Source organism: Oryx dammah, unplaced genomic scaffold, assembly GCF_014754425.2.
Source record: "Oryx dammah isolate SB20612 unplaced genomic scaffold, SCBI_Odam_1.1 HiC_scaffold_22, whole genome shotgun sequence".
Classification (NCBI taxonomy): Eukaryota; Metazoa; Chordata; class Mammalia; order Artiodactyla; family Bovidae; genus Oryx; species Oryx dammah.
This window is the reverse complement of record NW_024070206.1, coordinates 21,534,849-21,595,796: the sequence shown is the minus strand read 5'-3', so window position 1 is coordinate 21,595,796 and position 60,948 is coordinate 21,534,849. Positions and strand designations below refer to the sequence as shown.

Genomic DNA, 60,948 nt, shown 5'->3' with positions numbered 1-60,948 from the left:
AGGACCCTGCCAGGATCCAGCATCTCAGAAGACACGGTTCATAGGGTGGAGACCAGACCCGAGCTGTTCTTTCAAAGCTCCTGCAAGGCCCCCTCTGTAAGCAGAGTATGTGGGGGCCTCCATGGGTTGAGAGCAGCCGATGGTGGTTACAGTCTTGGTCATTTCCATGCACAATGAGCACTGTCCCCTCAGGGAGGGGGGCTGGGATCAGCGGTCTGTAGCGGTCATGCGTGACCAGACCCCGGGAACACGAAGTGAAGATCTGAAACAAAAAGAAGCCAGGCTTCAGCCCTAAGAGCCGTGAAAAGAAAACACATGGATTTAGACTGTTTTCATTTTTCTCAAAAATAAAGTCACCACGTGTCTGAAGCAACCTACAAAGCGATTTCCCAATCAATTCTTCAGCACCTACAAAAATCCATGTTGATCCACTTCAGAAAATCTGAAGGAGAAGATCTCCGGAGAGAGGGGGGATGATCGGCTTGCTCTCTAAACAGACTGTCTGCCCTGTCAGTTAACACCCATCAATGTTTCCACAGCAGAATAACACTGAGGTCAAATTGGATAAAACATATTTAGATATAATTAGATTGCTCTGTATTCAAAAGGCCTTTCAGGAGGAAGGTGGCCCACAGGCCTGTGGTTGAAGCCTTCTAGGGAGATGGGACGGCAGATTTGCAGGCTGACTTGGCCTGCTTACCGAGCAGAGTGGGGCTTTGCTGTGTGTTTGTACATCCTGACTTCCTGGTCATATGCTGCGAATCCAGGAAAATCTGCACCAAGGCTGCTTAAGCAGACGGCAAGGTTGTACTTGGACACAAAGGAAACATTTATTTATTAAGAAATTTGGAATGTTTTCTGCTCAGAAATTTCTTTTTTATAATATTTATATTTTATTTGTTAATTCATTTAATTTTGATCGCACTGCACAGTATGTGGGATCTTAGTTTTCTGACCCCAGGAACAAACCTATCCACCTCCCCCACTCCTCTGGAAGCGAGGAGTCTCAACCACTGGGCCGCCAGGGAAGTCCTGGAAAAGGAGCTCATTTGTCTCTCCCATCGTGTTCATCACACCCTCCCAGGATTCTCTATTCCCAACCATCAACTCTTCATCTGGTTGCTTCTGTTTTCTCCAACCTGACTCCCTCCAACCCAGATAGGAGGTTGATGTGATGGGCGGATTCTGGGAGCCCAGTGCTCTGCCCGGTGTCAGTGACCCATGACTCTTCTACCGTGCCTCAGTTTCCTCGTCTATAAAGCAGTGAAGAGAAAGCACCCAGCCGGCAAGGCTGCAGCTCAGACCAGCTAAGGGATCAGATGGTCTGGGGTCTGGGAAACACCCCATAGAGGAAGGTGAGACATGGCCTTTCTTATCCTTCTCTAAAGAGATCTGCATGGTTTTCTACTTTTTTTTTTTTTTTTTTTTTTTTACTTTACAATACTGTATTGATTTTGCCATACATTGACATGAATCTGCCATGGGTATACATGAGTTCCCAATCTTGAACCCCCCTCCCACCTCTCTCCCCGAATCATCTCTCTGAGTCATCCCAGTGCACCAGCCCCAAGCATCCTGTATCTTGTATCGAACCTAGACTGGTGATTCATTTCTTACATGATAGTATACATGTTTCAATGCCATTCTCCCAAATCATCCCACCCTCTCCCTCTCCCACAGGGTTTAAAAGTCTGTTCTATACATCTGTGTCTCTTTTGCTGTCTCGCATACAGGGTTATCATTACCATCTTTCTAAATTCCATATATATGTGTTAGTATACTGTATTGGTGTTTTTCTTTCTGGCTTACTTCACTCTGTATAATTGGCTCCAGTTTCATCCACCTCATTAGAATTGATTCAAATGTATTCTTTTTAATGGCTCAGTAATACTCCATAGTGTGTATGTACCACAGCTTTCTTATCCATTCATCTGCTGATGGACATCTAGGTTGTTTCCATGTCCTGGCTATTATAAACACTGCGATGAACATTGGGGTACACGTGTCTCTTTCAGTTCTGGTTTCCTCAGTGTGTATGCCCAGCAGTGGGATTGCTGGGTCATAAGGCAGTTCAATTTCCAGTTTTTTAAGGAATCTCCACACTGTTTTCCATAGTGGCTGTACTAGTTTGCATTCCCACCAACAGTGTAAGAGGGTTCCCTTTTCTCCACACCCTCTCCAGCATTTATTGCTTGTAGACTTGGATAGCAGCCATTCTGACTAGCATGAAATGGTACCTCATTGTGGTTTTGATTTGCATTTCTCTGATAATGAGTGATGTTGAGCATCTTTTTATGTGTTTGTTAGCCATCTGTGTGTCTTCTTTGGAGAAATGTCTATTTAGTTCTTTGGCCATTTTTTGATTGGGTCGTTTATTTTTCTGGAAATGAGCTGCATAAGCTGCTTGTATATTTTTGAGATTAGTTGTTTGTCAGTTGCTTCATTTGCTATTATTTTCTCCCATTCAGAAGGCTGTCTTTTCACCTTGCTTATAGTTTCCTTTGTTGTGCAGAAGCTTTTTAATTTTAATTAGATCCCATTTGTTTATTTTTGCTTTTATTTCCAGTATTCTGGGAGGTGGATCATAGAGGATCCTGCTGTGATTTATGTTGGAGAGTGTTTTGCCTATGTTCTCCTCTAGGAGTTTTATAGTTTCTGGTCTTACATTTAGATCTTTAATCCATTTTGAGTTTATGGTTTTCTACTTTCATTTCAAAAACTTTCCATCATTTCAGGTGCTCACTGCCGAGTGTGGTCTTCACTCATCAGTACAGCATTCCCAGCTCTATCTTTGTCTCTCAACCTAGTCTTCCATTTCTATCCTAGAAGCCTATTTGTATCCCAAGGACTCTGCCTCCTTCCATGTTTGCAGAAATTCCATCATGTGCTGCACCATGCTGGGGTAGGGCAAATAAAATGAGGGACATCACCGTTGTCTGATGGGAGATAACAGGGCTCTCCCATCAGCTCTGTTATCACCCAGAGCTCATCGCGAGTTACCGGCCGTCTCTGTGTCTCTGTTTCTCATTTTGGGGGAATGGATGCATCAGTGTAGAGCTGCTGCCATCCACCAGGGGAAGAGCTGGACTGTTGATTGAAGCACTGATCATGGGGTCAAAGTGAGTGAGAGGATATCGGGTTGGTAACAAGGCAGCTGAGTGGCTATGCCCTTCAGTGTGTATGTTCTTTTCTCTCTCAAGGAGCCCTGGTGATGAAGCCTAATGTGTGATTTAACTGAGGCTTACAAAGAAGCAACAGCTCATGGGGACAACTTAACTGCACATCTAGATTTGACCTTGGATCTTACCAGTGATCTCAGGGAAGGACAGGAGTGATAGATCTGCAGCCCCTTCCTCTGCACTTGACATTTGACACTCAGCACACTGACCTCGTGACCCACTTGTATGACTGCTGCCCAATGAGCCTCAGAGTCCAGAGTGTAAGACAGTGCCCTGGGGATCAAGGAGCCTTGGGTACCTGTTCAACTAAGGAAGGCAAGAGTTGACCAGCCCTAACTTATTAAGAGAACACTGCTCATTTGAAAGGATGGGGGAGCACCCCTTCCCTGCAAAGTTTCCATGAGAAAACAGAGCTGCCACTATTTATTTCTGATATCTGTTCAAGTGATGGAATATGGGATTTGCCACTCATGGTAATAGGCAACATGTAAAATACCTTCTAACCCAGTGCCTTTAAAGAGGAACGTGTAAGACCAAGACACAGAATGCAATGACTGAGTAAGGGGAGAAAATATCAGAGAATCTTCACAGACAGAGGAGCCTGGCAGCTATAGTCCATGGGGTCACAAAGAGTCAGATACAACTGAGTGACTAAGCACACACACATATTTAACTTAAAGTGTGTTAGTTGTTCAGTCGTGCCCAACTCTGTGACTCCATAGACTGCGCCCCACCAGGCTCCTCTGTCCATGGGATTTTCCAGGCAAGGATACTGGAGCAGGTTGCCATTTCCTTCTCCAGGAGATCTTCCTCACCCAGGGATAGAACCCAGGTCTCCTTCACTGCAGGCAGATTCTTCACCAACTGAACTATGAGGGAAGCCTCATAGCTTAACTTAAAGTGAGTATTTACAAATGTGGGGCTTCCCAGCTGGCACTAGTGGTAAAGAACCTGCCTGCCAATGCAGGAGACATAAGAAACCTGGGTTCGATCCCTGGGTCAGGAAGATCCCCTGGAGAGGATGTGGCAACCCACTCCAGTATTCTTGCCTGAAGAGTCCCATGGACAGAGGAGCCTGGCAGGCTATGCTCCATAGCATTGCACAGAGTTGGGCATGTCTGAAGCAACTTAGCACACACACATGCATTTACTAGTGTATATTTTAGGTATATTTTATTATGTGCATAATATACAAGCACAGTGGCACACGTAACTATCTAGAACATAGGTGTATATATTGAGGATTTGTAAAGATTTATAAGGAGGGGTACATTATAAATATTTAAGAAATGTTGAATCTGGATAATCATATATAGCATCTGAGTTGTAACTTCGGAATGAATATTAACAAATATCTAAATGCCTAAGACAATGGCACCACACTCTAGTACTCTTGCCTGGAAAGTCCCATGGATGGAGGAACCTGGTGGGCTGCAGTCCGTGGAGTCGCTAAAAGTCGGACACGACTGAGTGACTTCACTTTCACTTTTCACTTTCATGCATTGGAGAAGGAAATGGCAACCCATTCCAGTGTTCTTGCCTGGAGAATCCCAGGGTAGGGGGAGCCTGGTGGGCTGCCGTCTCTGGGGTCGCACAGAGTCAGACACGACTGAAGCAACTTAGCAGCAGCAGCAGCAAATGCCTGGATGAGAAGTTGGGATTAGCAGATGCAAACTATTCATACAGGATGGATAAACAAGGTCCTACTGTACAGCATAAGGAACTATATTCAATATCCTTTGATAAACCATAATGGGAAAGAATATAAAAATGAAAGGAATGTATATAGGTATAACCAAATCACTTTGCCATACAAGAGGAATTTACACAACACTGTAAATCAACTATCCGCCCATAAAACTTTTAAAAAATAAATGCCTGGATGATTCCAGTTGTGATTTGCCAACAGTTCTTCCCAGTCCCAGGTCAGTTTCTTCTTCCTAAGATGGGTTAAAGTGGATTTCATAGGTGAATAGGTGGGTGGGTAGAGGGAGGGATGGAAGGGCTATGCTTACTTATACTTTAGCTGGAGGCCCTTTCTCTGGCATCCAGGGTTCTGAGAAGAATCAGAAATTACAGTCAATATACTACTAACAGGTCTTCCCAGGTGGTGCTAGTGGTAAAGAACCCGCCTGCCAAACAGGAGACCATAAGAGAAGAGGGGTCGATCCCTGGATTGAGAAGATGCCCTGGAGGAGAGCATGTATGTATTGGAGAATACTGGAGAGCACTCCAGTATTCTTGCCTGGAAAATCTCATGGACAGAGGAGTCTAGCAGGCTACAGTCCATAGGGTTGCAAAGAGTTGGACTAAAGCAATGTAGCACGCCCGCATACTACTAACACATTAACCCTTATTTAAATAAATATTGGGGGAATCTTCTAGAGAAGTTTTTGTGATCTAACGTAATTCAAGGTGCTTGAAGCATTTTATGCTTCAGATCATGTTTATGGATTATGTTGCTCCCTGTGGCGAGATTATGCACTACACGGCGATTAGAACACAGAACGTCCCCTTCACTCCTGTCACCTTCAACTGCAGATTTTTAGGTAGGGGAGAAGGAAGAAGGTAAAAAATTGTGACAGAAGGAACAAGGTGAAAATCTTTATATAATTGTTTTTTTTTTTTTCTCTTTGCCTTGGAGGCAGTTTAATTCTAAGCCAGTGATTGCAATGTTTGGTCCAATCAGTGTTTCTTTACCATTTAGACATTTACTGATGTTATTTAACTTTGGAAACCTTGTTGGAAGGTGATGGGCTTTCATCTATTTATTTTCATTAAGTGTCACAAAGTCCCCAGCCTCACAGTTTCTCACTCAAAATAGGCTGCTATATCATATGATATTCTTATATGTGGAATCTAAAAAGAAATGCTACAAATAAACTTACTTACAAAATAGAGACTCACAGACTTAGAGAATGAACGTACGGGTGCCAGGGGAAAGGGATAGTTAGGGAATTTGAGATCCATGTACACACTGCTATATTTTAAATGGATCACCCACAGGGACCTACTGTATAGCACCTGGAACTCTGATCAATGTTACGTGGCAGTCTGGATGGGAGCGGGGTTTGGGGGAGAATGGATGCATGTATATGTATGACTGAATCCCCTTGCTGTTCACCTGAAACTCACAACATTGTTGGTTAACCAGCTATACTGCAGTGTAAGATAAAAAGTTAAAAAAAAAAAAGTCTGCTGAGAGAGATTTGTCCCATGGACTGCCTCCCATCCCCCGAGCTCAAGGAACACGTGGATATGGAGCATCTTTAGGGCAGGTGTGACCTTTATTTCCAGGCACCTGTGTGGGTCAAGGAGCCAGGACATCTCCTACCTCAGTTCTGAATGTCTGGTCTTCCTATCTGATAAAATTTGAGCAGCTTAAAACCCCACATACCAGGATACAGCCATCATGATGACGAACAGTGGCCTTAATTGGGTATTAAAGGATCTTTATGTTGGGATGACTACGTTAAAACCCCTAATTGATTGGAGGCACTTGAGTAATGGAATCCACGGAGCCCCATTTGTAGCGCATTGACGTGTTCGCTCATCTTGGTAGCTGATGGCTAAAGGATACAGATGAGAACCTTGTCCCGCGGCACATCCAGGGTAAGATTTCTGACCTTAGATTTATGTTCACTAAGGCAGCAAACCCAGCTGCTGACTTCATGGTCTGAATTACAGATTTCCATTTAGGGGACGGCCCGAATCTGTGGCTCCCATTATGTCTGCACTTACAGCCCCTTTGAGTGCCCACTGCATTCTAATGCACTTGTTTTCCTCATCCTCTGGCCCTCCTTGGAGTAAAAGTGCATGGGCAGTGTCTGGCCCCTCGCCCCTGATCCCTCCACAGAGCTGTCACTAGACAGATGCCTGGACCGCTCCCAGCAGCACCGACCCCTGCTGCTCTGCTCATCGCTGCCTTTCTCCGTTCAGAGGCGACTTCCTTTCATCAGAACTTTCCAATCTAAGAAATAATGAGCACGATTCTCCCTCTCTGTTCAGGGAATGCACAGAGCAGAGAGGAGAGGAGCTTTTTAAATTTAACAAGATTTTGCTGAGCTCTGCCTTCCACTGGACACCAGAGCCCCTTCCCAGTGTTGGGTTGGTGGGATGCTGGTGTTCTGTGAGACCAACAATGTACCTGGTCCCAGGTTTTTCACCCAAACTTTCCCTCCAGCTAATTGGCTTTGGTCCTGGAAGTTTGAGAGCTAGTCTGCATCCTATCCAGGCTCGGATCCTTCCTTTTTCCTTCCTTCTTTTTTCTTAACTGAAAACATGATCATCTTCCACTGTGTGCTAAGTCGCTTTAGTCGTGTCCATCTCTATGCAATCCTATGGACTGTAACCCGCCAGGCTCCTCTGCCCATGGGATTCCCCAGGCAAGGATACTGAAGTGGGTTGCCAGTTCCTCCTCCAGGGAATTTTCCTGACCCAGGGGTCCAATCAGAATCTCATGTCTCCTGCATTGGCTGCCGGGTTCTTTACCATTAGTACCAACTACATGTTGTTTTATGATCTGCTTTAATTTTTTTTTAAATTAATTGTAATGGTGATACAAACTTTTTTTCAAAGTTCATTTATGGCCTAAAAGGCATACAGTTAATTCTTCAAAGATATTTCTTTTATCAATGCAGATAGAAACACACACATTAAAATGTAAGTGTACACAAATTTAAAACTAAATTTTAATATACATCCTATCTTGAAAATTAATTTTTATTTTTCCTTAGCACATGGTAAATATTTTCCATATCAACTAATTGCATCAGAATCATTCTAGGTGCACAGATAAAATGTAACATGATTTATCTCAGGTACCCATTGGAAATGGCAACCCACTCCAGTATTCTTGCTTGGGAAATACCATGGACAGAGGAGCCTGGTGTACTGCAGAGTATAGGGCTGAAAAAAGTGTTGGACATGACTTAGCGACTAAACAACAACAATATTATTATTAGATATTTAGAATATTTCCTGTATTTTCCAATCTTGAGTAATTATATGACAAGCATTCTTTTAGCTGAAACTCCTCCCTCCTTTTTCTTTTTAACATGGAAAATTTCAACTGTACACAAAATTAAGTGAGTAATGTAATGAACCCCAAACCAGTACCTTGGCTCAAAAGTATTAACATTTTGTCCAACATGTTTTCATCTGTCTTCCCTCTCCCCCGCCCCCCACACACTTTTTGTTTCCCTAGAGCACTTTTTAAAAAGTATGACTCTTTCTAAATTCTTTTTAAGAGGTAGGAAGATAAGCAAGTATAAGAAAGGATTACAGATAAGATCTACTTCCTTCTGCTTCTGTCTCACTCCTGCCACTCCAAGCGGCGCTAGTTTCTGGGAGGTTAAGCCCTGTCTCCTACAAGCTTAGAATGGCAGGTGTTGCACACCTACTTTTTATAAAGTACGTCATTTCTCACTCATTGACTTTCTGAATTTAATCAAGTTACATAGCCTTTCTGAGCTTGAGGGCTGAAATAATGAGTAATAGCCAGATTGCAGATTTGTCCTGCTGGGGGCAGGTTTGGGGTGGGTGAGGTGAGCGATGGGCAGTCAGCAGCTCAGTCGTGGACGTGACAAGTTTTAGATATTGTAGGCATCCAGGCAGAGGTTTCAAGCAGGTAGAGGTACATATGAGTCTGAAGTCCAAGAGAGGCATTGAAGATGGAGGTGTAAGTTGCAGGGTCATCAGTATATAAATGAACTTCAAGTCATGCCCTGGCTGAGCACTCCCAGGGAGTGAGTGCAGGTAGAAAAAAAGAACACATCGAAGATGCTGTAATAACCAGGGAGGAAAACAGAGGAAGCAGCAAAGGAGACTGAGTGGGAGTGAGAGAACCAGAGAAGATGTGGGCTTCTGGGTCTCAAGTGAAGAAAGTGTGAAGAGCAGTGAGAGGTACTGACCACTGAGCTCACACCTGGAGGTCCATGATCCCTTGAATCCAGGCAGTTTCTGTGACCGGGTGGACGAATGTGGACTGGAGTGAGTGGGTGAAAGGTGAGGACAGACGGTTCTCCTGGGAGTTTGCTGTCATGCGATGGAGAAGATCAGGTGGTCTTGGAGGGAAGCAGGGTCCAGAGAGAGATTTTATTTCTTTTCCTTTGATATTGAAGTGGAAAGAGTATATTCACTCTTCCGATGAGGATAAAAGAGAAGAAAAGCAGGCTTTGACAGGAGAGGAGAGTTGGGAGGATGAAGGAACGAAGGAATTCTAGGAAGGAGAGGGCATGGGTTCCAGTGAGAAAGCGGAGCTGGTCCCAACCGCAGTGACGGGGAGGAGGGAACAAGGGCACAGGTGCAAAGGGTGGGGTGTGTGCCCACTCTCTCTGCTTCCCCTTTCTCAGCGAGATCAGAAGCAAGTGCATCACAGGGTAGGGACAGGATAGAGGCTTAAAGAGAGCATGTGAGAGAGTTATCTTTGTGATTTTAAGACCGCATGAGCTGTTCTTCATTGCAGGATAAACGCTTGATGCTGGGTGTTGTTAACTATAGATGTGGAAAGGCGCAGCTATTTCTCACCGTGTCTTGTGTGTCCCCAGTACGGACGGGATTATTACTCTCTGCAGGTGGGATGCACACATTTAGTAATATTTGTGTTCATGTTGTCACCCTCCCAGATGTCCCATGAGAACCCTCAGGTCTGCAGGACGGCTTTAAGTAGACACTTGAATGTAGCCTTGATGCCTAATGATGAGAAATGGATTCTCTAAGGTCCTACACTCACCCATCAAAGAGCCTGATGGAATTAGGTAAAGTAAGTCATCCAGTGCAAAGTCACTCGGTTTGTGGAGGCTGCCTTCGGATATCTCTTGTCTGTATATCCAGAGCCGCGGTACCTGCAGACAGGAGTGGAGGGGTGCCAAGTGAGATGGGGGGAGGAGATTAAGCCATGTGTTCTCTTTCCAGTCAATTTCTCCACTAGACCCTGGGGGCCTTCCTCCAGCCCAGGCAGCAAGGAGCGATTCATCACTGTCGAAGAGGGAAGTTGCCTTTGCAGAACCGAACAAAGGCATTAAATTCTTGACTTTTAAGTTGAAGAGCATTCTCTTTTGCTCTCCCTCCTCTAAGATAGGAGAGAAGAAAAGCATGAGGGGTGGACACTGGCTGCCCCCCTCACCTGTGCTGTGGGTGCTGGAAAGGAGCAGAGCCCATATGGGTGCAAGGACCCATTGACGGGGGGACATCACACCAGCATGCATCAGCCGCCGGGGACAGGAGCAGAGGAAGGTGCATCCAGGCCGGGAGGGTCTGTCTCCATCTCCAAGAAGACGGGGAGCAAGTTTTCCTGTTTCCTATGTCCCAAAGGAGCCTGTGGTAAGAGACAAGGAGGATGCAAAGTGGGGACAGCCTGTGTGAAGGGATGTAGAACCCTTTGGGAGTGGCAGGGATGAATCCACAGTTGAACCAGAGAGGATGGGCCCATGACACCATGGGTACCCGCCCAAGGAGGACCAAGTCCCAGTGACTGCTGCTGCTTGCTCCTGACAGGCATCACAGCACTGTGCAAACAAACGTCCCAGGACTGAGTGAGGAGCCCTGAACTGAACTGGGTGCCTCCATCCAAACCCGAAGACGGCCAAGTCTATCCATCACATGGATTGTGTTTCTTCTATCAGAATGCTTGGATGAGAGATTAATTGAGTCACAGAAAAAAAAAGAGAAACTGACATTGCTACCCAACTGTACCACTTTTTGATTCCGCTTACAACATGAAAATATTCATCCAAGAAATAAGGTATTTAAAATCATTAACATCTTAGTCTGGGTGAGCTTATCACTGTGGTTCTCAAACATGGGAATTTGTGCTCCCAGGAGATTTTGGCAACGTCTGGAGGCATTTTTGATGTCCCATCTTGGGGGAGAGGGGTGATGAGGCCAGAGAGAAGGCTGGACATCCTATAACGCATGGATCAGACTCCACAGCAAAGACGGATCCGACCCCAAATGTCAATAGCACTGAGGCTGAGAAACTCTCTATTTCTCTCCTGCATCAAAAAATAGTTTCATCATGAACAGACTGAATTCCTCAAGGAGGATGGTGGTGCAGATGGGAAGAATAGAAATCAAAACTGAGAGAGAAAATAATTCCTAGCGTACTCCAGATTTGGAAGGGCCCATGGTTTCAGCATAGTTGCTGATTGTATCTAACATCAAGAGAAGTAGGAGTATCAAGGTTAATTGCATCCTACTTCCAAAAGTATACAAGACAAAGATTCCAAATACTAATAGGCTGGGGGCGGGATATATTAGGAATTTGGGGTTATTAGATACACACTATTATGTATAAAATGAACAACAAGGACCCACAGTATAGCATAGGGAACTATATTCAATATCTCATAATAACCTATAATTGAAAAGAATCTGGAAAGGGATATATATATATATGTATATATATATACATATACACAGAAACATATATGCATAACTGAATCACTTTGCTTTATGCTTTTTATAACATTGTAAATCAACTGTACTTCAATGAAAATAAATTAAAACATAGTAATAGGTGCACTGGAATTTCATTTCCTTCTTACCTGGCACACACAGTCTACATTAATTTGGGTGAGATTCAGGCCAAATTAGGTTTACAGATGAGCAAAATTTTACCCTTGGAGGTTAGCAAGTTGCCTTCAATAGTCCAAGTCAAGATAAGCCTTCTATTAATGGTTCTTTCTCATCCACTGCCATTCTGAGGGAGGTGTCTGATCTCTTTTCTTTTAAAATACCTAGTTCAATGGAAGCTCCAGGCAGAAGGGACCCCTGGCACACACAGAGCCTTTCTCACTGCTGTGTCGGCTGGCACACCTCCCAGAGCCAGCAGCGGCCTCTGGGCTGGGCTTCCACCCCTACGGCAGGAGGCTGGAGCACAGCCGGCAGGCCATGCAGAACAGCGGCAGGAACTCGACACCTGCCCTCAAGTGGTTGGGGGGCGACAACGATTTCCTTGGTACGGGGAACCCTTTTTGATGATGGGGAAATCCACAAGCTTGGTGTTGGGTCAGAAGTCATCGACCCATCAGTCCTTTCTGCCATGCCTTGCTTCATCCCTCCAGAGTATCCTGCACTCAGGAGCCCTCATCCCCCTTTCTCTTGCATGGTTTTCACGATGCTGTCATTTGTTTCCCCACTTCCCTAACCCAGTGCTCCCTCTGGGGCTTCCTGACATCCCCTTCCTCCTGCTAGGTCCTTATTTGTTCTCGCCTCTCTACCTCTGCTTCATTCTCTATTTGGCAATCCACCTGGACCTCTCCACTGCTGCCATCTCTTCTTGGTGGATAATTTCTGGATGACTGTCTCTGTTCTGAATTCTCCCCTGAATTTTCAACTATTTACTGCTCATGGGACTTTCTGCCCAGTTTCACCCTCCATAAAATGAGGATAATAACATACCCACCTCATGGGATCACTGTGAAGAATAAACGCGTGTCAGGAGAAGCACTCAGGGAATGCTGGCTATTATTATTCTTATCTGTTTCCACTTAGAAGCCTGAACACTGCCTCAAATTTAGTTTGTCCACAACCAGACTCATTTTCCCCCGAAACCTGATTCTTTTTCTCTGTCTTACCTTTCTAGTTACTCAGCTTTAACTAAGGTGAGCCTATCATTTATTGCCCAAACTGGTACACTTATAAAGAGAGAGGAATTAATAATTACTCAGGCTCGGGGCACAAGTCCCTGGCAGCCTAGAGGCTGTGTGGTCCTTCTGTCTTAAAATCGCTTCTCCAGACCATCATCCCCTCTAAGCTTCATTAGTAATGGACTCTCTCCCCACAGAGGCACCCTCCCCTCCAGCTCTCTGCCTTTTTTTCCTGCATATCTTTCCCTGCTGCAAAACTTGCAACATTTTCTGATAATTTAAGGAATAGGGCAGAAATTACGCAGCCCACAGTTCAAGGCTTTCTGGGATCTCAGCCAACTTTTACAACCTCATGACTCAGAATCAAGCCAATCAAATAAGCCACCCACTGCCAAGGCACCTACCCCAGACCTGCCCCTTCCCCTTCCCTGCCTTTGCTCTGTGATGTTCCTCCAGACCCCCACCCACATCCCATCACCACAGACCCATGTCCTACTTACGCTCTGAGGTCATCATTCTCCACAACAATAAGCACTGAGCGTGTAAGGGGGCCTGATTTCCTAGTTACAAGTAACTTCTCCAATGAACTCATATGATACTTAAATTTGTATCTCTTTTGTGGCATTTATCCCCTCTGACCTTGCTGAAGTTAATGGATTCATGCATTTATCTCCCCGGAATATGCTGCAAATTCCTGCAGAACAAGGACATGAATTCAATTTGTCCAAGAATTTAGCACTTGGTAGGTACTCAGCGGTATCTGCGTTCCTTGCACAGGCTCTTGCTGTTTATTGACTGCGTGTAAAAGTCCATGGACTGAATTTCCTTCCTGGTTTTGTATAGTTTCAGTGTATGTACAGTCCCCAGAAGCTGGTTAACGCTCTCGTTTCCCCTTTTCCTTTGGGGGAAGGGCAGCAAGGCCTGAGGTATACTTGTGATGGCTGGAAGGAGAACGTGAAGGTCATTAATGTTCATACGAAGTCAATGGCCATCAGGCAGTGTGACAGGGGGGTTTGCAGACGTGTAAACTGAGAGATGCTGCTGAAGGGGCTCCGAAGGGCTATCTCAAGTGCCCCCTCCCAGAAGAGATGGTAACAAGGAGAGGTGAGTGAGGTGGCTTCGAGGTTACAAAGTACATGTGACATTTAGAACCCCATCTCCTAAAGACCCACATTCATGTAAAAAGGATGAGTCCCTGGGTTCTGCCCTAAGAAGCAGAAAGGAAACGTGTGAACCTGGCCACTCCTCACTGACAGGCAGGGTTGGTCTGAGGAGACAAATGGCCCAGCACATGCCAGGCTGGCTGCTCACTGCCTGCGTGTCCCACGTGGGCACCAAGCAGAGTTCAGCGTCTGTCCATCCTCACTCACTTCCGGGAGCTCCCTGTTCCTGGGGATTCAGCGCCCAACAGAAGTCAGGCGCCTGCTCAGTGAGGAGGTGGGATTTGAAGATTGGCAGCCTGTTTTAGGAACCAGCATGCCACGTGCAGGAGGAAGCAAGGGAGAGGGGCAGGAGGGGGCCACGCACCTCCACACCCCCAGCCCCCGGCCTGAGGGGAGATGTCCTGGGCCACGCGGCCGTACCCCCTCGCTGAGGGGGTGCTGAGCTGTGCTAAGGGCCCGGCAGCCTCCTCCCAGAGACTTCTTTTCTGTCTTCACAACGTGTAACTTATCTGCACTTGGATGAAGATAAGCGGGGTCAGTTGGGTACCAACGGGCACATTCTCCAAGTTGTTCCAGCCTGCTTTTCTCTCAAATGAATCTTCTAACCCTTTGCGGCGACCAGTGCTCTTCTACGTGTCAGATTCACCGTGGCTCAGCTAGTAAGACCTGATATCATCCTATGAGTGAGTGAGTGAGTGAAAGTCGCTCAGTCGTATGCGACTCTTTGCTACCCCATGGACTATACAGTCCATGGAATTCTCCAGGCAGAATACTGGAGTCGGTAGCCTTTCCCTTCTCCAGGGGATCTTCCCAACCCAGGGACTGAACCCAGGTCTCCCGCATTGCAGGTGGTTTCTTTACCAGCTGAGCCACCAGGGAAGCCCAAGAATACTGGAGTGGGTAGTCTATCCCTTCTCCAGCAGATCTTTGAAACCCAGGAAGCGAACTGAGGTCTCCTGCACTGCCAGCGGATTCTTTACCAGCTGAGCTATCAGGGAAGCCCCAGGTATCATCCTATACTGTTGGCCTGAAAAGCCTCCATACTTCTGTGTAATATCTCCTGGCACCAGGAGGGAGGCCCTTTCCAGAGATCCTGCAGAATGAATGGCTGGCTGAACCCCCCTGATATGCATTTCAGGTGACATCTGGGCTTTACAGGAGTGGCTTGGGAAGTCATGGGAGTCTTCCCACGTGGCACAGTAGTAAAGAAACTGCCTGCAGTGCAGGAGACCCAGATTCGATCCCTGGGTCCAGAAGATCCCCTGGAGAAGGACACAGCAACCCACTCCAGTATTCTTGCCTGGAAAATCTTATGGACCGATTGATGGGCTGCAGTCCATGGGGTCACAGAGAGTCGGACATGACTGAGCAACTAAGGAACGTGGGAGGTCACAGAGCCTTCTAGTTGGCCTTTAAATCATTCTCTGCCTAAACTTTCCCTGCACCTAATCTGCTCTTCTTACCCCTGCTCCTGGGGTTGCATCCGAGCCCTGAGAAATCTGGAGCCAGGCCACCACCCAGCACCTCAAGCAGGGAAGCCCAGGGTTCCTCCAGCAGAGGAGAGAATTCTGAGCAAAAGCCAAGTGTGAGTTTTCACTTCCTGTGTTGCCTTTGACCTCCTAAGCAGTCGTAGCTATAACAATAATAAGAGATGAGTAATTTGACTTACTGCTATGCGCCAAGCTCTGTCCTCAGTCCTGTATATATTTTCTCTCTAAAGCTGCTAATGGTTAAGTGTTTGGACTTGGGTATCAGGTTATCATAGTATGTAACTTGGAAGATTTACTCTGAGAATAAGTGAAAAAAACTATAAGTATTTAGTACAGGTACTGGTTCTACGGCACAAGAGGGTTCTATCAGTGCTAGACTTTCAAGATCCATGTTACCAAATCCATTTTATGGAGCTGGAGACTGACAACACAGAGGTCAAGTAAAGTGTCGATGATTATGTAGCTAGGAAACAGAGAAGTTAGTATTTGAACATGGCTCTGATTTTCTCCTCTGCTGTTTAGGTGATGCCAACAATATCAGGCATGTTACATGACCAGCTGGACTGACCCATCCGGTCCTGGAAGTCTAATTTGCCTGATTCAGGGCAGTAGACTTGTCCCATTCATTTGACTAAATGGAGCCCGTGTACATCTCCGTGTGTCAAACAGAAGGTGAGGGGTTTTCTCTTCTACTGTTGTCTAGTCATTCAGTCCCGTCCAACTCTTTGTGACCCCATGGACTGTAGCCTGCCAGGTTCCTCTGTACATGGGATTTCCCAGGCAAGAATACTGGAGTGGATTGTCATTTCCTTCTCCAGGGGATCTTCCTGACCCAGGAATCAAACCTGGGTCTCCTGCATTGAAGGCAGATTCTTTTCTGTCTGAGCCACCAGGGAATCTATTGCATACTGATACATACTTAAAATACAATGAAAAGAACTGCTAGAAAAATTAAATGAAAATGGACATAAAAATATATATCCTAAGTTTAAAATATTAGATTCAAAAAACATAAAATGACTCTGTCAAATTCCTGTAAAAGTTTCTAAATGCTTATTCTCAATGTCTGGACTCATCTCTGCAGGCACCTGAAACAAACAGCTGATGGGCACCTTTCTGAGATGCTGATTTGATTGTAATGGTTTGTGTATCTGTGAACCAGGACGCTCTCAGGAACCCACCCTCCCCACTCTGAGAGCCAGAGTTCTGGGTCTATCTTAAGACCCAGCCTGAGCCTGGAGAATCACCTTCGGCTCTTAAATTATGGCCCTGATTGCATCAGTGTCTGGTTCAAGAGCATAGCTGACTGTTATCTGCTCTGTTCATGAACACACAAATCACAGCTTTTCTCTCTGGCCCCTTAAGAGGGGATGCCTTGCTGCTCTGATTAATTATGCATCAGTTAATTAATTTGTTGGCTTTAGTGAATTGAATCAATTATTTTAAATGACTTTTAATTGTTCATATACGCATTATATCAAAAGACAAAAGCAGTTCTTGGAATTCGACATGAAAACCTCCCAGGACAGGGGCTGGTCTTGTAAAATAAATTACTTAAAGTTTCCCAAAGCATCTTCATGACTTCCAAAATACCAGTGGTATCTGAAGAAAGACAGGATTCTGTTTAATCTTCCTTTTATAAGTAATCCTAAACTAATACAGATGAATAAGGTTGGAGAATGTATTAAAAAAATCACTGTGACTCATACAGCTGCCTCTAAGCTCCTCTAAACATGCAGGTGTTTCAGGGAAACCCGATAGCTCCCTGGAGACAGGATCACCTCTGTTCATCAGTGAGACTCTCATGTGAAACTCAGTGATATGTCAGGCCAGTGGGCACTGAACGTCTGTTAACAAGGATACATAGTTAGAAGTGTTCTAGATTCTTTCTTGTTTCAGGGAACAGGACAGCAAGAGGGTGGATTATGGACAGCACTGGCTGTTCAAGAAAAAATATTTGCAAAGTATGTGTCTGATGAAGGACTTGAATCCAGAAAACACAGGAAACCCTCCAAACAATAATAAGGAAACCATGTGCGCGCTCAGTTGCTAAGTCGTGTCTGATTCTTTGAGATATGGACTGTAGCCTACCAGGCTCTTGAGTCCATGGGATTTCCCAGGCAAAAATAGTGGAGTGGTTTGCCAATTCCTTCTCTAGGGGATCTTCCCAACCCCAGGATCAAACCTATGTCTCCTGCACTGGTGGGTGGCTTCTTTACCACTGAGCCACCAGAAAAAGCAAAAGCAACCCATAAAAGAAACAGCCAAAGCTCTGAAGAAACATTTCATCACTAATCATTAGAGAAGGGGAGATTAAAGCTACTGTGAAACACCACTTTGCAACTACAATCCAAAAGACTGCGTGCTGGAGGCCTTTGGCATAGAGAGGAGAAACTGAGATTGGAAATTAGTACTGGGGCCTCCACAAGCAACAGCTCTGGGATGTTGGGAGGGTGAGTGACAGCCGGAACCTTGGTGGCTGCAGCTCTTGTAACATTGAAGGGGTCAGAGGACCAGTGGCTGTTTCTATGCAAGAGCCTCTTACTAGTCAAGTGGTTGCTTTCGGAAGCTGCCTATATTTACAAAAGAGACAGAAAGAAGAGAGCAGGAGGCATCATTCATATGCCACTGGGATCTTGAAATAATATGTGGATTGTCTGAGGGCTTTTAATTTACTTTAACTTTCTTAATGTGCTGTAATATACTATATAGATATATGCAGTATAATTTTAAATCACTGGAGGCTTCCTTTTCTGATAGTAATTAATTTCACAGCGCAGCAGTATTTCTTGGACTAAATCTCTCAGGCAGCAGACGGCATGGGTTCCTTTTTGCCTCCACTTAAAATGCTCTCAGGAACCTGTCTGCTTCTCTAAACCACTTCCCCTGCTGGCCTGTTTGCATCCCGTGCAATGCTTACGTGTGTCAGTCTCAGCTTTTGTTAAGCCTTTATTACCAAGTGACACCTGTTCTGAAAGGTATTTATGAAAGAAATGTGAAACCTAGGGCATCAAGGAAGTGCCCCCATCCACGTGGTTTCATTCAACAAATATTTAGGCAGGGTTCTCGGCACTGGAAACGCAGCTGTGAAAAAGCCCATTTTCTTGAGGTCCAGGGATGTGACAGGTGAGAACAGCCTCTGACCTGACCATGACTGCTCTCTTGGTCCCTGGGAAAGATGATCCCCTCGGAGCAAACGCCCGGGTGCAGGAAAGCTGAGCTAGGTCTGCTGAGGAGAAAGGCCGAGACAGGAGAAGTTGGGGCGCCTTGACCCAGCACCTGGCTCTCCAAGCCCAGTGGTCCCTGCACAGTGGCTTTCAGACTAGGTGTGCCAACCGGGAACCTACCTGGCTTATTTCTCCCTGACCAGAGGCATGGGAGTTACATCTTGTGTGTGTCACCCAAATAAAGCTGAACCTTCAAGTTCTCAGGATGGCATCACATGCCGAAGAAGCAGCAGTCAGATATCAAGAGAAGCATGCATGTGTGCGTCCTCAGCTGTGTCTGACTCTTAGTGGCCCCTTGGACTGCATCCCACCAGACTCCACCCATGGGATTTCCCAGGCAAGACCCACTGGAGTGGGTCACCATTTCTTTCTCCAGGGGATCTTCCTGACCCAGGATTGAACCCACGTCTCCTGTGTCTCCAGAATTGCAAGCAGATTCTTTACCAGCTTGGGTTATCAGGGAAACCCTCAAGAGAAGCAACTCAAAGCAATTTAAAAAAAATCTAAATACATTTTCAAGAAGGGATTTTGTTTATAAATTTGAGCAAAGTTGTTAAAGATCCTTTTCACCATCTATCTCCCCAAAGCCCCACTCATAGCGCAACAGCTGCCTCAGTTGGCTTCTCAAGTTCCTAAAGAAGTGGGCGCAGGCCGAGGACTGCATTTAAACTTCTCAGCAAGCCTGAGGGATGTCCAGGAATGCAGGCTGGTTCAGAACAGAACAAGGAGGAGCTCTTGGCTTCTGTGCTGTCCACCTGCTCTGAAGGGGTGGCTGCCTGACCCACAACTGAACCCCATGGAGGATGGTCCTGGCCATCCTCACAAGAATGACTGATACTGTGCATGAGAAGTTTAAATAGTTTGTACAAAATTGCATAAAAAATGTTGTTAATAATGATATTGATTACAGATTTTTACATTTTTATTTTTAATTAAAATACAGTTGACTTAGAATGTTGTGTTAGATTCAGGTGTAAAAAAATATTTCAAGCATACATATACTTTTGAATATAAAAATATTTTTTAGATTCTTTCGTCTTATAGGTTATCACAAATATTGAATATAGTTCCATTTTCTGCACAGCAGGTCCTTGTTGTTCATCTACTTTGTGTATAATAGTGTGTATCTCAAACTCTTAATTTATCCCTCCCCTCTTTCCCCTTTAGTAACCGTAAGTTTGTTCTCTATGTATTTAGTTCTGTTTTGTAAATAAATTCATTTGTATCAGTTTTTTAGATTCCACATATAAGAGATATCATGTGATATTTGTCTTTCTCTGCCCGACTTGCTTCACTTAATATGATAATCTCTAGATCCGTCCAGGTTGCTGCTGCAAATAGCATCATTATATTCTTTTTCTATGGCTTAATAATATTCCATTGAAATATAGAAATCACATCTTCTTTATCCATTCATCTGTTGATCAACATCTAGTTTGCTTCCATGTCCTAGCTATTGTAACTAGTGCTTCAGTGAAAACTGGGGTTCATGTATCACTGTTGGTGGGAATGTAAATTGGGATAACCACTATGGAGAATTTTATGGAGGTTCCTGATCATAGATCTTTTGGTACTGATTATAGATTTATTTTTTGAAACTAACAAAGCAAAAATATGTTCAAAATTGTATGGGTTTCCAAGCCCTTTTGCATAGTACAAAAATAACCATGTATCTCACTGAGTATGCCAAATTAATTTTAAGTTTCATTTCATTACAAAAGAAAATAAAGGAGTATTCATTATGGAGAGAGACCTATAATTGATACATTTCTACAATGTTGCATTATACATGTATGATATAAATACATATGTATATATTTGTACATAGGTAAATACATATACATAGATTGTTTTATATATATGTCATGATTTCCACTTTTGCAGTTGTATTTTCTGGTCAAAATTATAATAAAACGTTAGAGGAAAAGAGTTTGTTAGTGATTGCTGCTGCTGCTGCTAAGTCGCTTCAGTCATGTCCGACTCTGTGTGACCCCAGAGATGGCAGCCCATCAGGCTCCCCCGTCCCTGGGATTCTCCAGGCAAGAACACTGGAGTGGGTTGCCATTTCCTTCTCCAATGCATAAAAGTGAAAAGTGAAAGTGAAGTCGCTCAGTCGAGTCTGACTCTTTGAGACCCCATGGACTGCAGCCTACCAGGCTCCTCTGTCCATGGGATTTTCCAGGCAAGAGTACTGGAGTGGGGTGCCGTTGCCTTCTTTAGCAGCTAATCAGTTAAACTAATTTTAGCAATGGATTTAATACCTGAAGGCTAAGGGTTTGCCCTTAAAAAAAAAAAAAAAAAAGATGTCCTTTTCATTATAGGGGACTGGAATGCAAAAGTAGGAAGTCAAGAAACACCTGGGGTAACAGGCAAATTTGGCCTTGGATTACAGAATGAAGCAGGGCAAAGGCTAATAGAGTTCTGCCAAGAGAACACACTGGTCATAGCAAACACCCTCTTCCAACAACACAAGAGAAGATTCTACACATGGACATCATCAGATGGTCGACACCAAAAGCAGATTGATTACATTCTTTGCAGCCAAAGATCAGAAGCTCTATACAGTCTGCAAAAACAAGACCGGGAGCTGACTATAGCTCAGATCATGAACTCCTTATTGCCAAATTCAGACTGATACTGAAGAAGTGGAGAAAACCACTATACTATTCAGGTATGACCTAAATTAAATCCCTTATGACTATACAGTGGAAGTGAGAAATAGATTTAAGGGACTAGATCTGATAGACAGAGTGCCTGATGAACTATAGATGGAAGTTCATGACATTGTACAGGAGACAGGAATCATGACCATCCCCAAGAAAAAGAAATGCAAAAAACCCGAAATGGCTGTCCGAGGAGGCCTTACAAATAGCTGTGAAAAGAAGGGAAGTGAAAAGCAAAGGAGAAAAGGAAAGATATACCCATTTGAACGCAGAGTTCCAAAGAGTAGCAAGGAGAAACAAGAAAGCCTTCCTCAGAGATCAATGCAAAGAAATAGAGGAAAACAATAGAATGGGAAAGACTAGAGATCTCTTCAATAAAATTAGAGATACCAAGGGAACATTTCATGCAAAGATGGGCACAATAAAGGACAGAAGTGGTAGGGACCTAACAGAAGCAGAAGATATTAAGAAGAGGTGGCAAGAATACATAGAAGAACTGTACAAAAAAGATCTTCATGACCCAGATAATCATGATGGTGTGATCATTCACCTAAGAGCCAGACATCCTGGAATGTGAAGTCAACTGGGCCTTAGAAAGTATCATTATGAACAAAGCTAGTGCAGGTGATGGAATTCCAGTTGAGCTCTTTCAAATCCTGAAAGATGATGCTGTGAAAGTGCTGCACTCAACATGCCAGCAAATTTGGAAAACTCAGCAGTGGCCACAAGACTGGAAAAGGTCAGTTCATTCCAATTCCAAAGAAAGGCAATGCCAAAGAATGCTCAAACTACCACACAATTGCACTCATCTCACACGCTAGTAAAGTAATGCTCAAAATTCTCCAAGCCAGGCTTCAGCAATACGTGAACTGTGAACTTCCAGATGTTCAAGCTGGTTTTCGAAAAGGCAGAGGAACTAGAGATCAAATTGCCAACATCTGCTGGATCATGGAAAAAGCAAGAGAGTTCCAGAAAAACATCTATTTCTGCTTTATTGACTATGCCAAAGCCTTTGACTGTGTGGATCACAAGAAACTGTGGAAAATTCTGAAAGAGATGGGAATACCAGACCACCTGACCTGCCTCTTGAGAAACCTGTATGCAGGTCAAGAAGCAACAGTTCGAACTGGACATGGAACAACAGACTGGTTCCAAATAGGAAAAGGAGTACTTCAAGGCTGTATATTGTAACCCTGCTTATTTCACTTATATGCAGAGTACATCATGAGAAACACTGGGCTGGAAGAAGCACAAGCTGGAAACAAAATTGCCGGGAGAAATATCAATCACCTCAGATATGCAGATGACACCACCCTTATGGCAGAAAGTGAAGAAGAACTAAAGAGCCTCTTGATGAAAGTGAAAGAGGAGAGTGAAAAAGTTGGCTTAAAGCTCAATATTCAGAAAACTAAGATCATGGCATCTGGTCCCATCACTTCATGGCAAATAGATGGGGAAACAGTGGCTAATTTTATTTTTCTGGGCTCCAAAATCACTGCAGATGGTGACTGTAGCCATGAAATAAAATGATGCTTACTCTTTGGAAGGAAAGTTATGACCAACTTAGACAGCATATTAAAAAGCAGAGACATTACTTTGCCAACAAAGGTCCATCTAGTCAAGGCTATGGTTTTTCCAGTGGTCACGTATGTATGTGAGAGTTGGACTGTGAAGAAGGCTGAGCGCCGAAGAATTGATGCTTTTGAACTGTGGTGTTGGAAAAGACACTTGAGAGTCCCTTGGACTGCAAGGAGATCCAACCAGTCCATCCTAAAGGAGATCAGTCCTGGTTGTTGGAAGGACTGATGTTGAAGCTGAAACTCCAATACTTTGGCCACCTGATGGGAAGAGCTGACTCATTTGAAAAGATGCTGGGAAAGATTGAGAGCAGGAGGATAATGGGACGACAGAGGATGAGATGGTTGGATGGCATCACTGACTTGATGGACATGGGTTTGGGTGAATTCTGGGTGTTGGTGATGGACAGGGAGGCCTGGCGTGCGGCAGTTCATGGTGTCACAAAGAGTCGGACATGACTGAGCAACTGAATTGAACTGAACTGAAGGGTTTACCACACCCAGATAATGTGCTGCATTTTGAGAAACACTTGAACATCTTATCTAATGATTGAGCAGGAGAATAAAATTAATTTTCTACATTAGGTTAATTTTGAGGTATTTTGTAGGATTTTCCAGTACACTGCAAGTCCTGCTGCAAGGACAACTCAGAAATCGTATTTCAGAAGACTTATTTTCCTATCCATATGGAACTGGTCTTGTCCTAAGAAAAACAATGTATCATAGCACACCAGGAAACTCATGATAAGAAGATGATCTTTTTAATTTTTCTAATCTCTTGCAATTTGACAAGTGAAAAATTGAAATGAGACCTCAGTATTTGACCTTGCATCTCTTTGACCATTAATGGAATTCAGCATTTTAATATGTCTTGGGCATCTATGTTTCTTTTTTTCCCCATAAGCAGGAACTTTATTAAACTATACATTTCATAAAACATATAAATGTATCTTTAAGTATATTCAGCTCATCTTAAATTTATATAGACACTTATTTACATTTCTGCATTATATACTTATATTATTTTTCCAAGCTTACCACCAATAAAAGGTAATGGAATGATCATCCACTCACACAGATGAAACTAGTTGTCCACAGGGCTAAGTAAAACACCATTTCTCAGGAAACTCAGCTTATTAGATTTCAAAACAACAACTCCCTTGAAAGAAGCTTTTTTCTGAGACAGCCTTTATATGAGACATCTATGTTTCTTTTTGGAAGCTGTCTTTTCATATTCCTTGTCCACTTTTTAAAAAAGTATTTGTTTTCATTTGGATTTGTTGTTGTTTAGATGCTAGGTCATGTCCTACTCTTTGAGACCCCATGAACTGTAGCCCACCAGGCTCCTCTGTCTATGGGATTCTCCAAGCAAGAATACTGGAGTGGGTTGCCATTCCCTTTTCCAGGGAATCTTCCTGACCCAAGATTGAACCAGCATCTCTTGTATTGGCAGGTGTATTCATTAATATTAGATTTATACAAATTCTGTGTATGGTAAAGTTTATTATGATATTTTAACCAATATAAAACCCCCAAGACCCTGATGTTGGGAAAGATTGAAGGCGGGAGGAAGAGGGGACAACAGAGGATGAGATGGTTGTATGGTATCACTGACTCATTGGACGTGAGTTTGGACAAGCTCCAGGAGATGGTGAAGGACAAGGAAGCCTGGTGTGCTGCAGTCCTTGGGGTCTCAAGGAGTCAGACATGACTGAGAGACTGAACAACAAATAATAATACAAGTTTCTGCTTTTGGAAATTTGCACATCTGGAAGTTGGCCACCATTGAAGGCAACACCTTTGTTCATCCTGAATTCTGCCTTCCATTGTTGGATTACCTGTCTCCCCAAAGGACTGTACATGGCATTGTTCTTCCTCGTCTTTGACATTTAAAACATTCATAATTTGACCGAGATAAAAAGACTAGAAAAGAAAACATATCAGTCTCCCATAATGAATCACCCACAAGAGATTTTCCCACTGTGTGACTGGCATTGTATTTGCATAAAGTGAGAGGTAAGACGTATGAAGTGTTTGATTCATCAGTGAAAACAATTCTCAAATGCCACGCTTAAGCTGTCTTTTACTGTCAGCCAACCATGCGATACAGCAGGATATCATCCTTTGGACAAAATGTTCTCAGAGATCTCAGGCTACTTCCCCAGCCCTGTGGCTGCCCTGCCCTGTTCTGTCCTGTGCTAAATTCCTCTTTGTCACCTACCTCTCTCTTGTTAGGACATATTTCAGACAGCAAACTTTCAGAGACTAGGTTAGCAAACATCAGTGTGTCTCTACTCAGCTTAATCAAGGACTTATCACAGAAGAGTAGGAATCCCATATGTTGTTCTCCATCCACAATAATCCTGTTTCCTCTGCACTGAGAAGTATCTGCAGTTGTGGGTGGGGTATTATCTTTTGTTGGTACATTGAGATTTTATTTTTTAGTTAAATTTTTATTTTATACTGGAGTATAGCAGATGAACAACGTTGCGATAGTTTCAGGTAAACTGCAAAGGGACTCAGCCATACATATACATGTACCCATTCCCTCCAAACTCCCCTCCCATGCAGGCTGCCACATAATACTGAGCAGAGTTCTCTATCCTGGATAGGGTATTATTGATCCTATTCATGACTATACTTATGCTCCATGGGCACGAACATTTAGACAATATATAGAACTAACTGGTTTGCTTATGTTAAAGTTTATGTAAACAATATAATACAACAGGTAGCTTTTACTCAACATTGTTTCTGAGATTTATCCATGTGGTTACTCGTAGCTCTAGTTATTACTGCTGAGCATGGTGTTCTGTTGTAAGACTTCCCTTAGACTTTTTCTCCTTGAAATTCATCCCCACCTACATTTTCCTTTAAAGAGCCAGGAAATGTTCTGTGTCCCCTGCATTCATTTCTACCCCCATAATTCCAGAGCTTTCAAAAGAGGAAATTCTTTCTCTACTTTTCAAAAAACTGTTCAGAGCCTGCTGCCTTTGTCGCTCCTATATTACCCTTTTATTTTATCTGTTATTACATCCACTTCATTCTCTGTGGCTTTATATGTCGTGGGAGAAATGAAATGGAAGCTTTTCTTTTTTTTTTTTCTGGAAGTCCTGACTCTTATCACTGTTCCCACATTTGTGTACAGTTCAGTATTTACCGACTGGCAGGGCCTTGAATTTCCCAGACTGGTTCATGCCTCACTCCTACACCAGCCACACTGATACCCCGCCCTTGACCTGTGACTCACTGCCACCAACCACAAGTTATGAAGTGGATGCAATTTCTCTCCAGGAATGTAAGCCTTCCCAACATAGATGCTCTTTCTCACATTCAAAATCTAAAGAAGTTTTGCTTTTGATCACAAATGAAATCCTGTAGTGTTTTCTGTCCTATTAGAACTTCCAGCATCTGCAAACAGGAGTGGGGGTGACCAGGGGAGTGTCTTTAGCCTGGTATCATTGCTCCCTGAATAGTGAGGACAGGTGTTGGGATCAGAAAGCCAGCTCCCATCCCAGCCTTGCTATATGACAGCTCTAAGGCAGTGGCAGGCCACTTACCCTCTCTTGTCATTAAAGAAAAAAAAAAAAAACCCTCCTCTCAGGATTGAAAAGGATTATCTGTATACTGCTTACCAGACCAGTATGGTTGAGCAAATCACTCTGAGACGAAGCATCTCTACCAATTCCTCCCACAGTTGGACTTTGCTGGTCAGTTTTCCTTCACATGTGAGGAGCGTCTCTGTTCTCTGATCTGTGCTCACCAGAGTGTCCAGCGTCCTGTCCCCTGGGGGCGGGTCCTTCTGCGATCTACACAGAGCCAGGGCAGGGAGATGCTGAGGGCTCTCCCTGCCTCCCTCCCTGCCTCCCTACCCCCCACCCAATATACACGCCTCTCTTTTTTCTCTCCATTGTTGTTCCAGAGCACATGTACGAACCATTATAATAATAAATATTAAACAATATTTTTAAAGGCCTTTGATCATGTTCTGGATTTACCCTTAAATACCCTTGGGGAGACAATACCAGTTCTGAAGGAAAGTTAAAAGCTTGAACTAGTGTTTTGAAATTCAGACCTAAGGTGTGTTGGATGTGGTCCGTCCGGGATTTCAACCACGTGTATCCAAGTTCAAAACATTTGCTGGCTTTATTATATCCTGCTTTGGCTAAAATACAGCTTATCTTAACTTCGTATGTGTCAGGCATGGTGCTCAGGGCTTTATCCAGTGGGGTGGGTGTTACTGTGTACGTGTGTGCGTGTTCAGTTGCTTCAGTTGTGTCCAACTCTTTGCAACCCTTGGACTGTAGCCTGCCGGGCTCCTCAGTCCATGGGATTCTCCAGGCAATAATACTGGAGTGGGTTGCCATGCCCTCCTCCAGGGGATCTTGCCAACCCAGGAACTGAACCCATGTCTCCTGTCTCCTGCATTTCGGGCAGGTTCTCTGCTCCCTGAGCCTACCAATGAAATGCCTTCCCAAGCTGCAAGGTCAGTCCTTGAACCTCAGCCTGAGTTCAGAGTCCTCGGTTGTAGCTGTCTGTGCCGCCCTTTGCGTCTCTGCTGTCCTGACTTTCAGAGGATTGGTGAACGCCACCCACCCCAGGAAGTGCTCCCTCCTTCTACAGACTGACCCCGGTCACAGCACGAGGGGTGGGCAGGCGTCCAGGGTAGCACAGATGCTGAGATGGAGGAGAGAAGGAAGGAAAAGACTGAATGAAACATATGTGCAACCCAGAAGTGCTGGAAGCAACGGTTATTATATTTCTGCTAGGGTAGAGCTCAAGAATAATGAAGCATGCCCCTCGTGAGGTTTATTGTAGAATAAGTCATTTAGTAAATACCAGACAAAGCTGCTGAAAGTAAAATAGTTTGTTTCATGGAGCACAAAGGGTGATTTGAGTGCAAGCATTAAAACAGTTATCCTGGGGCAATTATGGATGTAAGTCACCTCAAAGAGGTTCTGAATTAACCAGGGAGTTCCCCAAGAAGCCTGAGGTTGGACAGGGTGCTGTGTATTCTTCATGCTGCCGACAACACCTCCTTTGCCCTTTAATGCAGGAACAGAGAAGGGAATACTTCTAGGGCCTCTTCTCACAACTGTGGGGAAGTGTCTGCATTCCTTCGCTGGCCATTGTGGCCGTTAGGATAATGGACAATAGACGATGCCCTGCAGCTGGAGCGTGGGCTGTGGAAATGGTGTTCAGACTCCCATGGCGAGAAAGACACTCTGGGAAAGAGCTAATATCATTGACCACTGGCGAGTCCTGACCTCAGCATCTGAGCCGGGCCCTGTGCAAAGTGCCCTCTGGTGTGATTTCACGGGAGCCTCACAACCTCCAGGGCGAATGCGTGGATTGTCTGCATCGTTACTGATGAGGAAACGGGCATAGCTGATGCAAACTCTCTCAGCAGCAAAGTGGCAAAGCCAGGCTTTGAACCTGCATGCTGCTGGGGACCTGGGGCTGCACCCAGGGGTCTCAGGACAGACCAAGGCCTGCCGCCCCTCCTCTGCCATCCAAGCAGCCAGTCCACACTCGGCTTGGCCTTGGTCTTTCATTTCTGGAGCAATTTGGGTGGCCTCGCTAGGGAGTGACAGCAGCCCAGTTTAGGGGCAGGAGTTAATGGGCTGCAGTGACCACGGGGCCCCGTGTGGCCCCCCCACCCTGCCACCTCTCGATTCAGCTGCTACTGTGGCAGATGGTCTGTGTGAGGCTGCCGGGGGTGGGGCCACTCCAGGTACCCGAGCATCCCCACCTTTTCCAGCTCTCAGTCTTTCTCCAAGGCTCCCAAAGCTGCTGGGTTCAATAGCCAGCATGTCACTTGGCACAAGTGGGTGACCCATAGCTGTTAAATGATTAACTATCTAAGAGTGGTGACTGGAAAAGTTTCTGGTATGTCTTTCATTTTACAGGAAGGAAGAGCTGGAGGCCAGAGCGATTTAATGACCTGCCCAAGGTCATAGACAGGTAAGGGGGAAGGGCAGAGCGGCTTTAAATGCAGGCTTTTGACTCTGAATCTTTTGGTCCTCCTGTCTGCTCTCAGAAACCTGGACCAGTAGTCTGACATGTTTTCTCATTTTGATTCTCTGCAGGTTACATACAGCTGGGCAGGTGTCCAACCATACTAAAAATAAAATGAAGAAAGAAATCCAGAAACAATAACCACCTAGGAGCCTCAGAACTAAAGGACTCAGTGACAGGGCTCTGTCCCCAGTGAAGAGGGAGAAACTGAGACGTTACCGCATGCCCGGGCTGGACCCAACCGCCATGTTTCTGGAAAGGTGATCCCAGGATCACTTTTAGAAAAGACTGTTCTAGATCAGGTACCTGCTTACATCTAATCTTGCCTCCAGGCTGATGAGATGATCTATGATCCACTTTCTACACCACCCTCCAACTCTGGGAAGTCACTCTTACAAGAGGATAGATCCTTTGGGACAGAACTATAGCTGAGTTAGGGATGCCCAAGGATTAGGAATGGTGGCATTTTATCCACGTGGAACATGCCAAGGAACGAGATGTGCTCTCACATCCTCTAGGGCACCTAGACAGAACCCCCACCTGATGGAGAGGTTGTTTCTCACAGCCCAGACCCCCTGGTTGAGTTCCTGCCTTATCAAGCCACCAGCTGCTGTTCCAGAGGAATCTGGTGATTAGTCCCCAGGCTTGCCCAGCTGCAGGATGTAAGAAGAATAGAAGGAAGCTGGGGTCTTGGCGGCACGTTTATAATTAGCAACACACTGGTTTTCAGGGTGCTCTCGGGAGGGAACTTGATTCCTCTTGTGGCACTATTACGTTGTGATCCAGCCCTTGGCGTAGAGCCGGGCACCTATTCCTATAGGACAGCAACGCAGGGGCCCCACGTGGCTTCCTTGTCCTGGTTAGTGGATCTACCGGGACAGGCAGGCGGCGGGGGGTGGGGTGGGGTGCGGCCCGTAGTCAGGGCCTGAACGGGCATGTGGCTTCTTTATCACACCCATATTATTCCCTGGTGATGTTTGCACTTGCTGCTCTGTGCTGCCCGTCAGCTTCACCTCCCCGACACATTTCTGAAACTGGGCAAAACTAGTAGCTATAGCACATCTGGATTCTTGTCCGTCTCTGGATAGAAACCCCTAGAAAGTGTGCCAACCTTTCACCCCCCAGTGTCAGCCAGTGGACATCTGTGTCAGGACTCCTCATGCACTCAAGAAGACAGTATTTGCAGACAAGATCACCAGAGTCAGCAAGAAAAGATGCCCACGGGGCTGTCCCTCCTCTGCCAGCGGCATCCCTGGCTCGGCTGGCTCACCTGCTCTGTGTCTCCTGCGGTCCCTGTGATGGAGTTTTCACAGGCGTGGGTTCCAGTAGGGCAGGGAGGTGGCTGTGAGAACTCCTTTCTAGTGGCACATGGACCTGGCATCTAAAGGGAGGATGTGAGGAACACATACTAACGAGGACACGCCTTCTCCCTTTCCTGGAGACTCAAGGAGAAAGCTGGGACTGAGAGCTCTGAGAATCTGAATCCCGAGGGCAGGAAACAGAAAGGGGCGGGGTCAGCAGGAACGCAACCATCCAAGAACCATCCTCCTCTGCAAGGGGCCCAGCTCACTCCAGACAGAAGGCCTGCAGTCAGGGTCACTCCTGCCCTGACCTGCTCTCAGCCCGCCTCTCCTTCTAGAGCTGTCCCCTTGGATCCCTCCCTGACCTCATTTGTGCCGTGGAAATATCACTGATGACTTTCTCCTTGTAATTTGTTCCCCCGCATCTTCTCCAAGGGCTCCCAGGGTGCGCTAATGGTAAAGAACCAGCTGGCAATGCAATAAATAAAAGAAAAGTGGGTTTGATCCCTGGGTTGGGAAGATCCCCTGAGGAGGGCATCACAACCCACTCCAGTATTCTTGCTTGGAGAATCCCCAGGGAGAGAGGAGTCTGGCAGGCTACAGTCCATGGGCTCACAAAGAGTCGGACACTTAGCAGGCACGAATGTCTTCTGCAAAGTATTCAATTAAAACCGAATTGGAGATCAGGAAGGCCAGAGCAGACAGGCAGCTACATGCCAGATGCTCCTGCACCTCCAACCCCTGCCACCCCAGAAACGCCAGCTATGGACACCAGCCCCACCGGGAACAGAGGCCAGGGCAACCTTGAGGCACTGCCCTCAGAAAACCGAGCTGGCGCTGAATCTGGTGGGAGTACAAGCCTAGAGGAGGGAAACTGTAATCTCCTTTCAGGAAAAGACGTCATTTTCTCCTGCAGCTGACGGGGGGCGGGGGGGAGGGGGGTGGGGGGGGGGGGGTGGTAGGCAGGGCGGCGTGGAATTCATCAACGCAGCATGGCCAGATCTGAGCGGGGTTTTGAACAAACATCTTAGGGGTTGTTTAAATTGGAGACAGTCACTGATAAAGGCGTATTTGGTCCAGCTGTTTGCGCAGGACTCAGCCCTAATTCTAGCTCAAACGCTGCTCATTGTTTAAAGGCTTTATATTCTGAAGTTGTTCCCAGGCGTATCTGCAGGGGAAGAAGCAGAGAGCTGATAGCATGGGTGAGCTGTGACCGCCTGGCTGGACTCAGGAAAGAGCAGGAGATAAACACAGCAGTTGGTGGGGCCGGGACGCTTTCAGGGACAGAGTCTATGTAGAGATGAGACCTCGGGGGACATGGCTGCTCCGGGGTGCCCCAAGGTCCCGCTGAGTGGAGGGGCTGGGGCAGCTGGGACCACTGAGGCCTTTTCCGGAGCTGGGCCCTGGCAACGAAGCCAGATGGAGGAAGAGGAAGAGGAGTGGCTTCCTGTCTGCTTGTGACTCTCCCAGAGCTGGGCCCGCTGGCCCCGGGCAGGAAAAAGATGGCCTTCTCTGATAGGAAGTCTGTTGAATTGTTCGGAACAATAGATTAAGGTCTCGGTAGACACATTATTTGAACTCCACTGTTTGGTCAGCGTTCTGAAAAAGGTTATGATGTGATCTCCATCTGATTAGCGTGGAAGGGAACTAGGCGATGGATGAAGCAATTACTTCTGTGAGATACAACACCAAAATCACGACAGACTTGGCTGTAGTCTTGGCAGCTGTTCCCTGGGATTTCTGAAGCTGCCGAGGGCAAAGGGCAAAATAATATATATTCAGAAGAGAAGGTATTTTGTGGTCAGACGCCATCCGTGCAGATCCTTGTAAAGGCTCCAATGCTCGAAAAGCCCGAGGGGTATGAGAGAGAGCTACATCACTTGCCGAGTTACTCGCTAGTCACCTGCCAGATTCTCCTGCCTGCTGGAGAGTGAAAGCGGGCTTGAGAGCGTGGAGCCGGAAGGAGCCCAGGATGCAGCCCCCCCGCTTCCTTTTCCTCATGGGGAGAGACAGAGGTGTGGGGTCCTTCTGGGGAGCCACTCGCCTTCTCTGGGCCCCACCATGCCCCAGACCCAGTGCTTCTGACCCCATGATGGTGCTCCTGGCAAAGCAGGCCAGGCAACAGGGGCTCCTGTAAGCCAGCTGGTCCCCGGGCTAGAGCCTGGTGGACGAGGATGAGCTTGTGGAGAGGGAGACAAACTGGGTTGGGATGCAGGTGCAAAGTGCACGTGGGAGATGGCACCCAGAGCATTCGTAGAGAGGGAGGAAGCAAGCCTGGAGGGATGAGCAGGGCAGGGCTGGAGGACTGGCAGCACCATGGCTATTTTACGCTTTTACTGTATTGAATCATAGTTGATTTGCAACACTGAGCTGATTTCTGCTGTACAGCAAAGTCATTCAGATGTACATGTCTCTTCTTTTTCATGTTCTTTTCCATTACGGTTGATCACAGGATATTGCATGTAGTTCCCTGTGCTACACAGTAGGACCTTGTTGTGTATCCATCCTATATATACTAGTTTGCATCTGCTAATCCCAGACTCCCAGTCCTGCCCTCCCCAACTTCCCCTCCGCCTTGGCCACCACCAGTCTGCTCTCTGTGTCTGTGAGTCTGTTTCTCTTCATACATCAGTTTATTTGTGTCATATTTGAGATTCCACATATGAGTGATATCATACGGTATTGGTCTCTCTCTTTCTGACTCAGTTTGCTTAGTATGATCGTCTCCAGGTCCATGTCCATGTTGCTGTAAATGGCGAGAGGGATGCTTCCTAGTGGGTCACCGGACAAGTGGGTCACAGTGACAAAGCTTAGGTTCTACCCCACTTCAGTAGAGCCACAGAGGGACCACTCTGCCCTATAGGGAAACAGCTTCATTTAACCTCTTTTGAGAAGTCTTTTGAAGATGTGTGAAGCAAACCTAGTTGCTAAAATGCACAACAAATTAACTATTATTCCTAAATGTAAAATGCCTCTCTGTTGAAAGAGGCATCTGGGGGACCCAGGAGCTGGTCTCTGAGGTGGAGGGTGAAGAGGGGAGGGCTGGAGATTTTTGTTCTTTCCCTCGGAATAAAACATTTGTTCCCTAGCAGCCAACTATATATGTGTGTGTGCACCATGAATATCCATGATGGTTAAAGGTTGGTCAAGGCAGATGCTTAATAGCAAGTCTCCAAGGAGGACAAAACTCCAAAATGGGAGGTCCCCAACTCACGTGGGCACCTATAGTAATTAGAAAAGAGGACTATATTCCTTGTAAGGACTTGATTTTGTCTCCAACTGCTGTGCAACAAGCCACGCCCAGGCTTAAAGACTTCAAACAAAAGCTGATCATTTTCTCTCGTGTTTCTATGGGTTTACTTGAATCAAAAGTGACCGTGCCCCAGAAGTTCCAGAATGTTCTTTCTACATTTTAGAAAGAAGTCCCTAAGATCAGCCTAAGATCAGCCCAGATTTTAGTATCTTTGTTTGATACTTTCTACATTCTTCTCTTTTGGCCTCTCTTCTCGACATGTGGGATCTTAGTTTCCCAACCAGGAATCAAACCTGTGGCCCTTGCATTGGAAGCGTGGAGTCTTAACCACAGAGAACCACCAGGGAAGTCCCACCTTCTACATTCTTGCCTCTGAATGGCTTGCCTTTATCTGACCACTGATTTGGTTTCTTAGTATTTTCCTCTCTCCCTCTCACCTTCTACCTCCCTCTCCTCCTCTCTCTCAAGCTTGCACCTCACCCCCCAGCCCCATGGTGCTTCCTAGTACTTACCTCCTGTTTACTTTGCCATGAGCACTGTGCTGGGGTCAGAGGACCCAGTGGCACTGCAGGTCATGTGGGTGGCTCCATAGCAAGACCTGTCACGACTGTCTCCTCATCTGTAAGCCCCACCTGTCACTGAAGGGTGACCAGTCACATCACTGAGAGGTCTATGGGGAAGAGAAAAGCCGCAGCCATCTTTGGAAAAACCATCCCCCTTCGTGTCTTAAATTGTCCCTTTTCTAAGTGGATTTGCTTTGCTTTGCACATTGATTGCACAGACATCTTACTCTCTACTAGTTCTATAGTGAGAAATATACAATCCTCCCAGGTCTGATGTTCATTTTCCTTCACTGGACAGAGAGTTAGTAAATCAAGACTCCACTTTCCTTTGAACACAACTGCGAAAGAAACGACAGTGCAAACATGATGGCGAACAGCGGTTGACACTCCTGCAGGGAGATTTTAGGGAGTGGTGGGAACTGGGGTGAGATGGGGCTTGTGGGCAGGTCTCAGAACTGCTGGCACTTAGCGGGGGCTGAGCATCATCACGTGAGAAAGACTGTTGATTTTATAGCTTCTAATTTACTTTGAAATATTTCAGCACATTCAGTAGGATACCTATGTGTGTACAATTTAATTTTAATCAACACCCTAGGTGCAGTTAACTTTAAAAGACCCTTCAAATTAGGAATTCGTGCTCTAGGGGTGCTTAGTTACCATCTGAAAGACCCCAATCAAAGCTCTGCTTTCCAGACACAAGCACTCCAGACGCTGCAACTGCATTTGGAGGGAAAAAAATAAACTGTGACTCTGCCTCCTGGGATCCTGAGTTTACACCTGCTGCTTGGGCATCACCGTGCATGTGTGTGTGTGTCCACCAAGCCGTGAAGACCCAGGAACCCCTCAGTTCACTTCAGTTCAGTCTCTCAGTCGTGTCCGACTCTTTGTGACCCCATAGACTGCAGCACGCCAGGCCTCCCTGTCCATCACCAACTCCCAGAGTCCACCCAAACTCATGTCCATTGAGTCAGTGATGCCATCCAACCATCTCATCCTCTGTCGCCCCCTTCTCCGCCTGCCCTAAATCTTTCCCAGCATCAGGGTCTTTCCAAATGAGTCAGCTCTTCGCATCAGGTGGCCAAAATATTGGAGTTTCAGCTTCAACATCAGCCCTTCCAATGAACACCCAGGACTGATCTCCTTTAGGATGGACTGGTTGGATCTCCTTGCAGTCCAAGGGACTCTCAAGAGTCTTCTCCAACACCACAGTTCAAAAGCATCAATTCTTCTGCGCTCAGCTTTCTTTATAGTCCAACTCTCACATCCATACATGACCACTGGAAAAACCACAGCCTTGACTAGACGGACCTACCCCTCAGCTTCACTGAAATCCAGGAGCCTGCTTGAAAGACCAGATCCCTTGCATTCACACCCTACAACGCAATGGGGAATCGTAGATCTTTTCATGGCCACAGGCATTCCCATCGTAAATACAGACCTCTATCCCTTCATGAAGAATGTCTTCTAGACCTTCCTGAGGTAGCTGAGGGGAGGGGTGGATGTGCAGGTCACACAAGGTAGATCCAGGTCCAAGTTCCTACCTTACTAGTCCTCGGATTCATGCCTCTGCCTTAGTGCAAAAGGCTCCCAATTTGTAAGTGCTGGCAAGTGAATTTGGCCCTTGTTGTTGGAAGAGTAAATACACATCCATGTGCCAGTTCCTTAACCTCTCTCTGCTTCTGTTTCCTTATCCATCAAATGGGAATAATATTAATAATAATAATTCTCACAAGGTTGTCGTGGACTAAAGTGAATCTGTATGTAACATTTCACAGGGACTAGCCACGTTGTAAGCTCTAGGTGTGTTGCCAATTTAAAAATAAATATGCCAATTTCCACCAGTCAAGTGTCCAGACACCGCCTACTCTTGACCTGTCTTCAGCTTTCCTGTTGCCGATTTGTGCTGTCTCTTAGCCTCCACAGAGAGGGCAGAAGTCAGATTTGTAATAAAAATGCACTAAAGAGAGAGCTTTACCAATGAGCTGAACAAACACATGCCATGGAGGAGCTCTTCAGATCTCGCCATGTGACTGCCTTCTCCTCTCTCCTGCTCCTCCGCCCTCACCAGGCTGAAGGCAAATATGTGTACTGTTGCTGCCAGACACTCGAGTTGATTCCGTCCAGACTCAGGCACCAAGTGGGTGGGTGCTTGATGCAAAGTGTTGACTTATCTGGGCACAGCAAATGCCAGATGCCTCAACTGGAAGCCATCTTTTCCTGGCAAAAATGTTGGTGCAACACTCTGGCATTAAAGCACCAAAAATCAGCCGGGTAAGTTCCATTTGAGCCTGGCCCACTAGTTAAAATCTGGAAACTCAAATCGAAGCTTTTAATCTTTCCCCCATCACAGCTGGACTTAAAACCTTAGGAGCATATGGGTCTGAACTTAAGCACAGGTCGAGGATTGTGGCTTCTTTAGGAAGCCTTATTGCTTCTCCATTTCCCCAAGCCTTCTGTCTCTGAGAACTGAAGGAAGGTCACAGGCAAGAGGAAGAGAGAAAAGGAGCTTGTTGCCTGCTAGGCGGCTTGGTTTCAGTGACAGAGGGGATCTTTAGAGGAGGCAGGACACCTCTGAGTGAGTCTGCAGCTCGTGTGGAGACGGAATGCAGGAGGACCTCTGCGGCCCCCAGGAGGAAGTCATCCATGGGGTATCTCCATCCTGAAGTGGCCATCCCAAAGCCTCATACCCTCCACTGGGTGCAGTGGTGATGTGGCAGTGATACCCAGAAGGCTGGACCAAACTGCTCTGCCTTCTCCATCTTCCCCTGGGGTCACTCGGACCATCCTCTCTGTAACCCTGAGTCTCCGCCTGTTTCAGATGCTTTTCCTCTGGGCACTGTCTCAGTCCCTGACTTAGGCTTAACATCTTGAGTTAATGCTTTTCTCTGCCAACGTGTTTGGGAGTAAACAGGAATGACATTCTCATTTCCAAAGCTCACACTCTTTATTCTACAAGTAATGCTTATACAGCATTCCTGAACCAGACACAGAGTCCATCAGAATGGTTATGGCTGCAAAAAGAGAGGGACATCCTACAAGGGAGGGCTTTTCCTTGAACCCTTCCCCCCACGGCTGACTCCCATCTTGAAAGGACCCTAGATGTCTTTGTTTACAAGATGCAATTGACTGTCTGGGTCCAGATCCTCAGAGAAAAGTGAAAATTTCCCTGAATGGAAAAGTCCCTGAAATTCATTCACACCTATGCATTTTTTTAACTTTTTATTTTGTGTTGGGGTATAGCCAATTAACATATGCATTGTTAATAACACAAGTCCAGCAGGACTCTGTGATTCCCACTGGAGAAAATTCCAGGAGAAAACATTCACAATACCATGTTTTAGCTCACTTTTGGCCCTACAAAACCTAGTATTGATTCAAAGGCTGGATTTGAAAGTCAGTCTGACTTAGTTGATTCTGTATCACAGATGTCGGTCCATCCACATCTCTGCAAAAGACCAATTTCGTTCTTTTTTATGCTGAGTAATATTCATTGTACGGCAGAAATTAAGACAACGTTGTAAAGCAATCATATTCCAATAAAATTAATTAATTATTTAAAGAAGTCGGTCTGTTCAGGTTTGCACCAATTCCTAATTATGGAGAAGACTTTGCTTCTCTATACCTTGGATATCTTATCTTTGGAATGAGCACATTAAGTGTTCCTCTTCCATAGGGTTCTGGTGCCAATTAAGTGAATAACAAATGTAAGCCTAGGACAGTGCCTGGCAAACAGCAAGTGCTTAATAAGTGTTGTCCACCACTGTTGTGGCTGATACAGCTCCAGCTGCATTGGCAACCTTTGTTTAAGTTTCCACTTTTTCTTTACTGAATCAAAATATTAAGAAACAACAAAATTCCTTCCAGGTGTTTTTAAAATTTTTATTGGAGTATAGTTGGTTTATAGTGTTTTGTAGATTTCAAGTGTACAGTAAAGTGAGTCTAGTTGGGTGATATGAACCACAGCTTTGCATGGGGTATAAAACTGTTGGTTCAGTCAGATGTGGTTTCCCAGGTGGCACTAATGGTAAAGAATCCGCCTGCCAATGCACGAAGTGCAGGAGAAACAGGTTTGATCCCTGGCTTGGAAAGATTCCCCTGGAGGAGGGCATGGCAACCGACTCCAGTATTCTTTGCTGGAGAATCCTATGGACAGAGGAGCCCAGTAGGCTGCAGTCCATGGGGTCACGAGCAGTCGGACACAACTGAGCGTGCACACACACACACACACACACACATCACATGCAGATGTACTGAGTTCAACATCATAACACAAGAGTTTAAAATAAACTAAGAAACATAGAGGAAAGGAAACCATTAAGAGTTAAAAACCATTGAACTGGGTATAAAAAGACTCATGGATGGTTTTAAAAGAACAAATATCAATATGTGTGTGCTGACTAGATGCTTGAAATGCACTCTACGCTGGGAATTACAAAAATGTACAAAATACAGAGTTACTTTCCCTCAGTGAGCTCACTGCTTTGCATGGAGGACTCAGGGGTAAACAGGCCGTTACAGGAGAGCACAGTGTGTGGAGGAAAATCTGAGGCGCTGGCTTGTAAGCCAAGATGTCTGAGGTCCTTTCAGGATGGGAGGCAGGCATAGTGGGTCGGGGGAGGGTTTAGAAAAAGTTCTCACTTGTAGGAGGTCCTTCTTTCCACCATACCCCTTCCTATTGATCTCTGTCTGGGTCGGGAGTGCTTAGGGAGCCTTGTCAGGGGTCTATCAGACGGGTATTGTGCCCAATTGAGGGCATTTGAGCAGAGAGAGCTTCTTTTTTAAAAGATTTTTTTAATGTGTACCATTTTTAAAGTCTTTATTGAACTTGCTGCAAGTTTGCTTCTATTTTATGTTTTGCTGTTTTGTATTTTGGTGTTTAGCTCCCTGGCCAGTGATCGAACCCACAGCCTGCATCGGAAGGGAAGTCTTAACCACTGGACCGCCAGGGAATTCCTAGAAAGAGTTTCTGGAAAGGAGTAGTATCTAAGCCAAGAACTGCAGGCTGAGTTAGAATTAGGTGTAGAGAGAAGATTGATCCCAATAGGGAGAGAAACAAGGGGTTTTCCAGGTGGTATTAGTGGTAAAGAACCCGCTTGCCAATGCAGAAGATGTAAGAGATGCAGGTTCGATTCCTGGGTCAGGAAGATCCCCTGGAGGAGGACATGGCAACCCACTCCAGTATTCTTGCCTAGAGAATCCCATGGACAGAGGAGCCTGATGGGTTACAGTCCATGGGTCTCAAAGAGTTGAACACGACTGAAGCAACTTAGCACACATGCACAGAAAAGAAACAGGCAGAGTCCACTTAACAGACAGGTGGTTTGAGGAGGTGCAGGTAATTCACTGTGGCCAGGACCTTGGAGCTGCCAGGGACAGCGAGAGCAATTGGACCACAAAACTGTCAGTCACGTGACAGACCTGCCCCTTATCTGAAGGCGATATGACTTTCAATGTCACTCTTCGCTGCACAGGGAAATTGGGTCAGAGGGCCAGAGAGGGGGCTGCCTGCAGGAATGCAAGTTAAAAGGGCAGCCAGAGATGAGCTGACAGCAATTGGAATAGAGACTAGCTGAAGGACTGAGAGGGTATTGATAAATCAGAATCCAAGTGACCGGTGACTTCAGTGGATGTGGACTGGGGGCCAAGGAAGCAAGGCAGCAAGACGAGCTTCACTGCTTCAGGTTTGGGTCACTGAGCAGAAGAGCACGTGATTTAATTTTTAAAAATTTTATTGGAGCATAATTGATCTACAATGTTGTGTTAATTTCAGGCGTACAGCAAAGTGATTCATTACATGTATGCATGTATTTTTTCCATATTCTTTTCCATTATGATTTAATCACAGGATGTTGAACATAGTTCCCAGTGTTATACGGTAGGATCTTGCTTTTTGTGTGCTTGTGTGCTCAGTGGCTCAGTCGCGTCTGACTCTTTGAAACCCTGTGGACTATAGCCCACCATGCTCCTCTGTCCCTAGGATTCTCTGGGCAAGAATACTGGAGGGGGTTGCCATGCCCTCTTCCAGAGGATCTTTGCAACCCAGGGACTGAACCCGTGTCTCCTGCATTGAAGGCGGATTCTTTACCACTGAGCCACTGGGGAAGTCTTATTTATTATAAGCTAGTTTGTATCTGCTAAGCCCAAACAGCACGTGATTTTCTCAAATAAGGAGAAAGAGAAGGGATTCGGTGGGAAACAATATGGGGTGAGTTTTGAGGATGCTGTGTTACAGGTGCTTATGGGCATCAGGAGAGGTGAGATGCAGACCATCAGACACATGGCTCTGAAGGGCAGGCTGAAGTCCTGGCGGAGAAACCACACACACACACACACACACACACACATTGCTGTCATCAAGGGTGTTGGGATTTTGATCGCTGAATGAGCACCTCTTCCTCTCAAAACCACCTCTTCCAAGCAAATGACAGAGCCCAAAGGATTGGACCAACCTCTCCTCAATCCGGTTTCTGATCCCTACATCTTCCCCCACACACCAAGAGCCCCACTGTGAGTAAGCCTCATACCTCACAACTAGTCACCCTTCTAAGCAGGGACCACGTCTGGGTGAGGACGGGAACACAGCTGGAGCCCAGCGGCCCACACACCCTGATGACGGGTCCACCTCATGTGGGATGGGCCCCCATGGGTTTCGGCTGTGGGGTGCCTGCCTTGTTCGTAGGGGATGAAGGTGCAGCCTCAGCCCGGCTGCTCCAGCGTGGGAGCTCCCGGCACTTCCCTCTGTAAATGCAGACAGGAGTAAGAACCTTCCTCCTCCAGCCTGAAGGCATGTTCAGTGTGGGAGGGGATGCTTGCTTTGCTGCTTACGACTCACTCCCTCCAAAATTCACTAGGGCATCCAAGGGAAAAATAAGCCCCTTGCCATTCCCCCGAAGTGTGTTTATTGCAGGGAAAAGAAAAAGCCTAAGCAAATCTCCCCAGGTGGTCAGAATCTCAACAAGGCCTACAGTTCCCTTTACATTCAAATGCAGCATTAACGTCATCCATAAACCGAGGCAAGATACAGCAGAAATCATAATAAAAAGGAGCTCTTAATATTTGTGAAAGTGTTACTTGCTCAGTTGTGTCTGACTCTTTGAGACCCCACGGACTGTAGCCTGGCAGTCTCCTCTGTCCGTGGGGTTCTCCAGGCAAGAATAGTGGAGTGGATATCCCCTTCCTTCTCCAGGGGATCTGCCTGACCCGGAGATCGAACCCAGGTCTTCTGCATTGCAGGTGGATTCTTTACCAGCTGAGTCACCAGGGAAGCTCCCTGCATCTCTGACTAAATGAACATGAGCTTGAGCAAACTGCCGGAGTAGTGAAAGACAGGCAAGCCTGGGATGCCACAGCCCATGGGGTCACAAAGGGTCAGACACGACTGAGCGACTGAACAACAACAAATGAATATATACGGCTGCAGTGCAGGAGAGAGCAGAGGAAAGAGACTCCTCAACCCCATCCTCAGCCCCTAAGTTCCGTGGTCCAGAAGGCCCAAACTTTCCCCTTCCCAGCCCGCAGCCTTGGAGTCCTCAGGGAGAGAGACCACGACCAGCCTGAGTGTGTGGCATCGGGACAGAAGATGAAAGTCGCCTTTGGCTTTTCCTCTGCAGCAGATGTGCCAGTGTTTATGGAAAGCCATCATCTCTGTGTGTGCACTGAAGTTTTCATTTAATGAATGAACAGAAATATCAGAGCCGCTCACAGGGCAGCCCCTGTGCTGTCAGGGCAACCAGCCACCCTCTGAAGGACACGGAAAACCAGAGGCTGGGTGGTATGAGTGTTGCTAGCCGAGCAGCAGCAACTTCTGAACAAAAACCTGGAGAAGAGTGTACAGGGAGGAGCAGCAGAACTCGGGCAGAAGAGCAGAGAGATAGCAACAGTGCTTTCTGTGCCCATCACACCTTTTGTGCTCAGTTTCCAAGCCCTGCACGCATACACTGCATCTCTGGACTTCCTCCCAGGTAAACATCATCACCCCATTTCAGATGGGAAACAGGTCCAGCGAGGGGCGAGAGTAGCCATGCCCGCAGGAGAGCAATAGAGACAGCCTCCCCCCCCCCACCCCCCGCCAGACTGTGTCCCTCCTTCTGCTACAGAGTCACAGCCAAAAGCTGACTGCAATGGAAGCCAAATCAGCTCAGCCTGTCCTCCTCCAAAGGGAATTGGGCTGGTTCCCTGCCACTGCTTGTGGAAGGGTCTCTGGAAGAAGACCTCGCAGAAGCAGGGCTCCCATCTGCTCTTTGTGGACATTTAATATTTGAGGGAGATTACTGCAAAGTTTATCGCAGGCCCTGAGCTGGCAGTTCCTTTCTAGGCGTGCAGGGACTGTGCACTGCTTGTGTCCCCAACTGTGGCTCCCCCTGCCCTGGCGACCCGGGATAAGAAGCCTGTCAAGTGGTTTCTGTGTGCTGGGTGGCTTAGAAATGTGAAAGGGTGGCAGACACAGAGATGGAACCCCCATTTTTAATCCTTGACTAGCGCCGGTGCAGTTGGTAACCCGGTTCTCTGGAACTTTGTTTTCGGAAGGGACGATTCCATTTAAAAAGGATGCGATGCTTTCCCATCAAGCTGATGAAATTGACTTCCCTGGATGGCAGGATGCCCCACAAATCTGAAAACAGAAAAGCGTTTTGCTTTGCTGCAATTCACTTTACGGTTAAAGAGTATTCAAAAAGAGAGAGGGAGATAAAACTCATTTTGTCATTTTCCAGCCTTGAGAGAAAGCAAGGAGGGGGTGAAAGGAAATGAAATCGCTCGGTCGGTCCGGAGGAGGGGGTGGGTGGGGGCAGAACATGGAAAACACCGATCGTGAGACGGCGCCCACACGCTGCGGGGGCCGCCTCTCGTCTCCCGAGCAGCCACTAAGCTCCCGTAGTAAACCAGAGTCGGCAACAGACTCTGATTCCGACACTGTCAGTTTGCGTGGCGTGTGATGAGACAGGAAAATCACCGCGGAGCCCTCAGACAGCAATCACGAGACCACCTGAAGTGTGGCCGGATGATCTGGGCAGTCCTGTGCGGAGTCTTGGACGGCGTTCCATCAGGATGTCGGAGGCTGTTTGATTGTCTGTGTTTCTTTTCCTGTTTCCTGTTTGTTTTCCAAGCAGAGGGGTCAACTGCAGAGCAGCAGAGCAGACAGAAAACTCGTTTGGCTTCTTTTTTTGGTCCCACTTGCTGCCTGTCTCTCTTCTTCTCCCTCTTGTCAATATCCCTCTTATACTCTGTAAACTTTGCCTCCCTCTCTACCTTTTCCATCATTTCTCTCTTCAAATGCTGCCTTCCTCCCTGATGGACTAGTGCATCTCACTCTTCTCTAGATGGACACATTTCTGGCTAAAAAAAATACATCCACATGTGCGGGCCATCAGGACGGTGCTCCCCACACTCGGCTGAATTTTCCCCCATCACAGAAGACATAGGGGCAACTGGGGAGAAATGTTATCTCCAGACTGCTGGCACTTCCAGCAAAGTAGCTTCAAAGCACAGATTTCGCCTGTGATAAAATTGCAAAACAGTGATACGGTGAATGGCTTTGCTTCCTGAGCTGTTATAACCTGCAGACCAGAGGCACTGAGGCAAGACTGCTGAGCCCTGCTTGAACGTACAGACTGAACTCTCTAAACAATGAATCTGGATACAATGAGTAAATGGACTTATGAAGCCAAGTAGCAGCAGGGGTCAGGAAAGTTTCTAAAAGGCAGATCTGCACCTGCTAAGATTCTTGGTTTCTGCTTGAAGGAAGTTATGAAGGTTTTTTGTTTTGCTTTGCATGAAGATCTCTCTTGGAACAGCTGTGCCTGGGACGCAAGTGTGGATGAGGAGGGCCTGATTGGAAGCAGCCCCAGGACTCTCTTGAGCCTGTCGTTCAGTCTTTAAGTCCTGTCCAACTGCCTGTAGCACACAAGGCTTCCCTGTCCTTCATTGTCTTCTGGAGTTTGCTCAGACTTAAGTCCATTGAGTCAGTGATGCCATCCAGCCATCTCATCCTCTGTCACCTGTAGGGGGAGAGTTCTCAGACATGTTCTGTCTTAGGTTGGGCATCCCAGATAAATCCCCCAAACAAAAAGTCAAGTGCAATTCACTTACTTGAGATGGCATTCAGGACGCAGCTTTAGCACAGTGAGTAAACAGAGAGGAAAAGGTATCTAAGAAAGAGTGGAGGAGTTCCCAGGGCAGGTGCCTGGAGCCCCATCCTGCCGTAGAAACTGGGAGCCAGGGTAGAAGTCACGTATCCAGATGTCCACCAGCTGTTATTGTCTGAGGGCCGCTCCCAGGACTCATGGGCCCCATGCACTTGGCTTTTATCACGGTGAATGGATTTCACTCTGGACTCCAGTGAATGCCTTCAGGAAAGGAAATTTGGGTGCTGAGGGCTATAACCTCAGTGTACCAAAGTGGAGAGGGCAATGGATGTAGGTGGGGTGCTCATGGCTTCTCATTTATATATCACAATAACATATCAAGTGGAACTTAGAGCTATTCAGCTCATTGGCTGGTGATGTTTGTAAATGGTGACCCTGAGTTGTCAAGTTAAAAACTTGTGTCAAAAGAAGCAACAGAGTAAAAATGTGACTCATGGTATTGGTGGAAACTGCAGTTAATATCTGATAAGGGACTAAAGTCTAGCATATGTATAGAACTCCTACACCCCAAAATAATAACAAAACCCGATCAAGAAATGAGCAAAGAACTTGACATTTCTACAAAAAAACATATCATTGTAGTTGTTTAGTTGCTAAGTCATGTCCAACTCTTTTGCAACCCCATGGAGTGAAGCCCACCAGGCTCTAAAATCCATGAGATATTTCAGGCAAGAATACTGAAGTGGGTTGTCATGCCCTCCTGCAGGGGCTCTTCCTGACCCAGGGATTGAACCCGTGTCTCCTAAGTCCCAAAGAACAGATACATATAGTGCATAAACATATGAAAATATACTCAACATCTTGAATTATTAGAGAAATGCATATCAAAACCACTGTGAGATGGCATCTCATACCAATTAGAATGGCTGACATCAAAATGCAGAAAAAATAACAAGTGTTTAAGAGGATGTGTACACAGTCCTTTGTGTACTATGAGTGAGAATGAAAAATGGTGCAGCCGCTATGGAAAGCAGTATGGAAATTCCTAAAAAATGTAAACAGTTATCATATGATCCAGCGATTCCAGTTCTGAAGATCTACCCTCAGAGAGTTGAAAATAGACTGTTGAAGAGGTATTTGTTCACCTACGTTCACAGCATTATTCACAATACTGGAAAGGTGGAAGCAACTCAAGTGCCCGGTGACTAGTGAATGGATAAGCAAAACTTGTCTGTCCATACATTGCAATATGATTCAGTCTCAAAAAGGAAGGAGGTTCTAATACATGCTACCACATGAATGAATTTGAAGACCCTTATGCTAAGTTAAAGACACCAGTCTCAAAAAGATGAATACTGGATGGTTCCACTTATGGGAGGTGCCTAGAGTAGTCAGATTCATAGAGACAGAGAGCACAGTGGTGGTAGCCAGGGGTTGAGGTTGGGGGGAAGAATGGGGAGCTGTCATTTAATGAGTCGAGATTTCAGTTTAGGAAGATGAAAAAGTTCTACAGATTAGTTGTACAACAATGTGAATGTAGGTAACGCTACTGAGCTGTAAGCTTAAAAATAGCTAAAGGGACTTCCCTGGTGGTCCAGCGGTTCAGAAACTCCATGCTCCCAATGCAGAAGGCATGGGTTCAGTCCCTGGCTGGGGAACTAAGATCCCACATGCTACACAAAAAAACCCAAAAAACTAAAATAAAGATTAAAAAAGTAGCTAAAGATATTATTGTAAATGTTATGTTATTTACCACAATTAAAAAACTGAAAACCACACACAGAGTTGAAAAAACACAGTTGAATCAATGGAAAGCTAGACCAGAAATCAGGAGGTTTAGATTCCTGCCCTGACTTTGGTTCTTCATATCTTAGCTCGACTTAGCTAAAATATACATGAGAACCAGTGCTAGAAAAGTACTTTCAGCGTTTTTAAAAAGGATGGTATTGTTATTAAGGACCATTGGCATAATCACACTGTTAAAACAGTGCACTAGCAAAACAACCTTTTTGCCCTAACAGATTATAGGCAGAATCAGATGAATGAGAAGCTATCCTGCCAGCTCAAATTAACACCCTAATAGAAGAAAGAGGGCAAACCTGAAAAAAATGCAGCCATTTACTTAAAAGCAATTTTAAAAGGGAAAAAATAATAACAGTAAATCTGCGACCCAGAGTTCATTTGCTGTGAGGAATGAATTTGGATGGGTCTTGAAGCCTTATATCATGAATCAAAACTAATTTGAGTTCCAATGACTTTCTGTTTCACATGGTGTATTTAACTCTTATCAGACAGATATATGGACAAATACGGATCGACATGTGCACAGTAAATTAAGCTAAAACCATTTTCTTCCTTTAGCGATTTAGCTCGGGGAAAGCATTACACAGGGAAGGCTCTTCAGACACTCACCCCTGTCAGAGAAAGCTGTAGACCTGAGTTATTAACAGAGCAGAAAAGGAGAAATGTGGTCCTCATTCCCACGTGCTCACCCTGAGCCCTGTTAACTGGACTCCGGTGTGCCCGGTGTAATGGGCTTGTTGCTAGGTAACAGACACAGGGACCCTGGAAAGCCTCTGCTCTGGGCTGCATATATTTTCCACAAAAGCCTTGGCTTCTGTGGTCTGGAAACTGTTTCCATTACTCATTGTCTCTGTTGCTCTTCCCCTCCATTTGTTTTTGTTCACAGACCCCAATTTAACAAATGAGTTCATACATCTTATGCCATTAAATAGTTGTGTGAAATAGAGACCTGCCTTAATGGAACTGGTTTACTCCAACAGGTAATATAATAGAAAGCATTTGGCTACTGGTGTTTATCTCCACTTCAAACAAGGAGAGGCGCTGGGAAAAGCATGCAAGCAAATGAAAATGTTTCCTAACAATAGAGTGCCATCTTAAATATGGGTTCCACTGAGCAAATAAATCAGTCAATAAAATTGTTCTTTCAAGTCGCAACAGTTTGGGGGAAAGTGGAGAAATTTGAAAGCGAATTAGGCGTTCGATGCTTTTAAGGAATCTTGTTAATAGGTTAGAGGTGGAAATTGCATTGTGATATGTACAAGAATGTCCTCATTTTTGAGGATGATGCTCAAGGCAAAATGCCATAACATCTGTAAATGAGTTTCAAATGGTCCAGCCGAAACTATAGATGAAGCAAAAATGACAAAATATGGAAACAGTAGCAATGATTAGATCTGGATGGAGTAATGTATGGATGTTCATTGTCCTGTTTTTTAATTTTTTCATATGTCTAAACTTTTTCATAATGAAAAGTAATTTATAGTAGAAACAAAGAACGCTTCAACTACTGTTTTAGAAAGGAAAGTCTTATAACATGGAAGATCCATTTTTTCTGCTCTTGGAAAGAATGAAAAGAATTTTGGAGGGTGGGGGTAGAGTAGCGTTGTGGGAGGAAAGAGATGGGGGTGCTGCTGCTGCTGCTAAGTCGCTTCAGTTCTGTCCAACTCTGTGCGACCCCATAGATGGCAGCCCACCAGGCTCCCCCGTCCCTGGGATTCTCCAGGCAAGAACACTGGAGTGGGTTGCCATTTCCTTCTCCAGTGCATGAAAGTGAAAAGTGAAAGTGAAGTCGCTCAGTCGTGTCCGACTCTTAGCGACCCCATGGACTGCAGCCTACCAGTCACCTCCGTCCATGGGATTTTGTGGCAGGGAGGAAAAAGCTTGATGCTGGAGACCCTGTGACATGAACTGCTATTAGAAGATCCCAGTGTTAGGTAAATGATGACTTGTGGTGTTCAGTGTGAAACCATCATGTTTCTGAAATATTCATTCACTCTTTGGTGAATCCAAATTATTCAGTAACTTGAGCTACAGTTAGAACAACTTATGAGAGTGAAAAATGAGTCAGGTGTCAACTTTCATGTAGTAGAAAGATCCATAGACTCAGCCATTTCTGTGGAAGCTGGAGTCAGAGGTGATCATGAGACTCTGGTTCCTTGCGAACTTATGGAAATCTTTGGAAAAGATTGTTGTTGCTGTCATTCAGTCACTAAGTTGTGTCCGACTCTTTGCAACATGCCAGTGTCCTCTGTTCTCCACTATCTGAGTTTGCTCAAATTCACATTCATTGAGTAGGTGATGCCATCAACCATCTCATTTTCTGTCGCCCCATTCTCCTCCTGCCCTCCATCTTTCTCAGCATCAGGGTCTTTTCCAATGAGTCGGCCCTTCACATCAGGTAGCTGAAGTGTTGGAGCTTCAGCATCAGTCCTTCCAATGATATTCAGGGTTGATTTCCTTTAGGACTGACTGGTTTGATATCCTTGCAGTCCAAGTCCAAGACCCTCAAGAGTCTTCTCCAGCACCACAATTTGAAAGCATCAATTCTTTAGTGCTCAGCCTTCTTTCTGCTCCAGCTCTCACATCCCTACATGACTACTGGAAAGGATTTGAACCTTACAAATAATGGAATTGGATTCAAAGAGATCTCATCTTGGTCTCAGGGCTTATACTCACAATTCTGTAGAAACAGGAATCATGGCAAGTAGGACCACAGGGAGAAGGACCAAGGTGAGACGGGCAGGCACACAGAAAGAGCCTTCATTGTTGTTTTCATGGGAAAGAATGGATGAAGCAGGGTAAGCATGCTTAGGACTGGTTAGTTAATAGGCTTGGGGCACAAAGAATATCTGTATGTCTGATATCTGGTCCTGGGATGATCGAGACAGGTGGATAGTGGCTCTAGATTTGTTGGTTTGCCTTTGAAATGTGGACTCCCAAGCAGGAGAGCTATTTACTACATCCAGGAATCAGCCAGCCCAGGAGGGACAACCCCCTCCAGTGTCAGCAAGGCCCCAGATGTCAGAGCATCTGCATGCAGGAAATAAAAAAAACACGGTTGCTCCAATAATATTTAAAGCCATGAGCATGGATGAGATCACAAAGGGTTGGGGCCCTGAGCACTCTAAGCCAGAGGTCAGCAAGGTGATAGGAATCTAGCAAAAAGAACTGATGAAAGGGGAAAAAGCCAGCAGAGAGTTGAAAGTGAACCAGCAGAACATGGTAGCCCCAGAACCAAGTGGATGGAATGAGAAACTGGGCTGGTGTTACTGATAAGCCCAGTAAATGACAAGGGGCCATGGGCAACCTTTGAAAGGACAGTTTTGGTGCAGAGGTAGGGACAGAAGCTCAAATGAATTGGATTTAAGAGAGAATGGTGGGGGCGGGTGAGACAGAATAACTGTCCCTCTTCCAACATCTGTAAAGAGAGCATGGGGATGGAGCAGGGCCTGGAGTGGGGCTAGCTTTAAGACTGGGAGAAAACCTGTTTGTGTTAATCAAAAGAACAGGAGGAGGCAGAATAGTCATGCAAGAGATGCCCAGAAGTGGACAAGAGGGGCCCAAGAGGAGAGTCTAGCCGTGGAGAGGAGCAGGGGACCCGTGGGGGGCAGATGGAGGACCGAGGCACAGGTGCCAGCTGTCCTGAAGATGCGGTGATAAAAGGACATCCACCAACTTCTTTTCATGGTGGTGATTACCTTTTGCGTGTGCTTAGCCCCTTAGTTGTGTTCAACTCTTTGCAACCCTAAGGACAGTAGCCCGCCAGGCTCCTCTGTCCATGGAGCTTGTTCTTTTACCTGATGCTGACTTGATGCTCTTAACTGGGTGGGTGACTGTAATCTAAGTCACAGGAAGTGAGAGAGCCCAGCCCACTTGGCGTGGACTGCAGCACACCAGGCTTCCCTGTCCTGATCCTGATTAAACTGTTTATCCCACACTGTGAACAAAAATTTGGGAGAACTTGAGGTGTGATAACAGGACACATTTTAATGCTCCTTCCAATAAGCAGAACGATACTGACTTTCCAAGGTATTCTGAAGTTATAAGAGGGAGGGGGAAAAAGTGGATTCAGCATTTGACTACTACATCAGGAAAGGTTTAACAGCCTCCAAGGGAGCTCCTAAGAAAGAGCTTTAGGAGGAAGACCTGTGCGCACATACACATCCCACGCACATGAACCTCATACACTCCACATGCCTACCCCCGCCCCCGCCCCCTGACGGAGCACAGGCTTGCAAGTTACGTTCTAGGGACTAAGAAGGCTTTATTCCGACAGCTTATTTTTCTGACTTTGCAGTTGTTATGTCCCGGTCACAATGACATGTCCCCTGTTCTTCTATCATAAATAAAGGCAATTTACTCATGAGCTGTCAGACAATGCTCAAAGATACTGGGTTTTTTTTTTCATATTCATAACTTAACCCTCTAAGGGGGTGGATAGACTTCACAGAGACTGCAGGCTTCATAGAGATTCTGAGCCTGATGAAAAGTCATCACTGCCTCTGCCTCAGTTGAAGAGCATCTCAGAGTCCCCAGTCCAGGCTGCAGAGGTGCTGGCAGCACCCCTGGGTGCCCTGGGCCATGCTGCCACTCGATGATTCTCCCAGGGATCTGCCCAGGGGCTGGGGCTCACCAGGTCTGGGCAGCAACCCACCCCCAGCCAAGGGTCTACCAGGAGTTTCATGTTCTTGCCTCCTTTAATGAATTCCTCACGGCCTTCCAAAACCTACAAGCCTGTCAGATGCCCAGTGAGCATTTATTCACCTCCACTGGGAGAACATTTGGCATCCAAAAGTCATGTCTTACTCTTCATGACCCCATGGACTATAGCCGGCCAGTCTGTCCATGGGATTCTCCAGGCAAGGATACCAGAGAGGTTTGCCATTTCCTCCTCCAGGGGGTCTTCCTGACCCAGGGATGGAACCTGTATCTCCGGCATTGGCAGGCAGATTCTTTACCACTGAGCCACCTGGGAAGCCCCCAGAGTCATCTAATCTTGAATTATTCCATTTGCTGCCTGGGAGCCAGCCATTGTCAAGCCAAAGTTTCTGGCCTGGGCCGTATCTGTCTCTCGCAGAGAAAAATCCTCGTTAGCTGTATCATCAGAAAAGATCTGGCAGGCAGAAGGTTTTTTATTTGTGCAGAAGGCCCCTTTGTTATCTTTTATGCAGGTCACAACTCTTATTTTCCAGGCTTCATTCTCCATCGTGAAGATGCATCATAGTTAAGAAAGTTCCCGCATCTGGGGTCCTCTGAGGCCATAACTGATTTAAGCCCTGGGCCGACTTTCCTATTTGCTCTTTCTTCCCATGGAAACAGAATCCGACCTGTACGGCCGGGGTTCGGGGGAGGGAGTTATTAGTGTTTACCACGGGGGAAGCTGGCTCTGCTGCCCTGCTCTGCTTTTGCAGGTCTAGATCATGGCTGCATCTTGATTCAGGCGCACAAAGCCTTGATTTATGTCACTAATAAGTATGTGGTTTGTGTTGCAGTCCCTGTGAACCACTCAGAATACGTGATGTGCTGGTTGTAAATTGATAGCCGTCTATTGTACATCATGGGCAGCTCGGAAAAAGGAGACAAGTATGGGAATCAAGTTCATGTGATACAGCCTCGACCCAGGATGCAAACCTCAGCAGAGTGGTCAGGGTGTCTTGTTGTTGTTTAGTCATTAAATCGTGTCCTGACTCTTTTGTGACCTCATAGACACATGAGGCCGCCAGGCTCCTCTGTCCCTTGGAATTTCCCGGGCAAGAATACGGGAGTGGGTTGCCATTTGCTTCTCCAAGGGACCTTCCTGAGCCAGGGGTCGAACCCGCATCTTCTGTAATAACAGGCAGATTCTTTACCATTTGAGCCACCAGGGAAGCCCCCAGAGCATCTCAGCCAAATCCAAATTACCCAGCACATCACTGACATTCATTTCTTGATGTCACTGAGAACACAGAGACCCTCTTGCTCTTTATCAATGAGTCTTGCTTACACATCAAACTCTACATGAAGTATTCTGATCTCATAAGTGAAAAATCGGTCCATTATCTGCCTGTCTTATGGGGTAAGAAGGTCATACCAAATTAAGAAAGACATAAGTGGGAATTCCCTAGGGATCCAGTGGTTAAGACTCAGCACTTTCACTGCTGAGGGCCTGGGTTCAATCCCTGGACCCAAGATCCCACAAACCACATGACTCAAGCGAAAAAAAGAAGAGATAAACTTCAAAGACAACAGAAAGTGATTCCGTACAGAAGGACGCAGTGTCACAAGAAAACGCATCCTTTCCCCGGGAGAAGCAACGAGGTCCATGGGAAGTCCAGCAGAGCCCAGCACATGGCCCTCACGTCTTCATTTAGTCCCTTGTCCTACTTCACCTGCTTTCACTGATCAAGAGCTCAAGCTTCAGTTTTGTTCATCCATTCATTGGGCTGCTTCTCAGAAAGCTTTTGTAATAGTCCTTGAAATGGAACATGATTAATGGAAATTCACAAGAAACATTAATGAGGTTGAAATGCCTTTACATCCGTCTTGGAACTCTGGAACAGCCCCCTGCTCTCCAACCCCCAGGGTACTACGTTTTAGTCCAGGCAGCAAGGTAATTGAGATTTGCATGGTAAATGGCATGAGGTGGATGTTTGTGGGTTCTGAAAATGTTGTGCAGGAAGGGTGAGCCTTGCAGTGGTGACGCTAAAATTTGTCTGATGGTGAGAATCTTCTGGGCGTGATTTTTACCATTTGTATCAATAAGTGTTTTCCTTAGAAAACTGAGGGGCCTGGGCATCGAAAATCTGGTTGTCTTTTTACATGGTGCATCAGGTAGAGGTAATCCCACTGTCCCTAAAGTTGAATCGTGACATTAAATAGCACAAGGAAATAAAAGTGTGACACTCCACTAGGACTGTCAACCGAGTCAGAAAGCCCAATTAACAGCAAACTTGGCACCCGAGACTCCTGCAAATAGAAAGAATTGCCACAGGCGTGTCTCACCAAGAGAACACTGCCTTTTCATTCAGTTACAGCAGTATTATGGGCTACTTGATACGGTGCATTCATTGTCTTAGAACACAGTGGTCTGAACATATTCTTCTAGTACGTGCTTTGGAAAGAAGGATTTTATGTAGCTGGACCTATATTCCTTGCCTATTTTATTAAATGCTAAAACTTTTAAAGAAATTGTGCTGTATTTACAAACGATCTAGACTAGCAGAAACCACATAGGGCATGGTTAGGTTAATTATTGCCTGGGAGATTTTGGAAGTCTGATGTGTCTTCAATCTCAGTAGGAAACATTGATCATTGCAAAGTATGTTACGCCAATAACTAATTCCTATAGATGAAGATACACTGTATGAAACCCAGCTGTCAAGATGGACACAGCTTAGGAGATCAGGAATTTTAAATGAAAACTTCTGGAAGACAAGGAGAAAAGTCAACTTTTCTTCTGACTGTTTGTCATCATGGCAACCACAGCTCAAACATTTATATTTCTTTTTTCCTTAAAGTTGAAATAAGAGGCCAGGGTGATTATCACAGCTGGTAAAGGGTAGGGAGGGGATGTGTACGATTAAAAATTGAGCATCAATTATATTTGATACAGCATTTTTGTCATTGTGTTTTGAAATGATGTAATTTTCACCTGCCTTTCCGTAGCACTAAGTTCTGCTAGAGGTGTGTCAGGGACCAACTGGGGATGGCAGACAAAGTTTGGGATTAGCAAATGCCAACAAGTATACATAGAATGGATAAACAATAGGGTCCTACTGTACAGCACAGGGAACTATATTCAGTATCCTGTGAAAAGCCATAATGGAAAATAATATGACAAAGAATATATGTCCCTATAACTGAGTCAATTTGCTCTACAGTAGAAATTAGCAAACATTCTAAATCAGCTATACTTCAAAAAAACTTTTGTAAAAATCCTCATTATGCCTCAAGCTCTCTGCTCTGAAAAAATCAGCTCCACATTGATCTCCCTGTAACACCAGGATTTAAGAAAGAAGTGTTTTGCTACCTAAAGGAGTTTGTAAAAAGCTGGGTTGTTTTGATTCACTGAACAAAATACATTTAAGGATGTTATAGAAAAAAAATGTAAGCATGGAAATTTATGCATGACATATTGTTAAATTAAAAAATGGTACAAAAGAAGTGTGAACATTATAGGTCCTTTTTGCAAACAGACTCGTATTTACACCTAACAAGAAAATGATAAATAAAATAAAAATAGATCATGTTCAGAGCTGAGTGTTGGAAAGTAAGATAATATTTTTATATTCTGTTTATCTGTTTGTATTTCTTTAACTTTTGTTTGGAAATAATTACAGATTCACAGGAGGTGGCAAAAAGAGTACAGAGAGGTCTTCTGTACCCCTACGCACATTGCTCCTATGGTAACAGTGATAGCAACGTGAACTGTAGTGCAATAGCAAAACCAGGAAATTAACATGGGTATAATGTTATTGTACCCTTATTCAGATTTCTCCAATTTTGCATGCACCTGGGTGTGTGTGTGTGCAAAGTTCTGTGTGATTTAGTCACATGTGTAAATCTGTGCAACCACCGCAAGAATCAAGACAGAGAACAGCTCAATCACCACAGAGATCCTTGGAACTATCCTTGATAGTCGCCACCCCCAACCTTGTCCCTTATCCTTGGAAACCGCTCAATGAGTTCCATGTTTCCATCTCCGTATGACACTATCATCTCAAAAATGTTGCATAAATGCAATCATATAGCATGTAGCCTTTTGTGACTGGCTTTCATTCACTCACCATAATTCCCTTGAGTTCCAACCAACTTATGTTTATAAACTGTGCTTTTTTTTTCCATTACTGAGTCACATTCCATGGTGTGACTATACCATAATTTTTCTTTTTCTTTTTGCTATTCATGCATTGTAATTACAGCTGGGTAACTTCCAAATCTGTAGTCATTATCACAAATAAAAGTACCATGAATATTCGTGTACACATTTTTGTTGTGGACATAAGTTTCCATTTTTCTGGAATAAATTCTCAGAAGTGTGATTTCTGGATCATACAGTGACTACGCTGAGCACTGAAAGAAATTGCCAAAATAGTTTTCCAAGTGGCAGTGCCATTCTGCATCCCCACCAGCAACATATGAGAAGGCATACAAATGACAGTAAGTATTATAGGCTCCCCTTTTCTTGAATTTTATACCTTGTGTCAGATGAGTGAAGCAAAGACTATATGACATTATCTGATGCTGTTCTCAATATATGTAGAGAAAATACTTGTCAACCACATGACACCACCCTTATGGCAGAAAGTGAAGAGGAACTAAAAAGCCTCTTGATGAAAGTGAAAGTGGAGAGTGAAAAAGTTGGCCTAAAGCTCAACATTCAGAAAGCGAAGATCATGGCATCTGGTCCCATCACTTCATGGGAAATAGATGGAGAAACAGTGGAAACAGTGTCAGACTTTATTTTTGGGGGCTCCAAAATCACTGCAGATGGTGATGGCAGCCATGAAATTAAAAGACGCTTACTCCTTGAAAGAAAAATTATGACCAACCTAGATAGTATATTCAAAAGCAGAAACATTATTTTGCCGACTAAGGTCTGTCTAGTCAAGGCTATGGTTTTTCTAGTGGTCATGTATGGATGTGAGAGTTGGACTGTGAAGAAGGCTGAGCGCCGAAGAATTGATGCTTTTGAGCTGTGGTGTTGGAGAAGACTCTTGAGAGTCCCTTGGACTGCAAGGAGATCCAACCAGTCCATTCTGAAGGAGATCAGCCCTGGGGTTTCTTTGGAAGGAATGATGCTAAAGCTGAAACTCCAGTACTTTGGCCACCTCATGGGAAGAGTTGACTCATTGGAAAAGACTCTGATGCTGGGAGGGGTTGGAGGCAGGAGGAGAAGGGGACGACAGAGGATGAGATGGCTGGATGGCATCACGGACTCGATGGACGTGAGTCTGAGTGAACTCCAGGAGTTGGTGATGGACAGGGAGGCCTGGTGTGCTGCAATTCATGGGGTTGCAAAGAGTCAGACACGACTGAGCGACTGAACTGAACTGATATTATGAACGGGCAGGGCAAATGGACTATGTGGGTGAAAACTGTGTTCATTTTACTCAAACTTTAAAACACTGAGATCAGTGGGCAGGGCCAAGTTACATGCATATGATGTAAAACCCAGACCCACTACTCCTGCTGCTGCTGCTGCTAAGTCGCTTCAGTCGTGTCTGACTCTGTGTGACCCCAGAGACGGCAGCCCACCAGGCTCCCCTGTCCCTGGGATTCTCCAGGCAAGAACACTGGAGTGGGTTGCCATTTCCTTCTCTAATGCATGAAAGTGAAAAGTGAAAGTGAAGTCCCTCAGTCGTGTCCGACTTTTAGCGACTCCACGGACTGCAGCCCACCAGGTTCCTCCATCCATGGGATTCTCCAGGCAAGAGTACTGGAGTGGGGCGCCATTGCCTTCTCCGAGACCAATCACTCCATATCTCTACAAAAAGCTACACTCAAACACTTTATACAAATCAGAACAGAATTCTAAAAAATATTCAAATAAATCCTAAGAAGGCAGAAAAAGTGGAATAGAACGAAGGAAAAGAGGACAAATAGTAACGTGATAGAAGTAATCCTTAACATATTAATAATTAAATTAAGTGGAAATTCAATTAATCTAAAACACCAATTTAATGGACCTCCCTGGAGGTCCAATGATTAAGACTTTGCCTTCCACTGCAGGGGGTGCAGGTTCGATCCCAGGTCGGGAAGACTATATGACATAAGATCCCACATGCCTCCTGGCCAAAAAAACAAAACATGAAACAGAAACAATATTGTAACAAATCAATAAAGACTTTAAAAATGGTCCACATTAAAAAAAAAATCTTAAAAATAAAAACAGCAGTTAAAAAACAAAGATGAGCAGACTGAGGTTTTTTTTTAATGACCCAAGTATATACTGTCTAAAATAAACACCAACCTAGACAGCATATTAAGAAGCAGAGACACTACTTTGTCAACAAAGGTCCATCTAGTCAAAGCTATGGTTTTTCCAGTAGTCATGTATGGATGTGAGAGTTGGACTATAAAGAAAGCTGAGCGCAGAAGAATTGATGCTTTTGAACTATGGTGTTGGAGAAAAGTCTTGAGAGTCCCTTGGACTGCAAGGAAATCCAGCCAGTCCGTCCTAAAGGAAATCAGTCCTGGGTGTTCATTGGAAGGACTAATGTTGAAGCTGAAACTCCAACATTTTGGCCACCTGATGCGAAGAGCTGACTCATTTGGAAAGACCCTGATGCTGGGAAAGATTGAAGGCAGGTGGAGAAGGGGACAACAGAGGATGAGATGGCTGGATGGCATCACTGACTCGATGGACGTCAATTTGAGTGAACTCCGGGAGTTGGTGATGGACAGGGAGGCCTGGCGTGCTGCGGTTCATGGGGTCGCAAAGAGTCGGACAAGACTGAGCAACTGAACTGAACTGAACTGAGGTTGAAAGAAAAAAAAATGGGAAGAGACATCATATCAACATTAATCATAAGAAAACAGAAATTAACATCAGATCAAGCAAACTCGATAGTAAAGTGGCAGGTTCCATAGGTTGCCCTTCACTTCCCAGAATCTTCCTGTGCTTATTGACTTTGTCATGTCCAGGGACTTGTAGTTAAGAGCAGGGGTGGTAGGAATGGGAGACAACAGGACCGTTTCATCTTGGCCAGAATTAAAGTCCTCAGTAGTTTCCATATTTCCAAAATAAACTAGATATTTAAATAGTTTAAAGTATATTTAAATTATTAAAACAAATTAAACTCTCAATGAAAGAACTTACAATGAATTGTAGATCAAAGTGAACTGCAATTTTCTGAATTTCAATTTTGGATATTTTACGGATTAATCGTCCAAAAATTTTCTTGATCAAGGTTTAATAAAGCCAATGTGTGTGTTCACGTTCACTCAGTAGGTAGGTATCAGGGTTTGACTCCTTTCCAGGGAAGTCTGGCTTCAGAGCCCATGCACTCTCCTTGTCTGGTTCCATTCTGCCTCTCTCTCAAATACCAGCACAAAACAAGGGTGCTGGCTGAGGACACTGGCTGTGATTTGCATGCCTATCCCCTTTCTGATCTCCATTCCACCCTCAGGCAATCCCTCCTTGTTTCCTTTCCTCATGTCTGTGTGTATATATATATATATATATATATATATATATAGAGAGAGAGAGAGAGAGAGAGAGAAAATGCATAAAACATGGCATTCTTTTATGAAACTATACCAGATCAAAGGGAAAAATAAACCACTACACAAAGAATCTTTGATAACCCTAGGGAAAAGTCTTCAGAGAGAGAAAAATTTGGCTTGTTTACCTAATTTCTGGTCATTAAATTGCTTATGGTCCTGAATTTCCATGAGTCACACCTATCAACAGCAGAGCTTCTACAGGAAAAGAGAAGTGAGGAAGGGCAGGGGAGAGACGACCCAGGTCCCCTGGTCCTCACATATGGGTGGACAGGTCTCTATTTCTTGCCCCCAGGACCTGCTTCTACAAAGGGACAGCATCTTCCCCAGAGGGTATCCTGCTCTGTTGCGTAAAGACCTGATCACATTGGCAAAGAGCCTAACTGGTCTTAATTGCACTAAACTGTGAAATTCCATCCATTTAATGTAGGCATTAAACACCTGTAACATCCCCATTTTATTACACCACAGTCTTATAACACCACAGTCTTACAGCGGAAGTACTGAGGCCTTTTCAGCTGCCTTGACTCTGTGCCCTTTTCACCAAGCTTCATCCAAAATCCAAGAGATAGGATCGGGTTGAAGAGCATCAGGTTGCATGAAAATAGGGCAGTGCGTTTAGACACCTTCCCCAGAGACTCTGGGAGAAGTCACGAGAAGAGGCGAGCTGTAAGGTAGAAGTGAACTGGTGGATTGACGACAGTTGACCAAACTGCAGATTTATTATCTGCTGCCGTGAACAAAAGACACTAGTGCATGACTATATATATTTCTGACATCAGGTCAAATGGAAAATGGGCTTCCCTGGTGGCTCAGACCTTAAAGAATCTGCCTGCGATGCAGGAGATGTGGGTTAGATCCCTGGGTTGGGAAGGTCCCCTGGAGAAGGGAATGACAACGCAGTCCAGTATTCTTGCTGGAGAATTCCATGAACAGTGGAGCCTGGTGGGCTACAGTCCATGGGATCCCAAAGAGTGGGACACAACTGAGAGACTAACCATGCACGCATGCAAATAGAGAATAAACAAATTAGTAAGCTTTTAAAAGGCATTTCTTTTTTGCCTGTGGACCAAAGCGACACTCCAGTGAGCAGAGGTAAAAAGATAAGGCTTCTTCTCACGTATGTGAAGATCAATTTCAGTCCCCTCCTGTGTACGAAAGGGACGAATCTTGGATTAAATTACCCAGCCTCATATGTTAGAACATGTTGAGAATCAGAAATCTTTCATTTCCCATATCATGTAAAGAGACAATATTACTTTCTTAAAATTACCTCCTGACAATCATGTTAAACCTACATCAAGCAATAACTGAGCCAATTTTATTCTTTCAATAACAAGAAAAATAATCATTTAGAAGCCTCTATTGGGAGATTTCTACATAGTTTTCTTAAACTCTACTGTATGGAGAAATCTATGTGCAGAAACCGAATCCACGGAAAGTGCACCATTCCCTGAGTTTTGACAATGACGTTCACGAGAGAAACCACCACCGCAGCCAAGATACAGACTTTTCCATCATTCTCAGGAGGTTTCTCCAGCCCCTTTGCAGCGCATCCCTCCCTCCACTCCCAGCCACAGTGAAGCACTCACCTATTTCTCACAATTTTTAAAAAAATTAATTATCTTAATTGGATTATAATTACTTTACAATATTGTAGTGGTTTTTGCCATACATTGACATGAAGCAGCCATGGGTGTACATGTGTTCCCCATCCTGATGCCCGCTCCCACCTCCCTCCCATCCCATCCCTCAGGGTCATCCCAGTGCACCAGCCCTGAGCACTCTGTCTCAGGCATTGAACCTGGACTGGTGATCTATTTCACATATGGTAATATACATGTTCCAATGCTATTCTCTCAAATCATCCCACCTTCACCTTCTCCCACAAAGTCCAAAAGTCTGTTCTTTACATCTGTGTCTCTTTTGCTGTCTCACATATAAGATTATCGTTACCATCTTTCTAAATTCCATATATATTCGTTAATATACTGTATTGGTGTTTTTCTGTCTGACTTACTCCACTCTGTATAATAGGCTCCAGTTTCATCCACCTCATTAGAACTGTTTCAAATGCATTCTTTTTAATAGCTGAGTAAAATTCCATTGTGTATATGTAGCACAACTTTCTTATCCATTCATCTCCCAATGGACATCTAGGTTGCTTCCATGTCCTGGCTATTATAAACAGTGCTTCGATGAACATTGAGGTACACATGTCTCTTTCAATTCTGGTTTTCTCTGTGTGAATGCCCAGCAGTGGGATTGCTGGGTCATATGGCAGTTCTATTTCCAGTTTTTTAAGGAATCTCCAGCATTCTCCCAGAGAAGGCAATGGCACCCTACTCCAGTACTCTTGCCTGGAAAATCCCATGGACAGAGGAGCCTGGTAGGCTTCAATCCATGGGGTCGCTAAGAGTCGGACACGACTGAGCGACTTCACTTTCACTTTTCACTTTCATGCATTGGAGAAGGCAATGGCAACCCACTCCAGTGTTCCTGCCTGGAGAATACCAGGGACGGGGGAGCCTGGTGGGCTGCCATCCACACAGAGTCGGACACGACTGAAGTGACCTAGCAGCAGCAGCCGCAGCCACTGTTCTCCGTAGTGGCTGTACTAGTTTGCATTCCCACCAACAGTGTAAGAGGGTTCCCTGTTCTCCACACCCTCTCCAGCATTTATTGTTTGCAGACACAATTTTTTAAAGCCAGTGTTTCCCTTACTAGTGAGGAATGAAGAGTAACACAGAGGTGTAAAGAACTTTCAAGGTTATTTTGAAAGATCATCCAGGATCTATGTCATGCACAAGTGTTATTCACAAAAGACTAAGGGGG

General features: G+C 45.3%; 1 long non-coding RNA gene across 1 annotated transcript; it reads right to left on the bottom strand.

Moving 5' to 3' along the window:
- Positions 1-23,221: 23,221 nt before the first annotated feature.
- Positions 23,222-41,416, bottom strand: LOC120881079. The gene is made up of 3 exons (XR_005725204.1): positions 41,308-41,416; positions 34,972-34,976; positions 23,222-23,247 (listed from the first exon to the last, which is right to left on the bottom strand). It is a non-coding gene; the product is annotated as an uncharacterized LOC120881079 (long non-coding RNA).
- Between the last annotated feature and the right edge of the window lie 19,532 nt (positions 41,417-60,948).